Raw genomic sequence first — 72,089 nt, 5'->3', positions numbered from 1 at the left:
TATCGTCCGCCACTGTTGTTGTTTTTCTTCTTGCTTATCTTGTGCATCAAGACGCAGAATAGTGGTGTTGGTTGAGTATAAGAAACGTACAGGTTTGGATGGATGCAATACGTATCAGATTTGGGACCACATATCCAAGTGGCATTTATAAAAATACTATCTGTGGCATTCAGACTGTCATGAAAAGATCAGTTAAAAGGTCTCATAAAGACAAAAAAACAACAAAAAAACAACCGGATTTGGGTCACTTCAGGCTGCAGGGTGGCCTGCGAGTCTGACGCACGAGCAACATCCACAAACAGCTTCCCCTGGCCAACTGGCGATTGATTTTTGCTTCAACAAATTACGGCCAAATTGAGACACCGGGGAAATAAGTTGGTTAAATAATACGTCTTAGACGTTGTTTAATACTTATTGCGTTTTAATAACACCATGAAGCGATTTATTGGTTTCTTCTCCCTCTTCTCTCTCTTTTCCTCTCACACCATTCACTCCATTTCCATATGGTGGAGAACCCCAAGCCACGTTTTCCTTTTGTCTAACTTCTGAAGCTAGGCTTGGCCACAAGTCCAAGTTTTATGGTTCGTTGTTCCAAAGTTTGGCGCGTTTGTCCAGGTCTGGACATCATCTCCGGCTCTGACACTCGCCCTCGTCACCCCGCCTCTTCCTCCTCCTTCTCTTCCTCCTCATACGTCTTCCTGAGAGATGATATCATTGTATAATTAGTTCTGCTGATCTCTCTTTTTTATTATTATTAATTAGTCAATTAGTCTTGAGGTTGTTTTTCAGTATTCCATCCCCGTTTTCATAGTTCATTGGTTAGTTGATTTGATCCTTGATTATTCATTACCTTTGGACAAGTAGATACATTTCATGATTGGTAACTTAGGCGAAAAGCTGATTGGCTGAGTATTTAGACTGCAAGGGTGAGCTATTTTGTTAATAACTTCCTGTACTCTATCAGAGAAGTGTCTGTGATTATTCTAATGTCTGTATGAAGAGTGCAGTTTAGTAGCGTTCAGTTCAGTCCTACATGAGAGACTGGCACGTTTGGCTAATGATTCCAGGTAGTCTGGTGGTGGCAACTCTTTTAATAATTTCATTAATAACAGCTTAATGATCATAGTTATTAGCAATTACAAAAGCCAAACATTGATGTAATTTCTGTTTATCAAAAGATCTAAAATGTTTTTTTTTGTTTTGACTGAAAAGTTGGAATACCCTCAAAGAACCCCAATTCAACAAGATCTTCGAACCATTTTTGTTCCTCCTCCTGTCAGATTTTTTTTTCAGTTGAACTGTAGAAATATGTCACATTAAAGCTGGAGAAGGTTTGGCCGTGACTTACAATGGTTTGATTTGTGTGACGGCCTTTTAAGAGAAAGAAAAGAAGGAGCAAATATCTGCCAGTAGGTTAATCTGAGACAATTTCTAGAAGAAATATCGGAAAGCTGAGCTTGAAAAGTTTAAAATTTTCTAGAATAAACCAAGAATTTTTTTTGTTTGAGTTTCAAAAGCCAAACAAATTTGACTTTTGGAAATTTTCAGAGTTTTGAAAGTTGAACATTTTCGACTTTTGGAGCTCAGACATTTTCTCACTTTTTGTTGACAATTTCTGGGATATTTTCCAAAATTTCTGAGATTGAAAAGTTTAAAATGTGCTAGAAAGAAATCTTGGAAATTTTTTTGGAAAAGTCAAACAATTTACAACTTTTGGAAATATTCAAAGTTTCAAAAGTAAATGTTTTTAAAACTTTTATAGCTCAGAAATGTTCTTTTATTATTATTATTATTATTATTATTAATATTATTACTTCTGAGATCTCAACATTTCTTTTGGGAGAATTTACTCTTCCCTTTTTCTATCTAAAATGACATTCATTATGGGTGTGAACATCTTCTGAGAGCCACTGTGAAGTGTGTGTAAACTTCTGACCAGTGCTGTGGACACCGGCCTGACAGAAGCTCTTACTACTGTCGTTTTATTGCCTTGATAAGCTGCTCAGTCCTGTTTTTTCGACGACCAAAGGTTACCCCGAAAAGCATTAAACAAATCAGAGCAGCCGTGATGAGTCACCGCCTGAATAAACCATTGTATGAAACCCGATATGAGCTGCGTGTGCCATTAGAAAGCAGTTTATTGAAAACAGTGTCACAACTACAACCTGAGGCCTCCCAGGCCAGGACCTCATGCTGCGATCCTCATGCCAAGAAACCAAAGAGGGGAGAGGGACACATGATAGCATCAAAGATGGAGGGGATCCAGTTTCAGACGGTAAGAGAAGAGAGGAAAGAATAAAAAGAAAAGCTGAGAGGCCAAAATCGTTGCTTAATCTGGAACAAGACAGATACTCGCATGGTAGCAGCTCTCCAAAAACAACGCCAGGGCCTGATGACTCAGACAGAAAATAGAGAGTTGATGAAAATTAAGCTCAGCCTGTTCTCCCTGCTAACAACCCAATTCTTGAAACAGAGTGCAAAATTTACTCTTGGACACATGATATGTTTGTAGGTCATTATCTGATTGTGTTTTCTTTTTTTTTGCTCTAACTCACCGTAAGAGGCGACTAGTACTGAATGTATAATGAAATATGCACAGCAGTGGGATAATAAGCTGAAGGTAAACAATGCTGTAAGCCATCCCTTTGGAAATTCTGCTAATATTATTACAGGTTCCAAAGAAAATCTGAGACAGATGCAGCAATTTCCTCTTTTAGCCATTAGCTCTTACATTTTTGTACTTTGTCAACTGAAACCTGCCTTTCCTCCTCATCCTATCTAAAAGTTTGAAAGACATGGAAAGCAAAAGAAGCTAATTAAATCTGTTTGGGCAATAGATTGTGATTGTTTGTAGCATCTCATAGAGAAATGAATACAAATCTATGTGTTTTATTCCGGAAAATAAAGCAGAGCACACAATCAAAACTGAATAAAAGAGCAGGCAGCAGTTTGGGAGGTTAGCAAAGTGATTGCATATGAATCATGATGAGCTAATACACTCAGAGCAGTGAGTTTCTGCCTAGCCACATTTCTTATTATTTATACAGAACCATGTACTCAATTTGCTTCTTTTCCCTAATTTTACTATGATGGGATTTTTAGCTCCCTTTTGTTTTCTTTAACTTCCCCCAACACTCCCGCCGCACACTTATCCTTCCTGTCTCACTGCAGCCATTCTCTGCTCTGGCTCTGCGGTTTGGATTAGACGAGTTCTGATTTATACACCCAGGAAAGATAAGGGGACATTTTTATGGCAGATTGACTATTTTAGAGGCGCGTGAGTGAGGGATTCAGAGAACCGTTTTTAGACTTTTAGACGGGGGCTGGAAAATTGGTGTAAGCTACTAAAAACTGCGCTGTAACATTTTAAGGCCTCTGACTTTTTCATAGCTGGCCGTATAGAAAATAGGTGATGTTGTTTATTCGGCTAAAAGGCGACCAAGTTGGGACGGGTTCAGTGAGGAAAGGTGCCAGTGTAACTCTTACCATTCTGGATTTTAGTAGAGATTTTTTTATACTAATATTTTCTTCAGCCAATACCACAGCTATGACATTTACCGGGGTCAGGGAGCACAGCCGCCTGGAAATGGCTAAAATCTGAGAATACTTGACACCACCTCTAAGAACGCTTATAACTGCCTGTTCAACCACCGAATATACCTTAATATGGTTTAATACACACTGTGGAAACTGTTGTCTGAACAAACATCTACAGTTGCTCTTATCTCTTTTCTTGGTGGAAAAGAAATAAGAACAACCAAGACAATCAAGCTTCTCAATATTTGATCAGCAGAAAGGGTTTTGAATTGAAAATGTTTCTTATTTTGTCAACATACAACAAGATTAATTGTGATTAATTAATTACAGACCCTTCAATTAACTCCCACTACTAAACAGAATATCTGGTATAAAAAAGTATAATTGAAAAACTTACTTTGCATGATTATTTGTAACTTCATGTTTTGCTTACAACCAGCCAGTAGAAACATACATTTTTACTGCAATTTGTGTTAAAGATGTAAAGGCTATAAGGCTCGTTAGCTGCTATATAACTGTCACTTTAAATCATTGGTCCTGCACAAAATTCAGCACTATCAGGTGTACTTTTGCTTTCTGCAACGTTTTTTTTTTTTTTTTTGCAATATTGCTCTCACAATCTGCCAGTCACAGTCAGGAATCCCCCAGTGGTTCAGCTTGCTGGTCGGTGACCTGCTGTCCTCTATGGTAACGGTGCCGGTGGGACACAGGGTTCTCTGTGCGGCGGCGGCAGCAGCAGCAGCACAGTGGCCTGTTGTGGCCCGGTCCGGTCAAACAGAAGCCCTGTATTCTCTGTCATGAGTGGCAAGTGTGTCCGCCCTCCACCACCTCCAAACTGTCTGTGCTGCTAAATATAGCAACAACAACAATGGCGCGGGGAAATGCCTGTTTGGAAGAAACCCGACCTCAGATGATATCGGCTTACGGCTTCATGAATACAGCTCAGAGAGGTTTAATTGGCTGCTGACGACCGAGAGGCTGAATACAAGGAGGGGCTGTTTGCTAGAGCGACTCATTTGTTTCACCCCTTCAAGTGGAATACCCATCACTGAAGGTACAGAGGGAGGCTGTTTGGATTGGTAAACTGAAAACCTTTTGAAAATACACATAGAGGCAATACCTTACGTTTTTGGGGAAGATGGATGGAGGAGATGGACACAAGGGAAGGGATGTTTCCTTTTTTTTTTGGCCTTTTCCCCCAGGAAAACATGTTAGCAGAGAGTTGATTTATATTGAATCGCTCATCTTTAACTGGGAATCGTAACTTAATGTTATTAGGATGAAGCCAGAAGAACTGTCTGTAGCTGCGTTCCATTACAAATGTGCACAAAACTTGGTGTCAAAAAGATAAAATTTTACCATTGTTGTGTTTCTATAGAAACAATTCAAATCAATATAATTTGAAAAATACACCACTTTGATACGCTAACAAAACCATCTAATCTTAGCAAAAAAAAGTATTTAATCAAAAACTTGATTTTATTTATTTATTTATTTATTTATTTATTTAAATTTTCATGTTAAATTGATTTTCATAAATTCAGTTCACGCAAGTTTATGGTCAATGGAAAAACAGCTGCTGCTCATCCTCAAGTCTTGCCTACAATGACGGGTCATTTATTTCACACATAGAGTTCCATAAGAGAGCATTCAGGGTCTTTGAATTTTTTCATTTTCATTGGAATTTTATGAGAAAAATAAAATGCAACTGCTGACTTACCAAGATATTGCCGTCCACCAAGTAGCTCAGTAACTACATGCAGAAACCATGCCAAATTAGGAGAAGGGTGGCCTCTAAAAGCCCAATAACACGACAATGCCAGGACAGCAAAGAACAAATGCTTTGTTGCGTTTTAGTGTTTAGTTTACACAGTGACAGCATTTTGTTCGGGCAAAAATGGAAACATTTTGACAAAGCAGTAGTTTTTACAGACGCAGTGCTGATGGTGTCCATGTAAATCTTGCGTAGCCAGACCTGGTTTTCTCCCGATTACGACAATGACGACGGCGGATCTCCGTGTTCTGTCTGTGCTGTTGCCCCTCTATAGATTATTTTCATGTTGAAGCTAAAAGGGAACATTTATCCCTTCACTGAAAACATGTAGACAGCCAGATTGTGAATTTCTGTACGAGCAAAGTGTTAAGACAACATGCCTCCAGTCACAAAGTTTCACTGCCTCCTACAGGCCTTACATGCGCACTACATTCCACTGTTGCGTAAATGCAATTTTTTTTTTTCCGAACACTCATTGGAAAATATTTTTGGAAATTTTTTCATGTAAATTGGGCTTAAAAGTTGCTGGATAGTAGCTTTGGAGGACTATACTGGAAACACATTCGGATAAGATCAAAAGTGAACTTTCTGGCCTACATGCACAATGTTATGTGTGGTAAAAACTGAAACTACATATCACCCTGATCGATGGTTAGTGTCTGATTTTCTTCAACAGGGACAAACAGTTGATAAGACCTTAAGGAAAGATAGATGGAGGACATAGACACAAGGGAACACTAGAGTATTTAGCAATGAAATATTGTTTTACTTCTGATTCCGGCAACTACTGCGTCTCTGTCTTAAGACAGGCGTTAGAGGAGAAAGAAAGACGCAAATAGTGCGCAGTGACTAACAAAAACCAGATAGCAAAATAAAACAAGAAGTTAAATTCAGAACAGAATCCAATCCAACGCACAAAAAAAAACCTAATGTACAAACCAAAGCCACAAAATGAACACCAAGTCCTTAAACCTTGGCATATTCAATATTTGTTCATTGCAGGGATCGGCATCTTTTACATCTTAGAGTATTTTTGTGTCTAGAGCCACATAAAGCTTAACATAGACGTCAACATAACCCTCATTTTCTGAGGCATCAGAGCAAAGGAACACATCAAGCATTCACAGAAACTGAACAATTTTTCTTGAATTGAATCTTCCACCTAATGCTCTCAAGCTGGTAAATTTTCATTACCTAAAGTTGAATGTATTTTTTTTCAACAATGTTAAGATAATATTATGCCATAGAGAGCTCCTGTATCTCAGCTTCCAGTTATTTTATTCACAGGCAGGATTTATTTACATTTGAGCCCTGTGGGTAACTCCCAGTCCTCCCTGACCTCTTTAAGTGTCTTGTTATCTCTGTTAGATATGTTTGCCTAAGAGAGTGAGAGCTGGTCGTTGTATGGCCGTCTTGTTCCACGTGTTTGCTTTTCGTCACTGGAGTTGCCAGAAGATAGATGAGTCTTTCAGCGCAGATAACTTTGGGTTTCTGCCACCATTAACGGGCCAAGCAGGCTTTCACCCCCCTGTGATCTCTCTTCATCTCAAATAGACTGGAAAATCTAAGACTGTAGAGCTGTCAGGAATGACCACTTCTATATTGGGTCCAACCATGACGGACAACCTGGGCTCTTACCCAGTGGCTCTCGCTAGCTTGCAGTGTTAGCATCCTCTACCTCTTTTTCTCTCTTGCTCTCCCCACATACACACACCTATACACCCTGGAAGACACTCTCAGACATGGAGGAAGGTCTTGTTCCTGTGTCTGTCAATGGCAATTTGTCCGAGTGGTGTGCCAGCCGCGCGAGGAGCCCCGACGAGGGGAAAATATGCTAAAGTAAACACGTCTGCTAGCACGTAAACTCATCAGCACTTGCACTGGGCTCCAGATAATTCCGTCAAATTTTTAGGAGACGACAGGGAAGAAATCGCTTTGCGGTGTTATGTGGAGATCAGGGTTTAGGTTGCGGTCCGTATAAGTTTGCGTCACGGTTCCCAGACCTCGGCACGGCACGCATCATGAACAAGAAGACCTGGAACATTTCCTTTCTACAGTCATGGGAATCTTTCTGTTTTCAGCTTTCGGATTTCACACTCTCTGCTGAGTCCTTTTCGTGACACAAAAGAAATGTTTTGCACCGATTGACCTTTACGAGAACATTAGGAAATGTCAACACTTAATAAACATCAATTTGAATTATCAGTTTGCCAAATTATAAAAAGAAAAAAAAAAGGTTAATGTCATGCAAGAACTCAAATTGGGGTCAGTTTTTAGTGTTCTGACTGGTGTTGGTTTAATTAAGGGAATATGTTTCAGCCTGTTGCAATAAGCAATAAGTCAATTAAATGCATGGTAAATTAAAACAAGCCCAATAATTTCCATTTGCATGATTTATTGTTTTTCTCTTTCTACCAAAAACTGGATTACAAAATTCTTCAGTCTGGTGCTTTGGTTCCAGATAGCCCTTTTGTTGAATTTATTTTACAGAGACTTCATGATCCATTTTATTAGTTGTTTTCTTTATTTATTTTGGATACTTAAAATGTCTTCCAGGTCCAAGGTAAAATGTTGATTAGAATTTAAAGTTTATTGATCTTTGACGATGTGTTCTTGGATTACTATGCCATTGCCATTATGCTATTTGAAAATGGTCTCAAAACAACATTATCATTTATTGCAATAACCTCTGGAGCAATGTATCATCCAGTAAAATTTGTTACCATGACAGGTCTATATGTGTGCCAAATTTATTTTTTACTCAGAGCTGAACAAAACAATACCCAGAGAAATGAATACACACTCAAGAGAGTTTTCAAACTAGACTTTAGTCTACTGACTAATGTGCGTTTAACATAAAAAAATAAAAAAAACACCTAAGTCAAAGTGGAGTCTGGAGTCCAGTGATCCTTTTTTAAACCTGTATGTTTCTTTAAAAAAAATAAATGTAAAGTCCATCTAGAACTAGAGCCTCATTGTATGGGGCGCCTGCTCTACCAGCGAGTTATATTTCTAACTAGAACACTTAAGAACATTTGTAGTTCTTCCTAAAAATTCCTAAAATCACTACTGAAGATCTCCTACTTCCTCCCCCTTTTTTTTTTTTTTTTAAGCATTAAACTCATTCTGCATTCACTGAATTTAGGAAACCAGAGGTTCAAACTTTGCTGATAAAACTTCTTTATCAGCAAAGCTATTATTAAATGCGCATTTATACGGATTTTCCTGATATAAAACACCTCATTGGTTAAGTGTCAGTGCATATTTCAAAAGCTTAGTGGTAGGTAAAGCCCAGTGAACAAATATTTGTATGTCCAGGCAAAGATTTTCCCCAGTGTTTAATGGTTAGTGGGGGAAAGCAGCCCTGTGTATGTCCTTCAGTGAATCTTGGTGCTAGATAAACACTTGTGGTGGAGGGTGTTTACTCCAATCTCCAGCAGGCGTGTGCTCGGGGGTCCGTGGAGAAACTTGAATGCGTTGGTTGCATGGCCAATTTGACCTTCTTGAGATCTTGCGGTGAGCATGTGTGTGTCTGTATGTTTGTAACGTATCTCTTTACAAACACGGGTGAAAATGGTGCTGGTAATTAGAAGGCTTTGGAATGGAGGAGGTCCTCCTCCCTACTGCTGAAAGTCACTTTTGTTTGTTGTCTGTAGAGATTATACAGCGCCCTAAGAAAAGTATTCAAACCCCTGGAATGTTTTTTTTTTTTTTTTTTGCATTTTGTCCTGTTACAAGCAGAAACTTTATGAATTTTATTGGGGTTTTATATTGTACATCAACACAAAGTAGTCCGTAATTGTGAAGTTTTTTTGAAATTAGAAATTGTTAGTGATCTGCTGCAAAGGATTTTAATTAAAGGACAAAAACTAGAATTTTTTGCTGGGAACGCTGGATGGCTAGTAGAAAACTCCACTTAGGTTTTTGTTTTCCAAACAGGAGCTGTGTTTCCATTACAAATGTGCACAAAACTTTGTCAATATTCTGCTAATGTTGAAAAAAAAAAAACGAACAATTTCACACTAGCAGTGTTTCCATTAAATAAGAAATGCAATTAAAATCACATGTGAAAAAGTTTCGTTCACGCAATAAGCCTTTAAAAACGTCACACCATCATCCTCTTACCACTTTCCGTTGTCGTCTTCTTTGTGGTTTGTGCCAGTGAAAACAGCTGGGTTATTGGTCATGTGACTCAAGTGATCTGAAAAAAGTGCTTCCATAGCAGTTTTGTGAAATAAATCAATATGGCCAAAAAAACAAACAAACAACTAAAACACCTCATTCTAGCGGCCAAAACGTTTTATTGAAAAACGATTTTTTTTCTAAATTGGCGTGTTTCCTTTAAGTGAATGCTAGTTTCTAAATTGGCGTGTTTCCTTTAAGTGAATGCTAGTTTCTAAATTGGCGTGTTTCCTTTAAGTGAATGCTAGTTTCTAAATTGGCGTGTTTCCTTTAAGTGAATGCTAGTTTCTAAATTGGCGTGTTTCCTTTAAGTGAATGCTAGTTTCTAAAATGGCAACAAAAGTTGAGAGAATAATAATTGAATACAATCTTCTAAATTGTTACTCAATTTATGTATACATAATCATGATACATAATTCTGCAACTAAAAATTAACCAAAGTATGAAAAAAAAACTAATAATATAAGTAATAGCAATTAAAACTAAACAATATACAACTAATAAAAATTAGCAAAGATACTCTAAAAACTAATTAAAACTAACTGAATTAGACAAAAAGTCAATGAAATAAAACTAACCTGAAACTGTTATAACCCCGGCTCAGTGGGAATTTGCACTTTAGATTCAGACTCTGCAGCTGAGAGGCCTACAGAGCATATTGATTTACAGATCAGCCCGCTTCCTCTACCCTTCCTCTTCCTTTATAAGCCTATAGATTTACATCAGAATTTGTGTAGAGAGGAGGAAGCCGACCAAAATACGGCACACAGACGGCTTTATGGGGTCACTATCTATTTACAATCATCTGCTTCTAATCCTTCTGAAAGGGCAGCCACACACGCCCCCACATCATTCTCCAGCAGGAAACAGCCATTCCAATCTGAGAACATTACTTGGAACAATGTGAGATCAGCGTCATAAAGCAAGCTCACAGTGTAGCATGACACAGCTGGTTCAGAAAGGCCAATTTAAACAGCCCCATATTCAGCTAAGATCAAATTGGTACTCCAATTCAGTTTCACACTCTAACACCCGGCCCCGCTCTCCCCCTGTCCCGGACCGGTGTCTTGTCTGACATGCCAAAAGCTGTTTTATGTCAAAATATTTGCTCAATAATTCAAAGACAGATGTGCTCGTGTTCCCATAGATTCAATTTCACGCAACTTCAGTATTAAAGCTGGCCCCCGCTCGCGAAACGCACCAGTAAGCGGAGTCGGCTGTGGGTACGCCGTTGTGCACATGGATGGAAGGAGGGTTTCATTTCAGATTGTTATCAAAGATTGTCCAAAGACTACACATGCCTTCACTGCTATACTAACGGTCTTGGCACATAGGCATGTTTGCACAGTTTCTTAAGCCCACCGACAGACTTATGGACTCAGTCACTATATTACATTTCAGGTGCCTTTATGCCAGTAAAAATGTTGGATTCATTTCTTTTTTGTGTGTGTGTGTATGCTGATTTGGCACTTCAGAGACTCGCCCAGATCACTTCTGGTGCCCAAGGACGTGTCAAGGTATTATATCAAAACATCATCAACCAGATGGAAAGAGCCAGATTATTCCCCTGAGCCGTTCAACTAAAGTGGTTTAGACAGGCATTCGGTAATAATGTCATCAGCGAGTTCTTCCCCCTTTTTCGTCCACCTTGTTCGGTTGCTGTCGAGAAAAAAAAATTGTTATATGGGTCACATGTTGTAAGCAACAAGGTTTTGGATTTAATTTTGAGTGATCCACTGATCAGCAGCAGGTTTAAATTAAGAAGTCATTGTTAAGTCATTTGTTTGTACAAATAATCATAGACTCATGGAAGATTTTTAGGGTGCGTTCACACCAGCACCAGTTTATTTGCCTTACGGTTCATTTGGGGAGGTGTAAATGCGTAATCAAACTCTGACCAAAAAAGCAAACGCTGGTCCACCTAAAGACGTCTACAGTTCAGTTGAAGTGAACTCCACCATGGTTCAAATGCAAATGTGAACGCCAAGCAGATCAGAGACTGCCCCAAAAGCAGGAAGCGGACTATGCCGCAGGGCATTCTGGGTAAATACAACCAAAACAAATGGCATGCCTTGCACTAGTGAGAGAAATGGCTCATGGTCTTTTGCAAACAACAAAAAAGAGAAATCCTACAACTGCTAAAATCTGATGCTACTCCATTTTTGTTTACATTTCGTAAAGGAAGTTGAATTCAGTGTCATCTTCAGAGCTTTTTGTGTCGTTTCATGTGATAGTTCTTGGTGCAGCGCCAACGCTCTCGAAGGGGTAAACAGGTTCCCAAAGGGTTCAGTTTGTTTGAACACATTGCAGACCAACCAGAAATTTAACAAATGTTGCAATTTTGGTTCCCAATCAAACTGCATCTACCGGACTACCTGGTATGAAAACACCTTTAATGTATTTTCATACATTAATGGACAATATTCTCCATGTGCATATTGGAGGTGAACAAATTGCCCTTTGAGACTTGGTTTATATTAATTAACTTGATTCATAGTGTCACTAAAGTTTGTATAGGTGGACACCAGCACAAAGAGAAAAGAAAGCCAAAGAACTGAGAAACCATAGCAACACTCTCGCATAGCAACCCAAAATACTCACCTTTTCAACTTTGTTGGTTTGTTGTCAGTATAATCACAGTTAATTTACTTTAAAAATAAACCATACTTATCCCACAGAGAAGATGGTAAATGCTCCATGTCAAGGTTAACATCAGGTTGGCCTCTAACCATTTAATTCATGTGCATATCCATGTTAGTGCCTCCTGTGTGTTCAGATAATGATTGATATAAGACTGTGATGTCACTTCTGAAAACTACACGCATCCCAGCCAAAGTGACCCAAGCTTTAGATGGCAGCTCTACCTGTCATGACATCTTCATACGTTTGGCCAAAACTCTTAGAACTTCAACAGAGTGTATACAATCCATATCAAATTCCCTCTGCTTGGAGTTGCTCTGGCAAAGAAGCCCAGATTATTCAACAAAATGGGTAACTTAAGTTTATTTTGACATTCTGTGCAACACAATATCCCCAGGCCTTCAGACAACAGCGCATTTGATATCTGAAATCCAAAATCCCAGAAACACATTTGGCAAACAGGCTGCATATTATAGGGTGACGGTAGTGAATCAGAATTTCTTGGTGGCAATCGAATGGCAGGTTTATTAGGTGTCATGTAATTTGATATGAAGAGTTTCTTAGCAGCCGATGTAGCTTGTGTCGGAGCCCGGTTACATTAACCAAGATCCCTTAAAGGCAGAACAGAAATCAACCTCTTCATAACCCGGTGCTTTCAACTTCTCTGTCTCCCTTTTTCATAAAGTCTCAGACTAGAAGCCATGATGTGATCAGAGGTCATTGCAAGGTGTATCGTTCATATGAAATGGGAAGCTAAGTCAACCTTCAGAATCCCTTTTAATGCAGCAATCTTTAAAAAAAAAAAAGACACTAATATTTGAAGAATAGCACATTTTAGTTCATGTTTTCTTATATACAAACAAAAAGAATCAAAGTAAGATGTGGAGGATCTCCTATGTTTGCATCATCTAGCTGCAGTCCTGCTAGTAGGACTTGGCAATAAGTCAATAACAATATATATCACAATAGACACATGATCAGTTTCAATAGATAACATGTCTGATAGAATTTTCACTATATAGAGTATTCATTGAACTGTGATCCAAAACTGCACAGCATTCTGGGTGATGTAGGCAGAGGAAAGGATTTAGTCGCTCAACCTCTCACAACGATATAAGCGAGGTTGGTGGCATCAATTAACTCACTCCCTCTTTAGTTACCTAGCAACAACCAGATGCATGACTTGCGCAGCTTCATGTTTTGCCACCGTGCCTCATAACTGCTTAAAAATAAAAAACAATGGCGTAGCGTGAAAGCCGCGGGTAAACAGGACAGGTCATGTCACCAATTTGCCAGTATTTCAGCTACTTAAAACAAAGTTATCGATAATTATTGACATTGACTGACATGAAATGTTTGCATCGTACATTTTTAATCTGTGTCGTCCTGCCCTACTTCCTAGCAATTACTACTTGAACCCTACTGAAGAAGTCTATCTTATTACCTTTTTTTTGGTTAAGAATAGCTTCTAACCACTGAACAACCTAAGATTCTTAAAAATATAGCTTGCCATGTCCGTTCTCGTGAAAGTAAACACCGAGGTATTTATTCTCTTCCATCTCTTCCCTGATGATGGAACTAGTGTTGACCTATTCCTGTTTCTCCTGAAATCTACAATCGTCTCTTTTGTTTTGCTCACATTCAAGATAAGACGATTGTTCCCACCGGCTCTCTGTACTCAGCTTCTTGACCCTCCTTGATGCACCTGAGAGCTGCAGAGTCATCTGAGTATTTCTGCAGCTGACAGGACTCTGATTTATGCTGGAAGTCTGAGGTGTACAGAGTGAAAACAAATGGTGAGAGTACAGTCCCCTGTGGTGCTCCTGTTCTGCCGACTGCCTGGTTAGACACATGACCCTTTACCCTTACGAACAGTGGTGTATTTATCATATAGTGATAGGTCTGGGTGATTTTTGAAGCCTCTGTCTGTGACATCTGTGTGTCTTCTGCAGTAAATCAGACAGATCACCACAGTGTTTCTTGCCTTCTAACAGTGGGATTGTTGAGGAAGCTGTGTAAAAGCGATTTAAACTCCAAATCCACTGTGATAAGCAAGGGGAAATAAATGTCGTGGTCATTTTGTTGTCTTTACTTGAAGAACAAGTTGGTGTTGTACTTTAACAAAGTACTTTCAACAGTATTTTGTTGAAAGTACAGTAGCTACATATCACCATTCCTTTATCTTTTCTCTTCTTGTAACATTTGTCACAACCCAAAAATCCAAATTTTAGCTAAACATGTTTCTTTGTCCCATGGCTGCACTAAACAGGAGTCATGAAAAAGACATCGCTAATAGGTCAGACACCCAGATCCAGCCGCTGCCATGGTAAATGCATTAAGCCTACTCTGAGCCGCCCCCCCTTCCTCTTCCTCTACGGCCTCTTCCTCACCTCTGTGGGAAACGGAGCAGGGTGCTCAGGAGGAGGAACGATGGAGAAGCAGATGAGAGATGGAAATGAAAAAAGAGAGAATGCTTGATAGGTAACGAGTGAATGAAAACAGAGAGGAGGTGGAGGGCGGACATGTTGGATTTAGTGGAAACTGTGGAAGGAGCGAGGTCATAGCTAACTAAGACTACCAAAATAAGGAAAACTGAAATAAGGAAAACAGTTTTTGTTAACTGGAATAAATAAAAAGGGGAAATAATTGGGGAAAAACTATAAGCAAAAGTTTGGATGAAACACCAGAGGCAGTTCGTTGTTCAACAGTAACTGAATACATAGTTTGAAAATGGTCCTGTTGAGTATTCATTACCCAATCGATGTATCCATAATCACGATACAGTATCAAGTTTATTTTCAGCAATAAGTCATTTCAAGGTGCTGTACATAATACAACACAAAAAAACAAAATTATAAAGGAAATGCCATATTTTCAAGAACTGAAGAAACGTTACATTTTGATGAATGGCATCATCAAAATTACACACATCAAATACGTTGGTCAGTGCTTCAAAAGCAGCTCTAAACAGGCGGGGTTTTAGTCTTGTTTTAAAGGGACTCAGTGTTTCAGCTGTTTTGCAGTTTTCTGGAAGTTTTTTCCAGATTTGTGGTGCATAGAAGCTGAATGCTGCTTCTCCATGTTTTGTTCTGGTTCTGCGGATGCAGAGCAGAACCAGAAGACCTGATGCTTTGTCCTTTTTGAATTCTGCACCTAAAAACTAAAGACGATTTAACAAACATAAACTAGCAAACACACTCTAAAAACTTATTGAATTAGACAAAAAGTCACAATGGAATAAAACTACTAGAATGAACTTTACAACCTTGGGAAGGACACACAAAGGGTGGGAGTGTTTTGAAGTGCAGCAGACAGACGAGCTCACAATGCAGAGATGCAAAGATCCACAAATCCTGATGCTTCCACCAGCTGGAACACCAAGTCCCGGCACATCTTGCATTCTGGGAAATAGATTCTCTCTCGCGCTCGTCGTGAGTACAAAAACATCAAAGCCGTTTGCACCTAGATTAGGAACACACTGACTCTGGGAGCTCTTTAAGTGGGGGTGTATATATATTTTTATACCTTCCCAAATGTTTCCTCCATCTGCCTCAGGCATTCTGTCAACCAGAGCATCTGTAGGGTTTTACACAGAAACTCATTCAATTCAAATGTTCAGTTAATTTATCTTTTAGGTAGTAGTAAAAGTACAAAAGAGTTTGGCATTTCTTTAAAATGCACTAGATTTATTTCTTTATCTGCACTTTTGGTCAAATGGTACTGTTGTTGCCAAGGAAACCATTTAAAGCCAAGTGCATACTGAATGTGAATTTACTGCAGTTTGGGTTTCAGTTTGGGAATAGCATAAGTAGCTTCAGATTTTATGGATAATATATGAACGTTGTAGTTGTCACAATACTTTGAGCTGATGAGACAAAAAGATCCAGACAACCTTCCCTGGTGACAGGCTGACTGTCTTTGAATGGACCTCCATCCATTCATGATTCAGTATCTGTTGTATTTTCTGTGGAACGTAACTTCAGATACTTTTGTGGAGTTTTGTGTCGAGCAAATCTAAAATATTTGAAAAAATAATTCAACATAATACTACTTGACTTTTTTTTTTGGTTGGCATTTGCAAAGCAGACAATCCACTACCAGCATTCATTTGCCTTTTAGCACAAATTGACTGTAACCCCAAGAGCGGAGATGAGGAAGTGCAGATATTAAGCTTCTGCGGTAGTGAAGAATACGTATTTCACTGTGCGTATTAATGCAAGTTAAAGAATATTTGGTTTTTAAATTGTTAAAATATGTAGCTATAAACATTGGTAACACTTTATTTGAAGGGGGGTGAATAAGACTGTCATGACACTTTCATAAACATGTCATAACACCTGTCATGAACATGAATAAGCCTTCATGAATATTTATGTCTGTTGTCATAAAGCGTCATTCGGTAAATTATGACACTTTTAATACAAAGTTGACATTATTCAAAATGTCTTTGTTATGACAACTTGACATTAACCAAGAAATCATTACTGATATAAATTTGTTATAAAAGTATTACTGATTGCACTTTAAAAATTAGGTAACTTTATGTTATGAAAGGTAAAGTTTAATCAGTGATGATTCAAATAAAGTGTTACCTAACATTTTTAGAGCTGGTATGGAGTATGAATTTTAGCTATTCCTTGAACTTTGTGGAAATTGGAAATTTGGCTAATTAATGTAGGGAGCTACAATTTTGACATAACTGTTTTTTTAATTCAACTGAGCAGTATTTTTTTTATTGTGTGCCCCAACAATCACACATATACGGACATGTCCTTGTCAAACTCCAGTACTTTGGTGGTTTAGTTTATATTAGATATGAACAGGTTAGCTGGTTGTTGAGTGTTTATAAAACAATTTTTAGAGATATAAGTTGTCAGAAAGGAACCTGTTTTTTTTATTTATTGATTTTTTGGTCCACAGTGGCATGAATCGCCACGACACTGTTCGAATCAGATGCAGATTTAATTTATTTTTAGGGCATTCAGCACTTCATTTGTACATAATCAACAAAAGAAATTCCATGTAAAGACTTTTGGGTTTTTACAAAACCGAAAAGTCAAGTCACATTTTCATATATGAGGAAAATAACGGAAGAGTTTTTTTGCAACGTATATTTTGCTGTTAAAGCACAAGAGCTGCTGACTGAGTAGATACATTTCATTTGGGATTTTTTCCTATGACAAATATACATAGTTAATAAAGTTCCCCCCCTCACCCCCCGAGTGTGAAAAGCCAAGAATGTGTGAAGGGTCTGCCCGGTCCAGTTTAAACAAGAACAATGAACATAGAAGCGCCGGGGATAATAGGGGAAATACTAAACTTAAGCAAACAAAGCTGAACAAACACCACTACCAGTAAATCTTACCTCAACTGGAGAAAAATGGAAAAAGGTCTAAAAAAAAAAAACCTTAAATGTACAATTACTTGGTATACAGCAGTCTTTCTACCCCAACCGTCAGAGACCACACGGTCCACAATCCAAATTGAGCTACAATTAAGGCAGTATAATTCACAAGAGGAGTGGGCACCGCTTTACCGCAGCATATTGAATACAGGCCTCAGGGACTATAATATTAGAAGTAAAGGAGAATGCGTTAAAGAGCAGAATTTGAGGGACAACACAAGATATCTGAATCGAAGCGTGCACATAAACATTTAGACCGCTCGACATCTAATTCTTTTAGCCAGATTGACTAAGCATGGGGCAGTCATGCCAACATTCCCGTATAGAGGAAATATGAAAGGAAACAGCTGAAGGAGCATGAGAGGTCTGAGCCCTGATACCTTTGACTATGCCTGGAAGGAGACAGATGTTAATTTGCCACACTTAGTCAATACTAGGTGTGGGAACTCAGGAAAAACAGCAGAATTGACTTAAAATGTTTGTTTTTTTAAAACACAGACATAAATGTAGGGAATTTCGAATTTATTTGACACTTAAATTCACCAATAACTTCCCAAGGTTGGTCAAAAATGTAAAACTAATCTGCAACAAACCGTCTGTCAAATGGTTTAGAAAGTGAAATCAGGAATTCTAAATATAATGTAAAATAAATAACAAAGACAAAACATAGAATTGGACTGACCAGATAGGCACATAGTCGCCAATATCCGCTCTTGATTATTTTTCCAGTATCGACACCGATACAGATATTGCATTGGTGCATCTCTAATTATTCTTACCTCCACAATTTCTAACGTATCAGATAATGACCTCAAGCCATTTAGATCAAAGACAACATTCTAATAATGTAATAAACATTTGAAGCACATTTTACAATTGAACCTGTGGCATCTGGAAAAAGTACAAAAAAGCAACAAAAAAAAAGAAAAGTAACTTGACGTCATTTAAAGCTTGAATAGACCTCCTGCCATCATAAACATACATGATTTATGTATAAATATGTGTCAGTCAGAGCCTTTTGTTTCAAGTTAACTTCTGTAAACTGGAGCCCAGCTAGGTTTGACAAACACATTGGAAGCGAGTCACATCACTGAGAGCCATGTGTGCGCCCCGAGGTGAACCGAAACGTTGGACCGGCTCTTTGCAAGGTACTTGAGGTGACGTGGAAGTTAGCAGAAAACCTTTAAAGGCTTCGCTTTCAATTATACCTTTCTGTTCTTCTTTTGTCTCAGGTGTTTTTATTGATATGCTGCATTTAAAAATCTTTAGAGTACATCCCGATCTGTTCATTTGGATTTCTCTCTGAGAATACAAAAGCAGCCCCGGGCCCGAACGAATTACAGACACTGCCATGGCAAACAAGTCAGAGAAACTGGAGTATTTAGTACTTGGACACATTTAATTTTCCTTCAAAGAGGAAATGGGTTTTGAAGTATGGTGAGTAATGGGGAGTAGTGGGGAGAAGGGGATCAGTATAACATGAGAATCTTTCCTCCAAATCCTTTGCCATTCGCTTGAATTAAAAGCCTGCTGGCAAAGTCATGAAAATGTCATCAAACGCTGCTGCTTCAGAGATAATTGTTCCTTCCTTCGTCTCCCCAACATAAAATGCAAAATATGGTCAATGTTCAGTTAAGTAGGAAGCCTTTTCATAACAAAACCATGGATATTGCCATACCTTTGGCTGATGCGCAGGAGATATGACTCATGCATCATACCCAGGACAAGCAGGTTGTGACTTGCTATGGCATAGTGCAAGACATTCATTCAATTGCTGATTGCCCGGTCTTTCAGTCCTGAAGTTTGCCTACTGAGACTAATTTAAAGCAAAGGTTACATGCCAAAATGGTGGACAGTGGTGCTGCCAGCCAACCAGGTGTAGCTGAGTTAATTTTATTTTTTTTTTATTTTTTTGGATGAACCTTCTCATAACACCCTTTTGTTGAATTTACATAATTGTTGTCGCCTTTGCACTTATTTCTGTTTTATACTGTTTTATTTTTGGATCCCAATGTGGCCCAAATCCATCCCCATTATCTATGTATTTTTGTTTTTCCTTGGTTTTTGAATTGCATTTTATTTTGATGGAGAAGCTTTTATTTTCTTGTTTCCTGTCTCCGTGTCACATCCTGTGTGTTCCCCTCCTCAGTTTACGCCAAGCTGCGCTGGGGAGAGTTGTCTTCTGCTTGTACATTAAAATATTCAAAATGTAAAAAGAAAAAGTATGCTGTTCAACTCATAAGTTGTAAATAGTTGTTTAACTTTTTGATGTTTAGCACAACACTGTTCTGGGTATTTAATTCCCACGTTGGTGACATTTATCCAGTTTACCGTGCCAACATGGTTATTTTATTTTTGTTCTTTTGGTCGGTAAAGGTGTGAGTGGGAAAGCCAGAGCCAGGAGCTGCTGCTGAACATGTTTTTTGTTTTAAACAGGAATGTGAGTTATTTCAAAATGTTATCTGGCTGTTAAATGTATGTATTTTGTATATTTTTAAATTACTATGTAAAATTGTAACCTTTGGGCAGATTATTTCTGTTTCGGTTTTATTTTAATTGTTTTGTATGAATGCATATTTTATTTTATTATTATTTGTTTTAACTCATTCCTGTGAGTTCGCGCCAAGCTGCGCTGGGGAGAGGTGTGAGTGGGAAAGCCAGAGCCAGGAGCTGCTGCTGAACATGTTTTTTGTTTTAAACAGGAATAAATCAATGCAAATCCTGGTTCCTTGACGTGATTCATTCTACAACTGTTACACAGGCAGTCATGTTCAAATTGACTTCTGATTTCCCTGTCAGCAGGTGAGTCAAGCCTTGATTAACCAGTGAGTCTAAATCTCTATCGAGAGTCTACATCTGTAGAGACCAACAGGCGTGATATCTATTCCTTCTATTCTCTGCTTACTGAGCGACACAATCTACACTTTGTTTTTCAGGGTGTGGTGCTTTCTGTTCCCCAAACCAAATCCTGACATAAACCTGGAAGCCTTAAAGACACAAGGGCCCAGGCTGAGAAATAAGTGCCAAGGGACGGCTTCGCCTGGGCCGATTGTCTCTCCAATCCTTGGATTCCCAGGCTCAGTTGAAGCATAGTAAGTCTGAATATTTAATAGCAGTATATCGTCAAAGTTCATGTGACTTGCTCAATTACACTTGCCACATGAAGAGAGGGTATGATTTATTAGTAATCCCTACTAAAAATTCCTAAAACATTGTGGAGCTTCAAAAATCAGTTTGGAAATGTGGGGGGAAAAGCAATTCCCTGTTTTCACTGCAGCATTAAAACGATCATCAAATACTGAAGACTTTGGTGCCAGGAAAGTAATCAGAATCAGACAAAGCAGTTCATTTTAGATTTACCTAAAGATGCCTTTTACAAGCAATATGCCTTAGCATTTATGGGGAAAAAAAACAAACATTATTTTGGTCAAAATGTGAAAAAACGTTGGGGATTTTGTGAAATGGTTATTCCTGTCACAACTGTAAAATGTGTGTCGCCTTTTATTTGCTGTGTTTTTTAATAGCAGCTATGTAGTTAACTGGAGAGGTATTCAGCGTTCCACTGCATTTTGACCGGCTGCATCACTACTTATATGTATTTGTATCTTAGTTCAAATAATGTTTTGAGCTTAGCATGAAGCTAGCAAGCATTAGTAGGAATAAGAAGAGGAGTGTTTTCAAATTCTGCTCTTTTGAGAGGCACAGCAGTTAACTTTAGAATACATAAGAGGTCTAGTTCTGTAATGAAAGTTGGGCATTTTGTCATGAAAAGTGTGACAGCTCGTACTCTGAAGCCGTGTTGTCATGTTTGCTTGTTTCTAATGCCGAGTCCACGGCGGGGAGCGAGGCCAACCGCTCAGACATGATGTGGAATTAAGCAGCTTAACCACACCAGGCCAGCCAATCAGAGAGAGCCTAATGGGAATACATGGACCTGAGCATTTAGCTGTCAAAGGGCCTTCAGCAGGAGATGGAGAGGTGACCGCACTGTGGTGCTGCAGCCTGTGATTACGCTCCGCCGGCAGAGGAAAATCAAAGCCCTGATTACACTCTGCAGCTCACTGGGCCTTGCCTCACAGACTGCGCGGTCAGCGTTGACTGACACTCAAACGGCAACAGATAGAATTTGCACGTTGTGCTTTTTTATGTAAAGCTGATCCACAAAAATGATAGTCAAGGCTTACATTTCACTGTGGGAATCGCTCGAAATGCTGATGTAAGACGGGACGACCTCCTACTTTGCTGTATACAAGCTTCTTCCAGCCTTCTCTCAACCATAGAGGACTTTTTAAGAGATATTAAAATTCTCTTCACACTGGTCACTGCCTCTGCATTGGTGAAGACACTGATTACAGTGTTGCTTAGTGCTGGACTGGTCTCCTAACCACATGTTTTCAGTAGCTGCCAAAATTCAGACAGTAAGGGTGAGAGCTTTCTTTTTTTTTTTTTTTTTTTTTTTCCAGAGAGGATGGTTGTCACATTAATATTTACAATTTCCAACTGTTCAATCCAACTGTTTGTGCAGAACAAGTCGTACCAGCTAAGACGTGGATGGGTACCAGAACATGAGGTACTATTAACAAACCAAAGTTGGACTGACAATAAGAACAATCAACCGTGCTGTCAACTGGAGAAAGTAGTCTTTGATCAACTTTAAACATCACCAGTAGCACATGAGTAATTTCTAGCAAGGTTTTAAATCAGGTCACTACCACGAAACAGCGCTTTTAGAGCTTGCTAACGTTTGGTTCACACGGCAAGATTTTTAAAATTGTTGGCCAATTTTCAAAACCTGGGAGACCACACAGACGCCAATTAAAAAAATCCACAGCACCACAGCTTTGGTCATACAACAGGTTTAGTAGTATGAAGCGATTTCACTCGCCAAAATTCAGATGTCAGATGGGAAATCTCACAAATCCTCTCGAGACCAAATGTGACTTCAGCTTAAACCAACACGGCCGACTCAGTTGACAAAATTGCGATAGTTTGTGAACTATATGTAGTTGGCTACATGTCACATCCAACAGGCTGCGTTCTCTGTTGTCTCGGGCAACACCACACTCTGAGATATCGTACCAAGACGATCCAACATGTTGAATTTACCAGATTTATTTTGGAGCGGTCCGGACGACCGACCGACCGGACCACATTGCTTTTAACAAACCACACACTGCAGGAATATCTAAGAATGTCTTTAGAGTAATCCTGATTAGAGTCTCCCGTCAGAAGAGGAAAAACATTGACACATCTTGTGAAGTAGACAAGATTTTTTTTTTTTACCTATTAATTCTGAGAACTTTGGATTAATCACGAATCAGTCAATCCAAAGTTGTTGTAATTCTCTTATTATTGATCATATTATCTTGGTCCAATAAGAGGAATGGTCTGCAGACCCCCTCACTCACCTGTGAGGTTCTTCGAGGCCCAGTTATGGGTCTTGTGCAATTTCTTTTTCTTCTGCCATATGGAAGTACATTTTCCTTTCCTTTCACACTGTGTCCTGGACTGTCAGGATGTTTAGTGTTTCACTGAGCTGGGCTTTTACATTCCTTCTTATTCTGCCATGTTGAAACATATGCTTAACATGGAGCTAAACGTTCATGGAGTACTGTTGAATCCAGAAGTTTATATCCACCAAATAATACGACACTTAATCAGGGCCACCGTCTTGTTTTAGGTCATTAGAATTATTAAAATTTGCCAAATGCCACAATAATGAGAGAATCTGGAAAAAAAGTAATTTAATAATGTGTTCAAATTTAGAAGCTTACCTAGATTTCCTCTGTATTTGGTAGCATTGTAGATCCGATTCTTGGGGATCGGCACCTCACCAGCTGTGGACCTCACCATACGTTACGTCAGTTAAACCCCAAATTATTAATACGCCCATCAGATTGGAACATGCAAAAAGCTGATCAGCAAATATAATATTATTTTAATGACTTTTGATTTTGATTTACCATTGATTATTGAATTGGTTATATTCACAGCTAACCAGCTTTGGCCGGGACAGCACAGTCCTCAACATTTATGATTAGTTGAAGTACAACTGGGTGTTCAAGAGAAAGATGCTAAAATAAAGCAAACTGCTACGTAAATGCACAGTATAAGAAAACTTTTTAAACAATGAACCATCCAAAAAAAGAGAAAAAGTCTTACCTGACTTTAAAAAAAGCCCCTGCCTTCTGACAAATGCTGCCACTGTTTCTTAGACCTAATCTATCTTGACCCGCACACAGCTGGCTAGCAGCCCGTCACTACCAACCTTTAACCCCTCACCCAACATGGCTGCCATTTTTCAACAATTATCAGCAATTGGTCAGTTATTTTCTTAGGCCACTGAAATTACCAAGCTGTCAAAGTAAGCAGGCAATAAAATGTAAATGCTTCCATTTGCAGATCTGAGTGCAGAGAGGTGTGTGTCCTTCATCATGTGGGCTAACAGCCTCACACATGTAACATGGATATTTTACACTTAAAAAAAGTCCTGAGTTATAGTAAATTTGAAGAATTTATACTCCAATAATGTACTGTATAAAAATACATTTCCGTTTAAAATGCAAAACTTCTGCATAAGTAAGAGGGTATGTTCTCTCTCTCTCTCTCTCTCTCTATATATATATATATATATATATATATATATATATATATATATATATATATATATATATATATATATTGGCCAGCTAATTATACCCTGCCGGAATAATTAGCTGGCCAATGGAAGAGATAAAGGCCACGGACGTTAAGACTCGGAAGCTACTAACCATGCATGGAGGGTTCCACCCCAAATCCAGCACCCTGAGACTGTACACAAGCCTTAAGGAAGGAGGCAGAGGACTAGTGAGTGTGAGAGCCACTGTCCAGGATGAAACATCCAAGATCCATAAATACATCAAGGACAAAGCCTCAACGGACGATGTGCTCAGCGAATGTCTCAGGCAATGGGGAACAGAGGACGAGGTGCTGGAGGAACCATCATGGGAAGACAAGCCCCTACATAGGATGTACCACCGACAAATACTGTAACTGAAGTGGCTGATATCAGGAAATCCTACCAATGGCTGGAGAAAGCTGGACTCAAGGACAGCACAGAGGCCCTCATCCTGGCCGCCCAGGAACAGGCCCTAAACACCAGAGCAATAGAGGCTCAGATCTACCACACCAGACAAGACCCAAGGTGTAGGTTGTGCAAGGAGGCCTCTGAGACAGTCCAGCACATAACAGCAGGGTGCAAGATGCTGGCAGGGAAAGCGTACATGGAACGACATAACCAAGTGGCGGGCATAGTGTACAGGAACATCTGTGCCGAATATGGACTGGAAGCCCCGAGATCAAAGTGGGGAACACCCCCAAAGGTGGTGGAGAATGACCGAGCTAAGATCCTGTGGGACTTCCAGATCCAGACAGACAAGATGGTAATGGCGAACCAACCGGACATTGTGGTGGTGGATAAAGAACAGAGGAAAGCCGTTGTGGTGGATGTAGCAATACCAAGTGACCACAACATCAGGAAAAAGGAGCAGGAGACACTGGAGAAATACCAGGGCCTCAGAGAGGAACTGGAGAAGGCCTGGAAGGTGAAGACCACAGTGGTGCCTGTGGTCATCGGGGCCCTCGGGGCAGTCACCCCCAAACTGGAGCAGTGGCTCAAACAGATCCCAGGAACAACATCAGAAGTCTCAGTCCAGAAATGTGCAGTTCTAGGCACAGCCAAGATACTGCGCAGAACCCTCAAGCTCCCAGGCCTCTGGTAGAGGACCCGAGCTCAGAGGATGAAAGAGACCACCCGCGGAGGGTGAGAAGGGAATTTATTTTATATATATATATATATATAAAACAAAGTATATATTTCTGTTTAGTATGTTTTGAATTTAATACTTCTGCCCATTTAAACTCTTCCATCATAAGTTACAGATTCACAAAAAGCAGATCTCCTCAAAACCAGAATGCTTTAGTGGGGCTATTAACTTAGAATTCCTGCTAAGGAAAAAGTGAGATGGACAGAATGCTACGCTGTACAATAGACACTGCCCTAGTGGGAATGTGGTGACTAGCATTTGACAGCTGCGATTGCTAGATTGGTGAAACAACAGGACTTACAGGAAGTTGTTGACCGTCGTCCAGAGCCAGATGACTGACTGCTGTGTGTGAGGGACTGCCAGGGTTTAACGTTGAGCTTGGGAGTGTCTCAGGCCTAAAACAAGGCAATGCAAATTCTCACTACTTTTTTTCCTCACAAGTTTACTACAAACCTTCCATTTTAAAGTCCCATACTGCTAAACACTACAACTTCTAGATTTTTTTTCTAGCAAGTGTTAGAACATTCTAGACACTTCCCCTAAATGGGGCAGTATTTTGTTACCTTCAGTTATAAAAATTCTGTATATATTAATTTGAGTTTGTAGTTTAGCACCTTGAAATTGGGCCTCTGTCTCTTTAAGAAACTCCCAGTCTTTCTGAAACTCCATCTTCAGAAATTCATCACAACATGGCTCCACTATTAACTTTTTAACATTTTTACCAGAGTTGCAATGAGAAACAATTCCTATAATGAGCTCAGCTGATGCACAGTTCCTTCAGGTGTTTGCTAATTGCTACTGGCTAGTCTGAAGGAGCTAAGTGGGAGAGGACTGCTTCAGAAGCTGTGGAAGCTTGAAACTGCAACCCAGAGGAAGCACTTAGTATTTGAAGGCGTCACTACGTCCACTCAAGTGTTTTGCACAGCTAAGTGGTTGCCATGGGAGATTAAAGGATTTCTCAAACATGAATGAAATAATTAAGGCAAAATTCCAGGTATGTTATTAATGAGGAAATAACACTGAAACATAAAGCAAAAAATAAAAAAATTTGCTTTAAGTGTTATGTTCACAATTGTTGGGTTTTATTAATCGTGCTGTACACCAACCCTAACATGTTGTTTTTAATGCTATTCCTTAAACCAGTCACTGGGGAGATGATGGGAAGGTGCATATTCTGTGTCCTCCTGTTGCTGGATAAAGGTAGCAATTTGACAGAGGGGACAATTAAAACAACTTCACCAAATGTGTTTTCAGGCATTTGACTCATCAAACAATTTTGTCACAGTCTGAAGTGTTCACAATTTAAAAAACACTTGAACAAATGTCGCTTAATAAACACTTCAAATGTTGAAGTAAACATTCTTTTTTGATACAAACTATAAAATCAGCCCTTGCAATGTTCCAACAAACATCATCTTTCTTTTTTTTCCTTCTTTCATTTTAATCCGTTAAAAATCCCCCAAAACAACTCCATGATTAATCCACTTCCAGACTTGCAGCCACCCTTGCTAAGTTTGATTTCCTGCCACAGACCACAGTTGTGACAAGATTGTTTCGCGTAGAGGACGGTTCAACCGCAGAGCCAGAAAACATGAAAAATTGTTTAAAAACAATCTTTGTTTCACAATCACAGATGAAAGTGTACTCGCCTTGTCATGCTACACACAGTGCTCGAGTCAACGTTCACGCAACCAAAAATAAATTCTGCAGGCACATGAGTAAGTAATTTCTCGTAGGAAATTAGCTTCATTCGTCAACAAAAGCCATTACATTTTGTAAGAACTGTTCCGCAGAAATGACAGGAACAGCCTCAGTGGTAATGAAGACAGAAGTTTATTTGCTTGTTTGCTTGTGAGTCTGCATTAAAGCGAAATGCCCCATTAGTTTTAAACCTGTCTGTGTTTATGTTGGGCTCCAGCTCACTATGGCACCACTTGGCCAGCTATTCAGCGAACTGCATTTCATCATATGTGTATTTGCTGACGAGGCATGGCGACTGACGTGCGGGAAAAACAGGTCTCCGTACCGGTGTTGGCTTGTTTTCCTTGGTGTCTTCCTCAGGTGGCAGACGTGCAGAATGAAGCCTCACAAGCTGACCTGGCTTGTTTTTCCACGTAGCGGCCAGAGGTGCTGGAATCCAGTTGCAGTGAAGTCACCGTCCGCTAGCTTTTTTCAGTCTGTGCATGTAAGCACGCTCCCTGAGTGACTGACGGGTCCATGATGTAAGCAGCACCCCTTAACATTGGCTTAGAGAGAGAACTGGACATTATCTACCAACATTATGTCATTTTTGTACCAAGCTAATGTGTAATGGACACTGTCACCTTTTTATTTTTCTCTCTGACTACTCAGGTGTAATGAACGACATTGTCCCATTTTTCTGCCATTTTCCCAAAAATAGACCTGGTTAGCTCATTTGCAAAATCTTTCTTGCCTTCTTCCTTAAGTAAAAACAGAGAAAACTCACATGCATAGGCCTGCATTCACCTGAACTCCAGTCCCACCGTTGTGGTACAGTCTAGTGGGGGTTCCTACACCCTTCTACCATAACTATTGGTTTGTGTTTAGTGTTATCTCCTGATGGAAGGTAAGCCATCACTTTAGGTTCACTTTAGGTTCAGGTTTTTTGCACTCTACCAGGTTTTCTTTCAGGGGTTACTTTTAGCCATCTGTCCATGTTTCACAGACAAGATGCCTTGTTTTGGTGATGTGAAGTGACAGTTTGTTGCCATACAATGCCACATCTAGAATCTCCTTGGCTTTCTTTAAACTGCTTGAATTTATGTCTGGATTGGAACAATGGATTGAACAATGATTAAGGCTAATGCCTGGTTCACGTGACAATATTTTTGTGCCGATTTTTGTACTAATTTCCCTTTTCCAACAATCTTCAGGATGCCTCGATTTACTGCATGCTTTTTAAGACAATCTTAAGATATTTGTGCCGTGTGTGGTATGTTCAGAGTGATCTGGTCTGCTTCGAAGGACAGTAGGACCACTCCGCTCTAAAAGTTTGAGATATTATACATGTTGGATTGTCTTTGCCCAATACTGCATCACTGATGCCAAAATGTGACTTGTAGCCAATCAGACAGGGAATTTCAGGAAACATGGGGGGAAATCGTAAATACAGATGACAAAATAATGGCATTTCAGAAAGTTTGGTGGACTTTGTAGACATCTTTGTATCTTCTTTTCTTTTTCTTTTTTTTTTAGCACCACCATTGCGTCTTCCTAGTGAGCCATGTTTATTTACTCTGAACCCAGATTTGGTCTTGAGAGGTTTTGCGAGATTTCCCACCTGACATCTGGATGTCGTGAGTGAAATCAGTTTGTGTGTGGGGTGGCTTCACACCCCACACTGTACGACCAAAACTGTTATACCTGGTCCAGTACTCAATTGTTTTGAGTTTTACATAAAGGTAAATTGATGTCTTTGTTTCAAAGACATCTCCTCAAAGAGGACAGAAGTTACATAGAGGGTACCCCATGGTCCTATACTGGGGCCCCTCTTCTTTAATATCTATATGCTCCCATTGGCTCAGGTTATAACAGGAAGTAAGACTAGTTATCAAAACTACACAGATGAATGTTGGTGAGTGAAATTGGTTCTTGTGTTACTCGACAACACACACTGTACGACCAAACCTGTTATACCTTTTATCGTCGTGCGTGTGGTCTCTCAGGTTTTGAAAATCGTCCGACAATTCCAAAATCTTGCTGTGTGAACCAGGCATAAAACATCTCCACAATGTTCTCCAGGACCTGTCTGCTGTTTTACTTGGTCTTTACGATGTCGTTTGTTCGCTAATGTTCTCTAACAAACCACATAGAACAGCTAGATTTATACTAAGGCACTAAATCACACACAGATGGAGTCTGTTTACTAATTAGGCGACTTCAGAAGGCAGGTGGTTGTGTTGGATTTTATTTAGGGTTATCCATGTCAGATTTTTCTTTGTATGTTATTTATACTTTTCCTTTCACTTCACTATACAAAGATTTTGCATTGGTCTGTTCCCATCAAATATATTAAAATTAGTGGTTGCAACATGATAAAACATGGGAAAGTTCAAGAAGAGTCGACAGTTATGGAAAGAAAATAAGTGACAAGACTCCCAGAACACCGTAGACGACAAAATGAGCTAAAAAGTTAAGAGGGAAAAGATGCCATTTCATTTCCGTACTTGTAAATAAATCAAAAATCTGACACAAAGTTTACAGATATTTTAGCTCAGTCTCCCCTTTTCAAGCTAAAAACAGATAAAAAGCCATTAAAAATTGGAGCGGGGTTCCGAATGAAGACTGAAAGCAGAATAAATCAGACAGGGGGAATAACTCAGGGGCTGCACAGCGCTCGCTCTCTCTCTCCAGACTTGGCGAATCAAACCGCATGAGATGATCCTGTGGCTTTACGGAAGGGGTCGTTTGACATGGGCGCTCTCTGCCCCAACGTGCACAACGCGCACGCACTCAGCCGCACAGATGCAGAGATTGTGAGCATGACTCGCCTCAATAGCAGCAGAGTCAAACAAATTGCTAAGGTCTGTGCAAACAAGAACAATGTGTAGAAGGATTTATACAACCACTCTTTCTCACACACACACACACTAACACACACATACACACGCACATTAATTCGCTCCCTATTCTTACTGAGTCACATTTATTTACAAAAAGCGCGAGCCAGCTAACATTGTGTACATTTGTATTAGCGCTAACCTTTTCTGTTCTTGATATTTTGCAAATTGTGTATAAATCTTGAGAACAGTCCTAGAGCAAAGTGTTTCATCAGGCAGTATTTAGATATGTCACATCAAAACCCGCAGAGAAAGGCCGGTCTACCCTGATTGCCAGAAAATAAACAGAAGCGAAGTCGGAGTCTAACTCATTCATCACTGCATCATGTTGACTGCCATTTGGTGTGTGGAGCTTCCAGGACGTATATGAGGCTTTTCTCTGCTGGGTACTTCAGCAGTGTGTGTAGCAATATGTTGGGCAGGTAACCGCAGTGGGATTTTTACTGAAATCCGACTGCGGACCAAAATTGCGGCGCTTGTTAAATTTTCAGCTGCTTCTGTTCACTTCCACGCTGCACCGTGTCAAACAATCCAAGCCAACTGGAAAAACCTGTTTACTTTCCTCACCTGTGGTGGAGCTGCACCAAAAACCACGAGAGGAAACAACATAAAAACCTCAGAAGACACTGAGGTGTCTTCTTCTAGTTGTGAAGAAGGAACAACTTCCTTCTTCACAAAATGTTAAAAAAAATAAATAAAATTGAGTGTAGTAAGATTTCAGAGATTGTAGGATTTTTTTTTCTTTGGCTAAAGACTGTGAGCCATTCCTCGCACTAGTGCTAAAATCACACCTGTGCTTTGGTTGTATTTACCCACAGCCCTGTCCACTTCCTGCTTTTGTATAAATTCACATTTCATATCCAAATTATTCAAGTTTCTTCCACATTAAAGAGCTTTTTAAATTGTACTTTCTTTCCTTCTGTTCTGTTTGTCTCTTTAGTCTTATTGTTGAAATTTCTGATATATTTTGACTTGTTTTCAGATGTTATTGTTGATTTGTGTGTATGTATTTTCTGCTTTGCTGCAACATTGTCCCCTTTCAGAGTTTTTACTGTTATACTTTGTTTTAAGTTCGTATTATTTTGTTGAGCACTTTTTGAACAGTCTGAACGATAAGTAATCTAAATGCCAACTTTCCTGGTCTGTACATATACTACCCTTACGGGGATACTATATCTGGGTGACGGACGTCTCTTTACCTCGAGTGGGCAGGCTAATTAATTAGCATCATTAGACTCCTGACAGTGAAATGAGGCTAATTTGGGAAAATTAGATGAAACGCACTCCAGCCGGTGCAGGGAGGGGATGCTGATGGTAAAGGTATGAAGAAGAAGGATGTTGGGAGAAAAAGCAAACAGAAGTTTATGTTGACTCATTGCACAAATGCACACTCCAGTAGCATCAAGTGGATACAGTATAGCACTGAAAACACAACGATCGCTTAACCCTGCCTGTTTTAATCTTTCAAACTAGTGCTGGACGATTTGGCAGAAAAACATATCAAGATGTAAGATTTTCATATAAGTTATTATTGATAATTATTTATGAGATTTTTGTTTGACATATCTGAAATACTGCCAAACTGGTGGTTTGACCTTAACTGTTTTTCCACTCCACGCTGTTTTTTTTTTTTTTTTAACAGTTATGAAGCATGGCGGAAAAACATAAAACTGCTGCTGCACACGGTATTCAACAGGTTGTTGCTAGGTAACCAAAGAGTGAGTGAGCTAGTTGATGCCACCAACCTTGGTTAGCTAAAGCCTTCCTTCTGCCTACAGAATACTGTGCGGTTCTGGATCAAAGCTCAGTGAAATTATTGAAAAATCTATCAAACGTGTCATGTGCTGATATTTATCACATCTATCGCGATATACACTTTTGATTTATTGTTCAGCCCCAATTCAAACACCACATATTCCCAAATACAAACAGTGGAAACAGACTTGGGTAACTCTGCCCTTGGGGCTACCGCTAATCAGCACCAGGGAAGATGAATGACACTCAGAGATTGGCTACTTTGGAAATTCTAGTCAATTGGCATTACGCCTAAATAGTTCAACTTCCTGAATGTAATTTTCTTTAAAAAAATATGCAAATATCCTAAATGTATAATTAGAAGTTAGAGTCCACAGAAAAATCTGCGAATACTGAACTCAGTCCTCAGATGGGGTCTAAAAAGAGACTCAACTTATCCTTGTAAATGAACCCAAAAGGTTCTAGTAACATCATATGATCCTAAGCGATATTCATAGTTATGCACAGAGACTTCTTTCCGATCAGAACTGACTCACCAGAGATCACCAACCGAGTTGGTTTTCACATCCTTGGACAGGAATGAAAAAGCATCTCTGATGGAGTTGGAACCAAGAGAGTCTGACACAGCTGTTTGCTTCTTCTCTGTTTACCTGAACCAGAACAGGGCCGGCGTTGTCATCCACCACATCAAAAAGTTAAAGGTTTGCCAACGGTGTAGATGTATCATATATTGGAGGAGTGGGCTGAACGGGCAATGAAATGATATGGCAGTCTGGGGAAACGATGGTCAGTACCAGTGAAACTTTACGGAGTTTGTGAGGCAATGAGAGGAAAAGAACTGAATGGACCCTGTTGCACTAAAACTGCTATAAGAAGTTCAAACACTTCTGGGAACGTGCTGGCAGAGAGGGAATTTGAATCGAATCAGCATGTGACCAGACAGCTCGCTCACATCAAATAGGATTGTTGGGGGGGGGAAACCACACACCGTTGCCTGTTGAAGAGTTGGTCACCCACTGAAGCTGTTGACTAAAGTTTAGACTTCAGATCTGTCTGATGAGTATAGGATAAATCACCAATGGGTCTCTATCTTTATATATGGAAGATTGCAGATATCACTGACTCTGGAGTCTATAATTAAACAGCAAATAGCTGAAATGCTTTAGCAGAAATGTCTTTAATTTTTTTTCTGGATGACCCAGTTGTGGCCAACCTGTCACAGAGTATCTGTGCATCCTTCAAAAGTCTTAAATTCAAGTAGCTAAAATTAGGGCTTTAAATTCATTTTGATAAATGTGGCATTATGTTTGTTAATCATAGGTCTTAAATTGAGTCATGGCAGGATTTTTCTGTCAGGCAAAAGTTTGATTCACAGGCTAACATCAATGCGTTATGTGACTCCTGGCGTTTCAAACTAACGTCAACTAGATGCTGGTTTGTTTTCCAGTCACAGTGGTTAGAAAACAAACTGGATTCAATAATTAAGCAGCTAATAGAACCTGTTTTTTCAAAAGCAACCCTCGTTTCTTTCTGGATGATGTAGTTGTGGCAAACCAGTCACAGGGTATTTCTGCCTCCTTAAAAAGTCTTAAATACAAGTATCTAAAAGTAAGAACTTAAATTAAAATATGTTAATCACTGGTCTTAGTTGCAGAATGATTTCATCTCACATATTCTTTGTTGGTTTTCCTGTGGGATTGTCTGTCAGGCAAATGCTTGAGTCACACACAGACACCCTCATTACGTTCTGTAACTCAAGGTGCTAACTAGCTGCTAGCACATCCTTACGAGCTATTGTGGGTAAGTGCATTATGTGATGTAAAACAAAAATGCCGTTCGGGCATTTTTTAGTTCAAGGCTGGACTACTGTGGTTCTTTACTGTCAGGAAGTCCACAGAATGCATTTAAAAGCCTTTCACTGATCTTTGCTGTACAAGGAGTCACATTGGACTCGAGGTTCTAAAAACAGAATGGGCGGAAGATTCTTTAGTTGTCAGGCTCCTCTCTTGTGGAACCAACTCCTCAAAAGAGGAGCTCTTGTGGAGCTGGTTCCACAAGAGCCAGCAAGAGCCAGGCAGACATGGAGGCACCCTGTCCATGTCTGCCTCATGGACAGACTGTCTGTCCATGAGGCAGACACTCTGACTACGACGCTAAGTTCAAAACTTTCCTTTTAGATGAAGCTTACCGTTAAATAAAAATGATGCTTTACAGTGGAGTTTATTAAATGACAAAGTGTTAAAAAGTTCAAAAACATGTATACCTTACAGACCCCTTCAATAAATATTAGAAGTATTTATATATTAGAATATGTCAGTTTATTTTGGGAACTTTTATCACTAAGTGAAGTAAATGATATACTTCACGTAATTTCAGATGGATGTTGGGAAAACTATTTCTATTAATTATGATTTTCCGCTTTCACAAAGAATATTAGAATATTACATTAGACCATCAAATGTAGAAACGTAACCTTAATGAAAACTCCTTTAAAGTTGTCAGTTTTCATAACGTACATTTAATCTGATAAATGAACCTCACATTTTCTAATTTATTATTGTACTTTTGTGAGTTAGTGTATGAAATAATTATAATCCCCTGTAATATTCTATTGAATTATCCTAAAATGTATGACCTGTGCTGTAATAATTTTTTATGGTATTTATCCTTGTAGATAATAAGTCATTGCAAATAGCAGCAATAATAAATATGGCCACATCTCAGAAAGTTAGACTAGACACTTCTTTTATAGGTCAGAAATAGGCTATCACTATGTTGGAACACATTTGACTGGAATGTACATGTGACTTTTTTGAGAACAGCGGTCATCCTGGTAAAATAAATACATGGTGAAAGTAAAGTAAACCTTTGCCTTGTGCAATGTACCATCCGTGTTTTGTGGTTTTCCTGGACCTTGCTCCAGCCAAGAGTACAGTTTTTGTACCAAACCTAAACCGTACGGTCACTGAACTGTTTCAAAATTTAATCCTAAATTAGAGTTGGCCCGACATTATTTCATCATGACGGATTTTTAAAAAATCACTCTTCATCATCTGAGAGTCGTTAGGCTAAAGGACGTGCGAAACACCCTCAGTCACACACATGTTTAGAGGTCTGTTGTAATTGTTCTGGGGGTACTTAATTGCATCTTATAATTTGAGGCTGTTTTAAGAAAATCTGCGGAGCTATCAGTCACCTAAATGGGCCGGTGTAGGGGCCCGATCTCCCACACTCAGGTCTCAGCGCAGATGGAGCCCTGCGTTTTTTAAGGTTCACGGCAGAGCTGTTAGGGTCTCGTGGCTCTAACCCAGCATGCTTTCCCGGTGGTCGGCCGAGAACGTTGGCACGGCCCCTGAAAGGGGGTCGGAGACCAGAGAGGCAGATGACTCATTGTGTGTGTGTTTCTGTGCGCTGGCTACATACATCCTGCTCTAAACACACATTCACCTCAGTTCAGCTTGAACAGACTCCTGATCCCGAGTGAGCCGGTGAAGGTTTGAAGTCCTGATGACTCCACCCCTAAGTTCCCTTTGCTACTGTTACTATTTACTCAGAGTAGCTGTATTTCCAACACAAATGTGTGCAAATATTTGTTTATAGTCTGCTACTTTAAAAAACAACAACATAATTTAGCAGTTTCTGTGTTTCCATTAAAATTAGGAGAATAAGCTTGTTCACATGACCAGTTATTAAAAATCATGGCAGTAACTAATGTAAAATTCAGCCATAGCGTCTATCAGCCACTCAGAGAAGATGTCGACGTCTCATTCAGCCATTAGATGAACAAACCCTGCCTACTAGGGAGTGGCTGTTTTTGCAGAGTTTTGGGGAAGTTGTAGTAGTTGTAGATTCAATACAAAAAATCTATAAAACTTTTTAAGTGTGTGATGCTGTGAGAGCTCATGTGGAGCCGGCTGAACGTTGTCAGAAAAAATGAAAGCAAACCATCGTTCTCCTACCACTTCCTGTCGTCTGCTTCATGGTTTCTGCCAGTAGTAACATGTAAAACTTTTTAAGGATGCGCGGACACCCTGTGACCTCAACCCCAGGTTTGAGTCTCTGTATCCTCTATCAGATCCCTAAATCCATCTTCACATCAAATCTGACCAGCTTCCTTGTCCCTGATGAAGAAAAGGTTTCCCACAGCTTCTTACTACGACAAATGTGTTTGACAGTGGGAGTGTTCAGTGTAATGCAGTGTTGGGTTTCTATTACTTATGGTGTTTTACTTGCAAGCGAAATGTTAAGTTTTGGTCTCGTGTTTGTGTCTGTTCATAGGGTAACACTTTATTTGAAGGGGGTTGAATAAGACTGTCATGACACTTTCATAAACATGACATAACACCTGTCATGAACATGAATAATCCTTCATGAATATTTATGACTGTTGTCATAAAGCGTCATTCGGTAAATTATGACACTTTTACTACAAAGTTGACATTATTCAAAATGTCTTTGTTATGACAACTTGACATTAACCAGGAAATCATTACTGATATAAATTTGTTATAAAAGTATTACTGATTGCACTTTAAAAATTAGGTAACTTTATGTTATTAAAGGTAAAGTTTAAACAGTAATGATTTCCTGGTTAATGTCAAGTTGTCATAAAGACATTTTGAATAATGTCAACTTTGTATTAAAAGTGTCATAATTTACCGAATGACGCTTTATGACAACAGTCATAAATATTCATGAAGGCTTATTCATGTTCATGACAGGTGTTATGTCATGTTTATGACAGTGTCATGACAGTCTTATTCAACCCTTCAAATAAAGTGTTACCGTTCATAGCTTGTGGGAAACCACATACAGAACTTTTTATTGCTTTCTTTTAACTACAGCTCCAATAAAGCCCAGATTTATCCTTTCAACAGATTCTTCCACCTGAGTTGTGGATCTCAATTTAAACTCAGATTAAAGTACAAGGTCACATAAAATATCAAAATTCACTGAGGTTTGTCCTTATGATGTAAATAAGTAAAAGGAGTGTAAATACTTTGCTCAAATTGATATATAATAACTGTGTTCATCTTCCCAGATGGGTTTTGTAGAGCAGGAGATGCTCTGTGAGGCAAACTTGAAAGAGTTTGGAAATGCTTACACTAACCTAGCTCCTCAAACACTAACCCTGCCAATAAAATGCAATCACACCTCACAACGATGAAGCCCAAATGAAAACTATCATTTTGCTTGTCAACACTTTTTGCGGTTGCTTCTCTTGGCTGTCCAGACTGTCCCCTGCATGTCTGCCTTGTAAGAGCGCCTGTCACTGAGCGACGGTGACGGTGACGGCGTCGGCGGCCGCCGGGAGACCAGGCCCGCGGCCACATGTGGAACATCACAGTCACCGAACGGTAGTCAGCTGTGGAGCCGGAGAGTCGCCGTCTTCTGCGTTCCTCCCCATTCCTCCCCCCGAATCAAAAACCTGGAGCCGAGGCATTGGGATCGTACTATGAGGAGCATGACTTCATGTTTGTGCCCACCTCCTCCCCAAGTTCTGGTTCTTATTGAGTCTGTGCACTGCATGACGACATCACTCGGGCCTACGTGCACCAAGCAAACCGGTTTTTGGACATACTTCAGATTATGGTCTCTGCTGATATCCAGGGAACCGAATGCAACTCTGTTGCCATAAATAAATAAATCACAGATAGAAACTTTTGCCAAGGAAGTGTTTGGAAAAGCAGCTGCTGTCACCTTCCATATTAATAAAGCAGGAGGTTACCGCAAGGCAGGGGCACAGTGATCGCCGCAGGAGATAGTTTGTGCTTGCCAGGGTGTTTAACGCAAAACCGATGTACTGTCTCATGTTACAAACTGAGTCACGATGGCACAAAATATAATGCTGTGCATAAATATGTTAAAGGGCCAGTTAAGAGTTTCAAAGTTCTTTTAAAAGGTTAAATGCAGTTTTTAGGTATCTTTTCGTAACTAATTAGTGTTTACTCTAACACTCTCATAACCCTTATAAATACTGTCAACAGTTATTTACACAGGTAGAAGATAAAATGTAACACTGTACATTCTGTACATTCAATGTACCTTGAAAACATCATCCCCACCTAAAACATGGTAGTGACAGCATCGTGTTTTGTGAATGCTTTCCTTCAGCAGGGATAGGAACGCTGATCAGAGAAGAAAACTTGAAGCCACAAATACCTCAAGGTTAGGGGTCAGCGACCCTAAACAGACAGTCAGAGCTTCTATGAGATTATAGCATGTTCATGAGTTGGAGAGGCCTAGTCAAAGTACACAACCAAATCTGAGAATCAAATTTTGCAAAAAAAAATCAGTTTTCTGATGTGGAGAGCTTGAAAAACCATACCTAAAGATAAACACATAGATGAGTTTCTCCAGATCTGTTTTGAGACTTGGAAATGTTGTTCGGGTGATAGAAGACTGACTTTGTAAATGCCCTTATGTGTCTTTGAAGCTTCAGCTCTGACTCCATCATTACACTCATCTCGTGCATTTCCCTTTTGGGATTGACTCCGCATTTGCTCCGGCGTGCGTCAAAAATAGGTTCGGTTCTAATTTTGACCAATGGTCTTGTGGCAATACTGCGCATGGTGGTCAGAATCTCCTGACTATGACCAAGAGTATGAGATCCCGGTTACAAAAGTGAGCTGCAAATTAGAGTTTGCTCCTGGACCTGTTTGCTCTCTTGGTTATTTGAGAAAAGCAAAAGTCAGTAAATGGATAGATGCTAAAGTTTAGAAAAACTGACTTTTTGAAGATTGTATTATCAGCTTTCGCCTTTGTCCCTCTTGAACTTCTCATTAGTTCCAGAATCCACAACCAAAAAAAATCTGAATTCATACTAAATGAAGACACCGAGATCGAATAGTCTTGAACTCTTCCCTTAAAGCTCTCTACTTTTTGTCTCTACCTTTACCTTCCACTGTTTCTCCATCTCTTCCAAGTTGCCTCACAACAGGTAAGATCAGACATCCAGGAAGTCGTGGTCAAGTTGTGGCAGTATTCACCTAAAAACAGAAGGCATCCAACCTGGGAGTGTTTACCCATAACTGGCCTTCACAGCAGAAATAGATGTGTCTGTGTGAGGCTCTTGGTCCTTACAACTCCCTTCTGGTTCCTCTCACTCGCCTCTTTTTTTATTTATTAATCGCTCTACCCAGGGGAATTATTAATAACCTAAGCAAACAATTAATTCAACGACTGGGATGGCGTCTCATTTCCTCGCCAGAGCACCCGCCCTAACTCAACTTCTCTGAAAAGTTGAGGCCAGGAATATGGAAATGGTAATTAACTGGAGAGGCCCGTTCTGGGTTTTTTTTTTCTTCTTTATTTTATATTTTGAGTGAAAACACAGACTGAGTCGTTAGGCCGTCGGAGGTTGTGCGTCTCGCAGGCACGGTGCCAGATGCCCAACGCCGACTGACTGGCTAAAGAAAGTCAGGTCACAGAATAATTTAACCTCGCTGCACCGCAGGCAAGGCAGGTACATGCAGGAGTTCTTTCCAGTGAGTAGCAGGAAAATCAAACACACAGAAACAACAATGTGTGACAGTCTGTCTCACTTCGACAGTCTCTGCAAAAAAAAACCCTCCCTACTTCAACCAGCTTCCACCTGTGTGCTGTGAGATAATTCAACGATATGATACACCTCTGGACAAAACCGATGCCGCCCATAATAACGCTCGCATGCCCTCACTCCACGTCAGGTCCGCCATATTTCACCTTTGTGTTTACATTTTCTGGCCTTCTCCCTGAAGATTTATAACGTGCCAAGTACAGTTTAGTACGTGTGCAGTGAGCTCTGCAAACCACGTCATGACAACTCACGTATGTCTACATGTTAAAGCCCTGGTGTGACTGACCAATGAGAGTTCAGAAAGGCCAGCGAGGGCCCTCAAAGGACTGAAAAGGGGGTAAAATGTGCACATTTATGGGTGTGGGTTTGTATTTTGTGACTAGTGCTCACCATGTGTGTTTCAGAGCATACCCTCCTGCATCTGCACATCTGTATCCTCTCCACACAGCTTGTAAACAGATTTTATATTTTTGCCAAAGGAACCAATGGTTTGCCTTTTTCCAGTTGTTCACTGATGGTAAAAATTATATTTGCTGTATATGTTTATTTTTATTTATTTATTTTTTTTTTGCATGATTTTAAAGCACTTGGGGCCTTAACTTCACGGTGGCTTTAAAGGAAAGGGAGCAAAGAGGGAAGACATACAGCAAACTAGCTGTGACTGGAAGTTGGATAAGTGTCAGTTAATTAAATCTGACTTTTTTAGACTGTTTTCACACCTTCAAACCCAAATCTTTGCAAACCCGGTTTACATTCTTCCCTGTGGTGCCACTACACCAAGAACCACTGAAGGAAATGACACAAAAACCTCTGAGGAAGATGTAAGCGCAACTTCCTTCTTCACTAAATGTAAACAGATATGGAGTGATAAAAGATTTTAGCCATTACATGTTTTTCCTTCTGTCTTTGACTAAAAGACCAGTAGCCATTTCTCTTGCTAGCTCTAGATTTACGCATTTGGTTTGGTTGGACTAACCCAGAATGCCTTGTGCTTTAGTCCACTTCCTGCTTTTGACGAGGTCTTTAGAAAAGGGTTCTATCGTGCATTAACACCTCCCCAAAACAAACCGGCTCTTCTAGGCAAACAAACTGGAAATAAACTAAACAATGCTGGTGTGAATGCAGTGAGATTCTGTGACTTTAGCATCAGTCACAGTTAACTTCTCGGTTGCAGAAAGATGTCAAATTGCATTAAGTTTGTAAACAAGGAAAATAAATGATCAGAGTAAGGGAAAGGTTCATAGCTACTCAGAGGGACTTCGCATTTTGGCTGAATTTAGCAACACTCATGGTGAAATGGTTCATCTCTGTACGGCAGACATGAGCTTATATAGTCAGGATATTATCCAAACATGGCTGCATGGGTGTGTAGTTGGTAACACCATTATCTTCCAGCAACAGGGTACTGGGTTTCAGTCCTTTTTATCAATATTGATTGATTTTAGTTGCCTCTGCGATTAAATCTTTGCGTAAAGTCTATAATGTCTCCGCATGTGCACCAGTCAAGAGTGTTAATTCTTATCTGTCAAAATGACTGATGGCCTTAAAATTTTCCCGTTGTTTCAAAAAGCAACCAGTGATATATGGAAAATATTCGGTTAACGCGACATCTGGATTAACTACAGATTAGGAAAATATTGTCTCACTTCCAAATAATCTGATCTAACCCTTTTATTTATTTTTATCCACAGTTTCCCTCAGTTGTTTTTGCCTTCACTCTTTCTACACAGCTCACCCAAGTTGCTGCTTACTGAACTGACATTGATTTACTCATTACTCTTTCCAATGTTCTGTAAATACCAACTAATACTCTATTCTGTTACTAGTAACTAGCAGACATATCCACTGCAACGTACAGGACCCTTTAGCACATCCCGTCCTGATCATTGGCTGCCTAAATTAGCTGAAACTAATTTAATTTGTGAATTTGATCAGGCAGTATAACAAGGCGGTTTACTTGCAGGATATTGAATTCTAATTATATTTTATGCTCATGTACCTTTTCTCAGATCATGCATGTTTCGATTTTAACCTCGGCGTACTCCACTGAACTCAATAAAAAAAAATTAGGAGCAGATTTTTTTTTTTATTTTTTTTTTTTAGCTGGAGAAACTCAAGCTGGTTGGTTCTCTGGCTCTAAAGCATATATAAACTCAGTAAGCAGGATTTCTCTCATGGCTTTCATTAAAAGTTATTAATCACTGATTTGCACAAAGTCTATACATCTAATATGAATCACTCTAGGTTGGCATGTTTGGTGCAACTGCCACGGTCACGCAGAGTTAAGTGATAAATATACGGCTCAGACGGCCCCGCTCAAGCAGGCAGTCTGAGGATCAAGCCGGCCCCAGCAGAGCCATGCTCCACAGGGTGTCTGTTACATAGACCCCTAGGTGTCTGCATCGGCTGCTGACCCGTTGCCGGCCTGCAACATGGTGCTCCAGAGTTGACAAAACGCTCAACTTACTGATGTGTGTGTATGTGTGGCCCCCTCGCTCAGACGCGACATCTTGTTAAAGTTTATGGTCAGTTTTAGGTGTAAAATGATATTAGCGTGGATTTTATTTGGTCTGCTGTTGATTGGGAGCCCTACACCACAGCCCAGACCTGCATGTAAAGTATCCTCCAGTGGTGTGGATGCTGTAGAAACACACCATCATTCATCCTGAAGATAAGCTTAGACATTTTAGGAAATATGCCTTGGTTTATAAATAAATTTCAGTGGACGACACGGTAACCGTTGCAAAATCTACCCATTTTTGTGACTTAGGCGTATGTACTTAAGCAGTTAAGCTGGGGGTAACTGGGGAATGTTCAAGGTTTCCTTCTACACAATGAATTCTATTTACTAGTTAGGTAATGTCTAAACAGTTGGTTGTACCCATTTAGTATAACAATTGTTGAAAACCATATGTTTAATTCCTTCCACTCCACAGGTGTGCACTACTTGGTGCTAGTGTATTCCATAATACCTTAATAAAATGCAGTGAAATTTGTTGTGGTGGTCAGAAAACCATGTGATATGAGCCAGCGCCAAAAACTTCACCAGAACTTTTAAAATGACTTGCATAGTCATTTAAAATGACATTTCCTCATGGGGTCCTGCTGTTTGGTCCTCTTAAGGGAAAACGTCCCCATGGCATGTCAAAAACCAGAACACAGACACACACGCCGTCACATCTCACTGTACTTTTGTGGACTTGCATTGACTTCTGTAATTTTTTATAGCTTAAACCTAACCACCTAAACACAATTCACACCTAAACCTGACCCTTAACTCACAAATTCTTTACTCATTGTGTGAACCAGCAACATGTCCACACATCACCAGTCATGCCAATTTTTGTCCTCAAACCTACATATAAACATGCACTCACACGTGCACACACATACTCACCTTTATATCTTCACAAGGATTTTACATTGACTGCCATTCATTTTTCATTCATTTCTCTAGCCAACCCTGACCCGTACCCTACGGGAAGTGATGATCCGCTCAGTTTCAAAATCTGCAAATAATTTTAAGGCTATGAATACTTTTGCAAAGCGCTGTAAGAGACCAGTGGATTTTAAAACATGCGTGTCCTCAACAGTCCAGTGGAAAATTTTAATTAGTCATGGAAACAGGCCCCACCCTGCTGCATAAATTGTTACTCTTAGTCCTCATATTTTAAACTACAAGCCACTTCTCCTATCTAACTCAGACATGAACATCTATCGGTTTGTTCATGTCTTAATAAGTCATTATTTATGTCTTTCTTTGTTTCTCTTTGCTTGTCATTTCTGTTTCTTCCTTCTGTTAGATTTTCTTTGAGCATTAGCTGAACTCCAATAGCTTTTTGCTTCCCCTTGCTTCCCAATAGAGCAAGAATCAGGGGGGGCTGAAGAGGAGGGGGGTTGGTGGGGTTGTTCAAACAAACAAGAGGCCGTGTGCTTCGCCAAAGGTGGCGACACGCCATAACAAACCACCGGCTCCTGGCTGTCGCATGCAGGCACGCTGTCCCACTACAGCGACCAAGCAGGACTTGTCGTTCCATCGTTTCCCAGGCAACTGAGCATCAACATCAGCCGTCATGAGGTGCTGAGTGACAGCAGATGGAAGCTGAAGTACTCAAACCACCTGGCTGCACAGTTCGACGTGGAAGCCAGCAGTAAAAACTTGAGGTCGGATGTCTACTTCGGTTTTGAAAAATAACAGGGAAGGCTGATATTGGATGCTGCGCGGTGAAATAATGAAACAAAAGGTGAAGCAATAGTGCTGTTTGGCTGCAATAGGAGGCACATGTGGTAAGGTATGAGTCAGGATGTGTCAAGGCTAAAACTAGTCAAAAATTAAGCTGAGTTGAGCTTTTTATATTTACATGCTATGAAATTAAATTTTTGAAAACAAAGCAGAAAGTCAGGCACCAATTTGAAGAACTGTTCAGGTGTCTAGCAGCTGAGCAGTTGCTTTGAAACTATTACTTTCTCACGGATACGTTTTAATGACCAGTGGCTTGTCTAAATCACATATTAGTGGCTATGGAGGTTTATTACAAAACCAAAAAGTTGGTTTATAATTTGAAGCACATGGAAACATTTAATGTCTCTTTTAATAGAAAAGCAATGAATGAGTTAGGGGAGGTTTACAGTCCACCTTCTCCCTCGTGAGGTTGCGTTCTGCATAATTGTATTTGCACCTTCCAGTAAATAGCAGAAGTTGCATTAATCAGTTTGTTTTGGTAGCTGTTCGTTGGTAGTGAAATGTATTTTGGAATAACTTTTGTCATGCTATTTTTTTCTGTTTTAATAATGACACACGTATGGACTCTCCCATAGATACCATTTTTACTAGTGGCTTTTAGTGAAAGTTAATGGACAGGAAATCAGGACAACTGCATCAAAAACTATTGCCTTTGTATACAAGTCTTGTTGATATGCAGTTGGAATACTGGCCTTTGCTTTCCTATGCGATTTCGTTTGATTCTCATCTCCCTTCAGTGTTCCATCTGGGATTTCTCCCCTCGACCTGTAGAAATTAAACCCAGCCAACAGAAGAAGTTGTGAACGATCACGTTGACTCTCTATGCTGTTGTAGCCTGCCTGTAGTTTGGCAATGGCATCAGAGGAAGTGAATGAAGTCCTTCAATCCATGTTGGCCACACATCAAAATATTTAATTAACTTTAACAACCTTCTCTCTTCTCAGTGGAGAATGGTTGTTTAGGCAATTTCGGGTAAGCTTCATAGCATCGAACTGGTGCATTATATTACAACCAAACACTAGCAATTACATAAAATTTGAGACTTCAATAGGATCCACGCCTCCAGCAAGCAATCGTTTCTCACTAGCCAAGGGTCCAGATCCTCTGTAGGAACCAAAGCATAGAATAAGGAATTTGTCCTGGACTGTAGTCTGGGATTTGCTTCTTTCTCACTGAAGGGCCTATATTGGAGTCATTTCACTAGGCTCCTGTTCCATGTTCAACTTGCACATCCAGATGAACATGGCAGCTTCAGGCATCTGTAAATTGCACCATAAGATGAATCAGAATTTTAGAGATCCTCTGTTTTCTTGCTGACATATTGGCCGACACATTTATTTTCCAGTGATGTTCCAAATCCAACTGATTTAACCAACTGACCTAAAACAGGAAACTTTTAGCCTAATCCAATGACAGACAGGATGAAAAATGGTTGTGTTTTTAGACACCAGACCCTCCATGACCCAAAAAGGGAAAATGAATGGATAAATTGATTAGTTTTGACTTTAACATTAAAGTGAATTGGTTGAGGTTTTTTTTGTTTTGTTTTCTGCTTTTTTATTATTGTTACTTTTAGTCGCATTGCTATTTGTCCTGCTTTTGATACCTATTTGAATAGCCCCAGAAAACCAATTTCCATTCGTCTGTTGTTCATTTTGCCTTTTTATTCTCTGTTTATGCTTTCTTTATTTCCTTATCCTGCCAAATTTTTGTCACTACCTACCTAACTTCTGGTTCCACCCTGCCTTTAGGATTTCTGTCATTCATGGGTTGATTTGTTTTACTAACTCCAACAGAACCTTGTGTACGTAACCTGAGCCAATAAGTCAAATCAGACTGGCTCTTCACCCACTGCCAGCCTGGTTCTGCGTTTCAGTTGGACAGTAGGACCATAGTGCCACAAGACACTCAACAAATCTAGCGACAATGAAACTATTATTCAGTTTTCATGAAAATTTCGCTCCAGCATTACGATATAAACTTCCGATGATATTGCTAGATGAATTTTGATATTTTCATTTCATAAACTCTCCAAAAGAATTGTTGTGGAGCAACATCCATTAACGGACACCCTGCGTGTCTGACCCAAGGCAATTCTGCCAAATATTGAGGAAATTTATGTGAACTTCTGATTTTGAAAACATAACTAAATCTCTGACATATTATTTCTTTCATTATTGTGGTTCTTAGCATTTAGAAATAATTTTAGTTATTCAGACTGATCTAATGTAGTAAAGCTGCCCTACTAAGATAGTCTTCTTTGCTAGTTAATAGGAGTTTTATTCAAGTTTTATTAAAACTTTTTGTGATGCTTATTGTGATGACAAAAGTGACGACAGGAGTTATTAGTTCCTCATAGATCCACAAACACTGCTCTTGAAAAAACTTGTAAAGTGTGATCTGTATTGCTAACCTGCACATAGTAACTGCATTTAATTATATTTACAAGTTTATTAGTATTTATTGATTCTTTCAATAAAAAAACAATGGGAAAAAAAATTATAAGTTTAACAAGCCAAACAATACGGACAGGTTGGGGGCATTTTAAGCATCGGTCATTGGAATTTATCGTGATAAATGATAAACGATACAATAAATGCCCACCTCTTCTTGTAAATCAAGTTTAGTCTTAAACACACCTCTAATTTCCATATTTTCTGCTCCACTTCCTCTGCTACGAACAGCAGAACCCATTATTATTGTTGATATAAACCTTTGGTGCAGTGTTTGAAGAAATCAGTAGGACATTACTGCACCCGTCTGTTTTTTTTTTTTTGTTTTTTTTTACCAATGTCACATTAAGCGTGGCTTGTTTCAACACCGCTGATTGCGCTCCGAGGAGCTGGGAACATTGCCAGTGCTGTATGGCGAGGGAGACTCAATGTCTGATAGATTAACATTAATACGGACTGAGGGAGAAAGTTGGGCATGCTAAAAGGTCATACCGCTTCGTTCACGGCCATCGAGGGAACTTGCATCGGACTATTGACTCTGGGGCCACACACAGATGAACGAAGGCTCCTGCTAACACGCACACACAAACACACATAAAGACGTATGAAGTTGCACATGTAGGGATAAAGCAAAGTGACACAGCATACATGCATGGACATGCACTCACATACACAATACGAGGTCCCCGTGATGGTATTATATGCATGTCTTGCTCTGGTGAGCTCTGCTGTGCTGACAGCCTATTAAAAATTGAGCAAATTTATAAGTCCCAATTTGGTGATTAAGGATTGTGAATTTGCTTGCACTAGCTACATGTTCTTGTTATACAGTGCCTGTTTCTGTCTATAAATCTAACAGCCAAGAGTGTTCTCCCCAGCTCACGCTCTGTTTTTATGGCGGTGATTGCTATAGCCAATATAGGATTAAGACCCTTTCATGGACATTTTTCCTCTATCTCTGGGTCTGTCTGGTCCCAACAGCACTTTTTTCTCTTGCTTTTCTTGTGAAAATATTTTCCTAAAAGCGTTTTTTTTAGGGGGTTAGGGATTGCCTTTAATATACTTCCACTTTAAAAGACTTTAACATTCTATAATAATAAAAAAAGGTTTCATAATTTCTCTTAAATATAGCTTTTCATCTTGTTTGAGGTCTTGAGTTTTAGAATCTATCTCAGTTGTTACTGTGTAAGAGTAAAGTAGGGATGAACCCTGGAGAGATTTCCACTTCATCACTCAAGCAACAGAAACGAGCCAAATCAACACAGACCCCTGAAGAAACAAAAACGGGGATTGACCCAAATGCTCCTCTAATGTGGTTCTGACATATTTTCCACATCAAATTGGCATACTTCTCAATTGTCTTAAGACTTTTTATATAGAAGAGGAAAAATAATCAAAAATAGACTATTTATGTCATGGGATCTGCCCAGCTAAAACTGCTGATGCATTCCTGAACAAGATGCAGTAGCTGCTTTTCCATTGACTGTATAATTACTCAGTTTGCAATTTCCAAAATAAATTTGCTTAAAGGAAATGTGGCAATTTCAAAAACAAATTTTGATAAGTTTTGACAACAGGATGCAGAGGGGATGAAGTTTTTTTTGGCTGTATCTAAATTGGTTTATTTTGTAAAACATCTGGATGTTGTTGATCATGCCAACATTAAAAACACTGTCTTTTGCGGATTAAATTAAGGATATGTTGCATATTAGGGGTTTTTTAGGCATAAAAACATTTAAAAGATTGAACAAATATAAAAAACTTAACATGTCTGGATAGGTCTAAAGTTATTAAAGAGATTGAATGCAGTGAAAGTGAAAAAAATAAATATTGAGTTTTTATTACATTTTTCTAAGCTGGACCATTTTGGGACCTGAAAACAAAAAAAAAAAAGTGTAGTCAGTGTAAAAGTGCCTGAAGGGTTAAATATAACTTTAAAATGTTTAGTTTTATAAAATAAACTCCAAGGTTTTATTTAATTATATTCAATTTATTAAATTTTTGTGCAGAATTGCTCACAAACATTTTCCACTGAGATCATTTTATAAAATTGAAGCACACGTTTTTGATTTGTGTAAAAAAATAAATAAATAAATAAATAAATAAATAAAGTGATTCCATGAGAAAGGGAGTTTTTTTTTTTTATTACTCTCTTTTTGTAATTTGTCCTGTTTCATATGAAATGTCCTTTCAGATGAAGCGGCTGCTTCTTGCCTCTCTTATCTGCCCCTCAAACTTCAACAGGAACATAAACACCTCTGTTTAGCTTTCCATCCGCCCCGCGCTCCCCAAGCAGGAGCAATAAATACGCCGGGGCCCATATAAAATGTATAAGTTTAGAATAAAGTAAATACAAGCAGCAACAGTGAGAGCAGCGCTGCGTACACACATGTTCCTGTTGTTTATCTGGACGTTGTGCTTTCCTGTGTGGTTCTTGTCATGTGACTTTTAGGTGTGCTAAACATGTCAAATAGAGTGGAGCTTAGAGGTGGAAACATAGAAGCCAAGAAGGTAATGGAGGGTGAAACGTACTTTATTCATATTTTTAGCTACAGGAAAAGTGAACCCAGATTTTGAATGTAAACATTCTGTAGTCATAAACAGAGGTAAATTGGTTTAAGTTGCACACTATGAAATGGCGTTGTGTATGGATTTAAATCACTTAAGTCAGAGTTTTTTAGTACGTAACCAGAATTTTAGCCAAAAATATAGATTCTCATTGTAAGAGTAACAATAGCCCATTATCATCAGGTATCATCTACTGTCCTTAAACTGTGCATCCCCCTGTTAAAATGCCCAGGTATTGTGACTGAAAAAAATATATATACAGTATTTTCCACATTTATTCCTACAAAATTAAGCTACAAAACAGTTAAGTAACTTGGTCACATAACTTGCTTCTTATTCAAAAACACCCTTCATTTTTCTTTAAGGAGTCTGACACCATCTCACACCTTGACTTGACAATAGTTGTACACCTTACACTTTTTAGAATAGAACTTATGTATTTATTACAGGGATGGTGCATATGAACTTTTCTGCAAATATGCTAAGTTATCTCAAAAGCTGTTTTTCATCCGCAGTCCTCAGACAGATAGTAAAAGCCACTTTAAAGGAATAAGGGTAAAACATGAACACTTTATAAAAATACTAAGATTTTAAAATGCACATAAGAAACACACACACCAACTACATTCAGTGTGTTGCTTAAATTTCTGATGACCTTTGGAGTGAGATTCCACTCATTGGCAGCTCGAACAGAAAAGCCACTTTTGCCAAAAGCTGTGATTAGATGTTTGAACTTTAAGAAGTTGGTGAAGTGGGGGTGGGAAAACCCAGGAAAAGCTCTTCAGGGCTTTTAGATTTTGAGGATATCTCTTGTTTAAAGTCCCTCTTCAAGTCACAGATGGAAAAGCCATTCTGGGAAATCCTGGAATGAAAAGTGAGCCGAAATGGTGGAAAATAGTTATCAAAACTTTGGAGGGCTGTTGATGTTCTCAAAGTAAACCTGACCAGGTGTAGGCTTAGGCATGGTTAGCTTTTTGTAGTTAATAAATGACAGTCAGCATTTGAAAAGTGCCTTTTGAATTCACTTGGGTTATGTTTGTCTGACGTAAAAATGTGTGTGGCGATGTGGAACGTTGAAGTGTGGCAGACGAACAAAACCCGTTAGCTTAGCACGACCTTGTGAGTTGTAGCGTTTGTTTCCGTTATAAAGAAACAGCTAGGTACCTAGGGGTTCATTAATTTTGTCTGTTTATGTTACAGAAAAACTTTCCCCTGGTCATTATTTTAAAAAGTCATCTATGTATTATTTGCTTATTATATTTTTTTATTTTCAGTCCTTTCTCTGAATACTTGTGTGAAGGCAGAAAGTCAAAAAAATCTGTTTTTATCTCTCCTTAATTTCAGCTTTGTCCTACATGACAAAGCTGAAACTGTTTTGGATTCATCGAAAGTTATTTTCTCAATCACTTTGTCAGTTAAATTAAATTAAATTAATTTATACCTCACTTCTGACTTAGCCCAGGTTAATAAAATCTCAAGTCGGACGCAGGTTCATGTCCTGAAGCCTATTTGTATACTTTGGATAAGCCCTGCTCTCCCTCAGACAGACTGAAATCAGTAAAACAAATGAATGAAGGCCGTGGAGTTCCTGTTGATTGGAATTAATCGGTAATCGTGTCTTAAGGGAATAAAAGACTTTTCAAACATGTCGTTATGTGAATAAACTGGCTTTATTCCTGCTGATTATTTATGAACATAAAAAAAGAAAACCTTGCTCTGACCACCTTTTTCTTCAGCGATACACAAATTAAGCCAGTCCCATTCTCTCTTTCTCCACCACCGCATTAACAAATTTATTGCCCTGGCTCACAGAAATACGGTGTTTTCTTTGGTTCCGTTCCCATCTAAGTCTTGCTTATTTAAAAGCTTCACAGCCTCATACATTACCTGTGGAGTTTGGCTCCTAACATTATGTCACCATGGGATCTGTGGGATGCGGTGGGGGGGGGTTCTGCTTTTGCACTTAAAAGCCCCCTGATGACGGACAAAGACATAATCAAACGGACTGGGAGGAAAGGACGCCTGAGGTTCCTCGCTCTGTCTGTACATGGCACTGTGCGAACCAAACACCTTGTTTAAAAGGCTGTTGAAGCCCAGAGATTAAAGCAGAGAACAGTTCTGCACTCTGGCAGCCCCAAGTGGAAGTGGAGGGAAACTTCTCAGAACAACCTTGATCTAGCAAAGAAGGAACAGCCCTCTAAATCTATATCTACATATATCTATCTATATAGATATCTATATATATATATATATATATATATATATATATGTATCTACATATCAATCTATATATCTATCTCTCTCTATGCATATTATATATAAATCTAAATATAGATGTCTCTGTATATCTACATACCGTTTTTTCCTGACTTTAAGGCACACCGGATTTTAAGGCGTACTCTCAATTATGGCGTCCATTTCTATATTTAACCCATACAAAAGGCGCACCGGATTATAAGATGCATGCTAAAAGATGCGGTCAACACAAAAAACAGGTAACGGCAACAAAACAGTAAGTTTAGTTGGACTTTATTCGACTGTGTAACAATACACTCACGTTATTTTTTATTCTTCTTCCACAAATCCATCAAAGTCCTCCTCTTCTTTCTGTATCTGAATTGAACAGCTGGGCAATTTTGCCATCAAACATGCCAGGTTCCCTCTCATCATTGTCGGAGTCAGTCTCATTGCCAGGTGGCTGTTCAGCAATGATTCCGGCTTTCGCGAAAGCTCGGACAACAGTTAAGCCAGATGCATTAGCCCACGCATTCACAATCCATTCACACATGGTGGCGTAACTCGCCCGGCGCTGCCTCCCCGTCTTAGTAAACGTGTGTTTGCAGTCGCTCCCATGCCATTCGCAACTTTTTGAACGGCCTGTTTACGCCAATGTCCAGCAGTTGGAGTTCTTTTGTTAATCCTCCCGGAATGACGGCAAACTCCGAATTAGTTTGCTTCACTTCCTTTTTCACAGTAGCAGTGAGATGGGTGCGCATGGAGTCACAGATGAACAGGGACGGTGATGTGTGGAAAAACCTATCTGGTTTTTACCAGAGGCGTATGCTGCAGAACTTGGACAACAATTCTCTGATTGGTTTATTGCTGCTGGCCTACTTACTTTACGTATTACGTAATGTCCTCTGATTGGTTTATCGCTGCCAGCGTACATACTGTACACTTTACATCTCTGAGTCAGGGATAGATTTTGGAATTCAGTGCACACATAAGGATTATAAGGTGCACTGATGATTTTTGAGAAATTTAAAGCTTTTAGGTGTGCCTTGTAGTCCGGAAAATACGGTGTGTATATATATATATATATATATATATATATATATATATATATATATATATATATATATATATATATAATAAAGATAGATTGATAGATCTATATTATGTATATATTGATATAGATATTACAAGACTTTGTAATTTAACATCTTGAAATTGACCCTCTGTCTCTTTAAAAACTCCTGTTCTTTCTGAAACTCAGCCTTCAGGAAGTCATCACAACATGGCTCCTCTATTAACCCTTTTGCAGCCATTTTACTATATTGTACTGAAAAGTAGCTCTTATAAAATCCATCAGATATTTGTTAATTGCTGCTGGCTAGTCTGAAGGAGCTGAGTGGGGAAGTTGCAGGGGAATGCTGCTCTGTGAGATGGAAGCTCCATTGCTTGGAAACTGCAGCTCTGAGGAGGAGCTGCACCTCGAAGGTGGAGCTAAAACCACCTAGGCGGTTTGTTCATCTGAATGGTTGCCACAGGAGATTAAATGATTTATCAAATGTTTTTAATACAGCAACACAGGTTTTCTTTTTTAAATGAAAACCTGTATAGTTTGGTGTACATTCGTACTCAGATCCCCTTCAATCAGTTCTTAAAACTAATGCTCCCATCACAGATGTCTAAAATTGAGAGACATTAGTACTTTGGCAACCTTTGGTAGCGATATCTAGCAGATAAACCTTACATCACTTAAAGTGTGCTGCTTGTTTAACTGCCGTTTGAATGTTATTCCTATCATAAAAGGGAGAAGTGGTGAAGAGTACACTGAAAATATACCAGTGGTTTTGTTTTTGCAGTGTAAAAATGTCCCAGAAGCTTGCTGAGCTCAGACTGTGGTGGAGTAGAAGTGACAGAGGCCAAACCTTCCTGCTGTACAAAAACCACCACAGTACAACTTCACCGTGTTCCAGTTTCCTGTGAAATAATACCCTCATCTATTCCCTTTGTCCCACTTTTATAGTCTGCGACAAAAATTACCTTCTTTTTTTTATTTTTGTTGTTATTGTTTTTATATTTTTAACCCGGATGCATAATGTGTTGGCTTAGTGGTTTGCAGCTCCTCAAGCGAGTTGGTGCCGCTGGTTTCCAAGAGCCAGGCCTGTCTGGGTGGTCTGGCTTGCGGCTTTCCTGGAAAAACGTATTGTCTCTGCTGTTGCTTATAAAGATGGCTGCAGCTGTTTGGTTCAGAGTTTCTGTACATGCAGGAAATCGAAAGAACAGCTAGAACCTTTTGGAACGTAAAGTGCTGCTCTTTAGGAAGGGAGTCATTCAGCGGCTTATGATATATTGCTTTTCATGTTTTATATGTAGAGCATGTGTAACACGTTTGACACAAAACCATGCTAGCACGTCCCAAACTCTCTCTCTCTATGATTGGAAATGCATGAGAACACGTCATTCAATGAAGGTAAAACTGGCAAAATCACAGCTCGTCAGTTTTTACTGTCTTGTTACGACAGCAGAGAGGCAAGATTATAGTAATATAATAACACCAGCTGCGCCTTAAGTAATAATCATATGATCATATTGTAAATTAAAATGAGCTCCATAATTTCTATTCTGAATATTTTTCAAGGGCAGTTCTGTTTATAGATACCATTTTATTGATGGTTTCAGTTGCTTGAGGTTTTTATTTTCGTTCCATTTGTTTTTGGTTGTTTCATTTTGGATAATTAAGACGTCTTCCAGTTCCAGTGTAAAGTGTTTTTTTTTTTTTTTTACAATTGAGGTGCACCGATTGCAGTTTTCCTGCCGATTACCGATATTTATAAGGCCAGACCTGCCAATTCCGATTTTGGCTGATACAATTTTTTTTTGGTCTGGAATGTTGCTAAATGTAGCCGGTCCATCAGTCAAACCTCTCTCACAGGAGAGCAGGAGAGGACTGTGGTTGATTTTTAGTCCTTTGCTGAGGTAGATAAAATCAGTGGATAAGATCAGCTTCACATGTAAGTTTCAGTTGATCACAGATCTCCCAAAATTAAGGATATCGGCACAGATAAATCAACTGGCCGATAAATTGGTGCACCCCTACTTTACAAAATTAAAACTGATTGGTTCTTTGAAAGGGTGAACTTGCATTATTCTGCCATGACCATGATTTCAGTTGAAAATGGTCTCAATACATCCATATTATCGTTTAGGGCAATTATTACTGGGGCAGTTTATCGTCCAGAAAAATGTGACATTGTGACAGGCTAAACACGGGCTCTGACAAAGTACTGGGAACACGGGAGTTAATCGACTGATGCTGAAAAGGTGAAGAGGAAAAGGAATTTAGGAAACACTGAGAAACAATAGCTTAGGGCTACGGCAAAGCACAAATAAACACTAGGATAAAGGAAACACTGGCTACTTGGAAAAATGAAGTAAATTGAGCATGATGCACAACAAAAAAACAGATGACAGGATAAAACAGAACCTGAAACTCTGACATAAGAATAAAGGACAAATGGAAGAAAAAAAACTCCAGTGCTAACTGTGTTGGATCCTGTGATGTTCTGGGATTTTTCTTCCAAAGGCCGACAGAAAGCAGCAAAGATTTCTTTATTTAGCATGCCAAAACTCACAGTCATTTTAGATCATCTAACATCTTCTCTCACTTTGAAATAATCCTGAGCAAAAACTACAGCGTAAAGTGAGTCACTGAGGGAGATAAATGGTCATTCTTGTGTGCCAAATAATGAGGAAGCGTTCTTAAGCTACAAAAAGGTTTGAGTTTGTGAAGTCTAGACAGCAGAAATCCACTACCAGAGTGCTTTAGGTCTGGATGGCTGTTAGCTTGACTTCGCCATGGAAACCTAAAGCTGATTCTACAAACTAAAGCCGTCCAGTCAGGTCTGTAAGAGTCAAGAATATGCTACATTTGTCGGTGCTCAGAGGATCTGATATTTGTGGCAATCTAAGGTTGCAGACTGTGAGACCGGTTCGTCTTTTTCCTCTATCCCACGCGTGTGGATACACACCCGGCGTCCCTGAGCCTTTGTGCCGCAATAAAGAACCTCTGGCCGTCAGCACCGTGCTGAGCAAACAAATTAGAGCAGTGATTAATGGAAGGGACTCGGAGCCAGCAGCTCATCCTGCTGCGAAGGAGGGACCTGCAGCCCAGAACAGCATGTGACACACACACACACACACACACACACACGCACACACACACACCTCTCCTCTCCTTGTCTCCCCTTCTCTCTCACACACCCCCACACACACAAGTCAAAATCTGTGCTGACATCTTTCCATGAAACTTTATCAGACTTCCAATAGGTAACACTCAATACTTCTGTAGATGTGTTTCCGTTGACAATATAGATGTGCAGTTTGACTTACAGAAATAAATGTGCTTAGTGGAAAGTGTTGTTTCCACTGGCAGAGTTTTTCACTTATAACATGGGAAATTGTCATGAAATAAATCTGCCAATGGAACCAGAACTTTTTCATCAATTTTAAGGAATTATTGACTTAAAACAAGCTCCTAAAAAGTTACTTTTAAGTTAGTTTTGTCTAACTAGACCAAAAATACTTAGTAAAATTTGTATTTTTTGTTTCAGTGTTGTTATGGCTGTTTTACAGCAGTAGTATTGAACAAGCAAACATACTCTATTTTGCATTTTAAAATGCTGGAGTGGCATTTAAATGTGGCATGTTTATTTAACAATTTGAAAATATCTGCAGACAAATACTGAATTTCCAGTAAAGAAGTGATCAAGTCTAATATCTTTGTTGCTTTTCTGGAATTTTAACAGCAGGTGCAGACAGTGTAAAATGTGCCAACTTTAGATGCCTAATGCAGAGTAGTTACCGTACTTGTTTTGTGGAGACGATTGCAATTTTGAATCTTTGAACTCTATTGATAAAAATATTGCAAACTCTACACCTGGATGAAGAAATGAGTTCCAAGGGAATCGGAACCGGAGGGTGTGTGTGTGTGTGTGTGTGTGTCTGTGTGTGGGTGTGTGTGTGTGTGTGTGTGTAGATTACTTAGCAGTCTGTTAAACAAAATCTGATGGTTACATGCGTCAGACGCGGTTGACCGTTCCCGACACGGACGTTAAAGTGGTAAAGGCTGGATTTGAAAGCAAACAGAAGTGCGGAGTTTTTACATTTTATAAATTAAAAACACCAAACTTCCTAAAGCTTTGCTGCTCATGATTTGTTTTTTCAGTGTCCACTTCTCTGTTGTGTTTCTCTGTGTCCGTGGCAACGTGTCCATAAGAGAGATTAGCTGTGGATTCTGAACAAATGTGACTGAACCATTTAACAAGTGGATTTGTTCTTCAGCTGCACATAATAACTATTGTTCTGTGCAGCCATTAGAACGTGTTCCAGGCTGAAGAGACTTCAGTTCGACTCGCTCTCATTCCTACCATAAGATCTGTTACCTTCCAGCAAAAACGAAACACGATAGAAAAATTCACTCATAAAGATAAATAACACACATGGAAATTACTTCATTGAATATTTTTCTTTGTAAAATATGCCTCAAAACTTAAATTACATTCTTATAACTACTGAAAAAATATCTCTAATCTAGGACAAAAGATGGAATTGCTTCATGTTGAGGAAGAAATTATGTCTAATTTTGCAAATTAGGCTTAAAAGAGAGAAAAACTATGACTTTACCTCATCAATACCCTCATCTCATACACTAATCTCCACATCATTTGTGGAATAAAGTCCTGTCCTTTTTTTTTCTTTTTTTTTTTTTGAAAAATTCTATTTAACTCAGGAACTTCATCAAGTGAAACACATTAAATTAATCATCAGAAACGTGTTATAGATTTAAGAAAGACTTCTCAGTATAATATTCATCCTAAAGCTGTGTGGTTTTCCAAAGTAGACTAACCTGCAACACCTATGAGACAAACATAAACCACCGTTCATTAGATTTAGTTGAAAATTGAATGACAAGCACTAGAAAACAGAGGCTCGCCACATAATCATCCACATCGGGCAAATCCTTCTGTCTGCTTCCAGACTCGCATTCTTCCCCTGACAATGTTCTCACTTAGTGAGCAGCAGTGCTGGAGAGGATCCCGTCACCCATTGCCAGCTCTCCAGATTAGTCAAACCCAGAAGGGAAGTGAGACTGATTGGAGAAGAGAGCTAATTAGATTAGAATTATTTTTCATTAATGTCATTAGTGAGGTGGATTAAGACGGGAAGCTGTGCTGCGGTGAGAGCGATTTTTTTTCAGCACGAGCCGGCAGCTTCGGACACCGGGGTAAAACGATCCTTTTTTTCCACAAAAATTAGCCACTGGAAGAACTCATCACCAGAGCAAATATTGACTGGCAATTTGGATAAGTGATAGGACGGGAGTAGGGGTGGGGGGAGAATATATACATTGTGAACTCCGCCGCCATATGACGATACTCTCCATCCTCTTTATATGTTGAACTAAGCGCGAATCACCAGACGCGGTTTCCTCCTCAACATTTATTCTGGAGCGATCTGCCAATTATTTTTAATGGAGCTGAAATAAAGAATGGCGCATGGGGCCGGTGGGTAAGCGGAAGGCAGAAATTTCCCTGCGGGTGGGGAAAGAAACAGCGCGATGACCTCATCCAAGAGGCTGTGGACTTCTTATTTTGTTTTTTGCTCAAGAGTGACAGGCGTTGTTGGTATGTGAGGCGCTCTGGACCTGCTACAACTTTGTGATCAGTTGGACTGATTTGCTGAAGATTAGAAAGCAAGGAGACTGTAACCCTAAATCCTCTAATACATACCCCTAAATCTACCCCTAAAAACCTTACCACTCCCCCTAAAAACTACCCTAATCTGACTGTAGCACCTAAAACCTAACTCTACCTCTAAACACTATTCTAATGCTAACCTTTAGCGCTAAACCTACTCCGAACCCCACCCTTAATTCTAACCCCTAAGCCTACCTATAAACCCCAAGACTAATCCTCACAAACGCATATTGTTAAGATAACTGTCAAATGGGGGATGGATGAGAGAAAGACAAAAGTTGGTGAAAGTGAACATGAAAGTAACAATGGAAGGAGACAAGAAAATTTCACGAAAAATGAGGCATGAGGATAGAGAAGAACGGCACATAGGGTGAGAGGCTTTTGGTCCCTCCGGTAGCCAGAGTGGATGTAACCTAACCAGTGAGAGCAGTTAATGACATTTTATATAACTATTAAGCAATTACTGAACACACAAAGCCTTTTTATAGCATCCGAACACCATCCACCTTAGGGACCTAAATGGGGGAGGGAAGCAAAGGGGATTAAAAAAAAATCCTAATAATAAAATCACTGGAAATCACGGGCCAAAACCTACATTTTCATTTGGCAGAGCAGTCACGCTCTGCCCATAATTCACAGCATACCTCTAGTTTCAAATGTGACTGTGGGGGTGGAGTGGGTGGGGGGGTGTCCACAGTGGTCCCGGCTACTCTCTTTAACAAGCTCAGGAATCTCCCTGCATGACTGCTGCGATCCTGGTGGTTTAGAGAAGAGCTCAGAGAGGGTGATGAAGTGGAACTGCCGCGAGGCCCCGCAGGTTTGTAAAATGAGCAGCAGTGATGGTATCAGTGAAAAGGCATTCTTTGCAAGGTCACGCAAATCACAGGAAATGGTTCAGGGACTTAATATGGCTGTGGTGACCAATCAGAAGCCAGTTCAAAAGAGAACCAGACGAGTTCAAGTAATCGGCAGTCGCCTGGCCATTGCCTTTCTACTCAATTTAGCTTGACTCTCGTATCTCTTCAGGTCTCTGTTTCAGATTTGTCCCATTGATTGCTCCAGTTGAATTTCATCCTGGCCAAACAGTGAACAGAATTCCTGAACGATGACATTGATTTTCTGTCAATTGTAGTTGTAGTTTGCCAATGGCAGCAGAAGAAGTAAACAAAGCCATTGGGTCCATGTTGGCGGCACTTCCAAATATTAAGCAATAAATTTGGAGCAAGAGGAAAGTTTAAGACATTTTATTGCAGGCAAAACTCCCCATGAGTTTGTTTACAATGGCACAATTTCCAGTAAGCTTCATAGCATAGCTTCCTTCATGATTGAACTTGCACATTACATATGTCATGAACAAACGTTGGTAACTGGGTAGCCAGGTAAACACCAGCCCCTTTTTCTACGCTGTTTGCTTTGTACAGAGGGTCTGGGCTCTCGGCTATTTATTGAGGAACGATTGCTTGCTAGATGCATGGACTCTGTTGAAGTTTTAAATGTTACCCTATCGCTAATGTTTGTCAGTGATGTATGTACCGCCCCAGTTTGACGCTATGAAGCTTACTGGAAATTGCCTGCATTGAAAGCAAAAACGACAAGTGCCAAGCTAAACGAGGCGGATGTTAATGTTAATTCATTGTTTACAGGCCTGCATGGCTTTGTTTACTTCCTCCACTGCTGTTGCTCAAACTACAGGCAGACTACAATCCTAAAACAGTGCAGAAAGTTGAAGTCATTGTTCACAACTTCTTCTGTTCACGTTGGTGAGGTTGAATTTCTACTGAAGTAAATGGCAAACCTCAGACATTTCCAGGAACCTTTATCAATTCATGTTCTTTGTGGCAAAACGAAAAGTCCCAAATTTGACCTAATGTTCCTACAACCCTTGGATAACTGGTACAAAGGAAGTTGAACAATTTGTTTTAGGCAAAATTCTGTCTGATTTGTTAATCTTTACAGTGATAACCTCTCATGAATCTCAGCACTGTTTTAGGATACAACCAAACCTGATCTCTACGCAACACCTCAACAACCAAATAAAACCCCGTACCATCTATCTAAAACCCAGAATGAACTACAAATCATTTTAATTAGGTCAACACTGCATATTTACTCTGGGTCGGGTTCGGCATGTTTATGTGTTCCTGAATTAGCTACTGGGCGTAGCGGCAATATTAATTGCAAGTTCCTCTTGCCAGCGGAACAAAGTTGTCAATAAAAATCTGTGAACCTTGGCGGATCGCTGTTCTATTTACGTTATTCACAGTAGGGATCTGCTGTGAAAGCAACCTCTGTCTAATCAGGAGAGAATATTCTGGATCACTTAACTTTAATATTTCATCTGTCAGCGGTCCAGGGAACGGTAGGTTTAATCTGAGGAATCCCTTCATGACTCATGGTGCTGCTTCTTCTTCCACGGTCCCTAATGAGGAAAATTTGGATTTCTATAATTGCAGCCATTTGTTTTAAAGGATCCCAAAAGTTCATCTTTGGAGTTGTGTAAATGTTCTTTCAAGCTTATAATTAGGTCTGTAAATAAAAACTTGAGACTTGTGTCACATCCACCTGTTTTATTGGATTGGTTTAATCAGCATTAGGTCTGTGTGTGTTGATTATTTTAGTGACGCCACAGAGTTTTAAATTATTGTGTGTACGCGATATTAGAAAGTAATTTTATGATCTGAACTTTTTCATGTTTTGTGTTTCAGCAACAAAATTTGATATATTTTCTTTCATCGGCTAGAATCAAGTAATGCCTAAAAGTAACGAAGATAAAAACTATAATTTTCTATATTTTTGTCAGTAAATATCAACATTAGTTTGGTATCCATTTATATTTTGTCACTCAGTCGTTATTTTCTAGAACCACATTATGGCATCATGACTTTTGGAGTATGACATCACCATTTCACTTTGGTTCGAGTATTTTAATTACAAAAGTCCAGAACCTACGGAAACAAGACTACCTGAAACACGAAGGGAAGAAATCAGAAGAACTGGGAATACATGGGACAAAAGCATCCAGCGAATCACAAATCAGAATCTAAATAAATGAAATGCTAATAAGCAAAACAAGAACTTGAAATCCCCAACAAATACAGAATACCAAAAGTGACTAAACCACAAAATTAATCAAAAAAACCAAACCAAGTTCCTAAAGATCTTAACTTTACCAGCTTCACACATCCATAGAACATGGTTTTTATATTTATGTAAAAAAAAAAAAAAATCTCTTGTGTATATTAAAAAGTACAACACAGATGAGATTTTAAAAGGAGCAGCAGAAGCAAACGAGGTGGATTAGCAGAACTTGCCAATAACTGATATCATTCAGGTTACAGCTACTGTGGGATATCGTCTGCAGAGGTCTCTGACAGTCTTCAGTCAGAGGCCTCTTTCAGATTTAGTGCAAGACTGACTGTTACTGGAGGTGTTTCCGTCTCACTGTACCATCCACAATGACTCTTTGAAGATGGGTCACAAAAAAATTGTCCAAATGGTAACTGCCATAATTGCAGGAAAAAAAATAATTAAAAAATGTTTCCAAATCACAGTTATGAACTAGTTTCTGTTGAGCTATGGCACCAAATCCCAATAAAGTTTTATTAAAGTTTGTGGTTGTAATTAATTGTGACACAATGTTCAGCGGACGTTAATATTTTTGGACAGCTCTGTGCACTCCTGTCCAGCTTATATGTGCCTCACTAAATAATGTTGCAATAAAACATAAAAAAGATGGCTGCAATAAACAGAAAAACATATAATTCAAGTCTGATTTTATTATTGACAGAAAAAGAAAATCTAAACTTACTCAGCTTAACAAGGTGCGCCATACATGTTTAAAAACACAGCCCAGGGAAGGGAAACTAAAAATATCTGCAAAACCAAATCATAATATTTTCTCAGGGTATTTGCATGTACGTGTGACCGGTTGACATAGGAAAAATGGACAAAAAGAATTTTAAAGGGTATTTTTTTAAGAATAAGTCACGCCATTTCCAGTGAAAACGTTGCATGGAGGAGAGGAGGAGAAGTGGAAGCTGAGGCCAGACTCTGGACGTCTACGCGGGGAACAGAGAGCGCCGTTGTAGACGGTAGACGCAGATGTTATCTGGAAGGAATATTACAGTTAGAGAAACAGCTAAGTTAGACATAACACTTTCACCTCCCATATTTCCCCATGATATTTTATATTAGCATGAATTCCGATTGCCATCGCACACACGGCGGACTCAGATTACACCAGTCATGGGTGTAAATGTATTCCAGCGCTGCTGAAATTTCACAGCATCAGCCTCCGTGCTCATAGCTTACTCTCCAACAGCTATATCGCATCTGTTGTATTAAGTTACAGCCACAAACTAAAAATGCCTATATTTTTGTATTTTTCTTGCATACATGTATCAACTAGCACTGCAAAAACATGGAATGGAAAATGTCTTTAACCTCACTGAAAACTAAAGAGTCGTCCACCAGCATGATGTATTTCCATGATGGCGGAAATACATCATGCTGAACAGGAGTATTCACATTGTTGCTGTGAATTAATTAGGATTAACTGTTAAAAAACATTAACTAAGTTAATAAATGTGTTGTAAATGTATATTAGTACAGTCTATTGCTTAAAATAGGATGCAACAGACAACATGGTATCATTTCTCATGTTTTAACTGCTGTTGTATGTATTATTGTTCATGTTTTTTTACTTGTTCATAACAGTTTAGTGTTGCTTCAGTCGTGAGTAACTGTATGTAAAATGATGCTTTGCTGCATTTTTTTTGTCTACAACAGTAAAATAATTTCAGAGTTCTTCCCATGCTCTGAGTGTCACATTGGTGAGGAAAATGAGTGGAGCTAATTTCAAAGATTACTTTTTTTTGCACCAGTGACTCTCATTTGAAAGTAGTTCGACAGGAAGGGGGCAGAGAGAAGGAAGACATGTAGAAAAAGGAACCGAGAACGGGGATCGAATCAGGACGGCCACGTCGAGGTCTGCAGCCTCTGTATACATGGCACCCGCTGTAACCACTGCAACAACGCCCACATAAATAACTTTTTTTTTCTTGTCTTAGAAATTGGGGATGAGTTCCGTAGAGAAACGGCTGAAGCAATGAATGAGATTATGTTCAAACTTCGGTGCAGGTGAAAAGGTACAGGTCCAAAAAGTACAGAAGCCAGTGCGTTATTTGCGTGTTAAAAAATGTACAGCGTTACAAGAATATGAATTAATGGTTTTATTTTGATTCATTTTGATTTTTAAGTACACAAAAAGATTCTACCATGAAGAATGGCCATTATGCAGGTCTACTGAAACCACATCTGAACATATTAGCCAGGAAGTTAAGGCTTGGACACAAATGGGTCTTTCAAATGAACAGTTACACTAAGCGTTCTGCCAGACTAGGAATAGAACGAATAAAACATAGATAATGCTTTGGATAGGCCCTAATAACCAAAATTTTTGAAAGGCAATTAAAAGTTAATTTAACCAAAAACTAAAGAAATGTATATAAAATTTTGGCTTTATTTTAGGTAATCCTAACCGGCATCATGGTTCTGACTAAAGTCTGATTCAATGCATGTAAAATATCAGATTTCAACTTTACATGGCAATACCCATATTAAAAAAAAACGTTGATCATACTTTACATCTAACCAAACTATTTGTTGTTCAAGACCTTCAGCTACAGTTGCAAACAAGACGAAAAGTGGAGCTTTGAACAAATGGGTCATGTTTTCAGAAATATTGTTTGAGCCACAAGTCATGAGATCTTATGAACAAAAATATTGTTTATATGTCATTTACAAGCTATCCAAGCAACAGCTTCACCGGAGGATGAACAATCCAGGCACAAAATATACTTCTTGTGCCGGGAAAGACATCGAATAAATGCACATTACAGCTACAATATTTAACCTCTCAGGGCAATTAATCTGACTCCCATCACAGACAAACAAATCCCAACATCTGATCTCTAAGTCAGAGGTCTGGCTTCCCTGCGGGTGCTTTACATTTTCTGCCGCAGCGCATTAGAACCGCTTTCTCCATGTGCATTTAACCATTGCAGAGGCCACACAGCGGGGCCAGAGCCCATCGGCCGTGTTTAGAAAGCGGCACAAACCTGGCGCTGTGCGCTGCCATTCATCCTTCGAAACCCCGTGCCGGACAAGAATGATGGATTGCTGACGGCGTGGATGGATGGATGGGTGTGTGTGTGTGTGTGTGTGTGTGTGTGCGCGTGTGCTGGGTGGGTAGGTGGAAAGGAAGGAAAGAAAGATGGACGGTGCAGGGCTTGGCACCGGCAGACGGGTGCCAGGAAGAAAGGTGTGCGAGCTGGCGGCAGATTGACTGATGGAGAGTGCCAGGTAAGGCTGGTGCAAGGTGTGCAGGGTCAGTAGAGGAGAGTATAATGGGGTGTAGGTTGACGGCGATGGTCGTCCTGCTTACTGCGGGCGTCTGCTGCTCCAATGATAACTTGTGGTTTTTGAAGTGTTCCTCTGAGCCACAATGAGGCCTAAGAAATGGCCGGCACTTGGCAAACAGCGGCCCGTTCCATCATAAGCAAGGAGCTGGGACCCTAACTCTCGAAGAAGGAAATGTCTCTAAACCATATACCACCCAGTTTACTCTGGCAGGGCGCTCCAAACCAAGACTTTTATACGCGTAGCTCTAACATCAGCTTTGGGAGACGGAGCTGACGATGGACGAGGATGGAAAGCTACCTGCTGCTAAAAGGAGCACTGGGCTTGTAAAGAGAAGGGCATTCCCCTCAGTTTCTTACTTGTTAAATCAATTAAGGCATCCAAGAATCTAACAGGGAGAATTGAGTTGCATGTTTGCCCTTATTCAGTCACACTTTGGGTGTATGTTTATTATAGTCTGGCTGTATTTTTAGTTTCTGCTGAGCGCTCCAAATTTTCTGCTAATCACAAAAAGGAAAATATCAGTGAAAACAAAACGGTCATTTTGAGGCTCTGGTGTTTATGTATTACTAAGAAGGAAAGTAAAAGGCAGATTATACTGCCACTGTTTCCTATCCCGCCTAATGAGGAAGTGCTTAACAAACCACATTGTACATAGGCTGAAACATAAAGAAGAAATGTCATGTTTCTTATGGAATATCTTTGAGCTCTTTGTGCAGCTTTTGATGGAAGTTGTCAAATCTACAGCGTTCTATTGCTTAAAGTGGCACTACACTATGTATTTTCAAAGTGAACGATCTGACCGTCTATAAATAAAAGTTCAACACTATGCAAATCGATGGGTGTTGAAATAATTAATAGTTAAATTACTCAGAAATTAGCTTGAGCTGTTGTCTAACAAAACCATTCCAAATATTTGGCATACCAAGCTGAGTAAATCTTTATCAGGATCGATTGATATTAAGTATTGATATCAGATGACTCCTCACTAATAGCAGTGGTTCAATGTGTGGCGCATCATTTTTAAAGACTTAAAAGCATATGGAAGTTTAATAGCTTACCAGTTCATCTCCATTGCGTAAAAGAGCCATTTTATTGTTTTTCAAGAATCTTTCATTATTTCTCAACAGGTCAATTTTAAACTTCCTTTATATTAAAAAGTAAAATATCCAAAACACAGATTAAGTTTCATAAGACAGAATTATTTGTGAGGAAATATAAGGTGCCTATTTGATGTTTTTTTGATGATAATGTTAGATTGACACAGGGGTGAAAACTGTGATCAAAGCACTAGTCAAACCTTTAATCAGTTGCACCAAATGGATAAAATCTTTAAAACAGCTTTGATTTGTAATAGATGGTCTGCATGTCAACACTACTTGTAGATTTGATATATTGATTGATCCTCCAGAAGGAGGTGAAATGTGCAGCACAGGTCAGGAAGGAGGTCAGGTTAGGGAGGGTGAGAAAGGGTGGAGCTGGTTGAAGAAAAGGGGTGTGTGGGATGATTGAGGAAAAAAATGGTGTGTGTGTGTGTGTGTGTGTGTGTGTGTGTGTGTGTGTGTGTGCGTGTGTGTGCGTGTGTGTGTGTGTGTGTGTGAAGATTACACTCGAATGTTTTTTTGTCTGAGCCTTGGATCAATGCCGGGTCTGAGCGGAGGGAGGAAACAGGATTGTTGGTCGGCTGGGACAGGATTAAAGGGATAAGTGTGAACTCTGGGGGTCAAAGCAAAGACTTAGGGGTCTGCCCTTGAACGTAGATCACAGAAACAAACTTTGGGTCCGTGTCCATACGTGAAAGACAGAAAAACAGATATGGAAGTACGGTGGGAAGCAGAGGCGCGTCTGCTTGGATTTTTCATGCTTTGCCTAAGCACACAAACTTTGCTTGATTGACTCTCATTTGAACCGAGACCTCCGATACACACATACACACACACAGGCAGATACATATGAGGTCATTTAACAGTCACACAAATTTCCTTTAAAAGCTGCAGAGCTCCTACACACTGAAATTCTCAGCAAAAAATCTTCACATTTCTACCCCAAGTTTTTAGTATTTCGAGATTTTATGTGATAGACCAACACACACCAGAATATAATTATCAAGTGGGAGTAAGACGATTCTTTGTTTTCATTTTTCTTTTATAAATAAAAATCCAAAAAATTTGACGTCCTTATGTTATCCCCCCTAACTAATCACTCTGTTGAACAACCTGCAACTACAGCTGGAAGTCTTTGGCATTTGTCTCCAAAACCTTTTTTAAATAATATTTTTGCCAAATTTTCTTCGCAAAGTAATTCAATTTTAATCCTTAACACGGATTCTAAGTTGGATTTATGTCAGGATTTTGACTAAGCCATTCTAATACATCAATATATGTTGATCTAAAGCATTCATTGGACTACAGAATTTAACAGACCAGCTCAGGTCAGCTGATCACATGAAGCTCTTGTGGAAAGTCTTGTGAGGACGATAGTTTGAAGTTGAGGCAGACGTACCAGGAGGTGGTTGGTAATAGAAGATATTTTCAGAATTCAGACGGTATACTTCTGTTCCACTCAGTCATTAAAAATGGAGAGATGCTATTTAAAATATGTATCGTGTATCATTTTCCTTCCACTCCACATTTATGTAGCACTTAATCTGTGTCACAAAATCTAAAATGCTGAAATTTGTGGTTGAAACAAAACGAAATGTGCCAAGTTTTAAGGGCTAATTTTATAAGGTACTGTATTAAAACATGTTGCAAAGATCACAGCTTGTTTTTTGGCAGGTTGTTTTCAAAGGACAACTCAAACAAAATGGAGAAACTTTAGCATTCAATCAACCAGCCACATTTCACCTTTGACCTTCCCTGCTATTTGACAAGTCAGATAATACCAGTAATGTTCATCCTTGATCCCCTTTAGTGCTGACATAGACAGACAAACAAATCCCCATATGCCCTCCACCCCCACATCTTCCATTCATCTTGTGTCGTCTTCCACAGTCCATATATCCATACACCCTAAACTCTAAATTAACTCTTGTCTCTCAGGAACAGTCTAATTTATGAGGCAAAATTATGGAGGTCTTAAAGGAGCAGAACCATTCCTGCTGCCTAGATGAGGTAACTTCCTGGGTTTCAGTTGCTACTGTTGCTTGACCTGTGTCTTGGGGAAACTAAAGTGTGTCAGGAACAATTCAGTCAGTTTATGTAGTGCCATATATCAACAGAAAGCTACATCAGTCCACTTTACAAGATGATGATGATCCCAGAGTGGGCTGGACTCTCCCAGGTTTGCTCACTTGGAACCTGTTTCACCTTTGTGGCGTTCATCTACAGGATCTTTGCAAACCTCAAGCTCTCATCTTTACTTTTTTACAGATGTACAGATGATATGATTCTGTTGGCATCTTCTGGCCACGGCCTTCAGCATTCACTGGATCAGTTTTTTTTTTTTGGTCTAGAAAATTCTTGATCTATAAGTCTATCTATTGATCATAGCAGGAAGGACAGGATCCCAGATTCAAACAGCTGAAATGAGCATGGTAAAATAACTTGACTGCCACCTGAGGAAGCTCGAAGTCTTCTTTGGTGGGTTTTTGGCCCCAGAGTATACCAGAACCTTGCCAGAGGGACCATATATGCCTTTTGGATTGGGAAAGTTTACCTTTTTTCTTCCTTTTATGGAATCAGGAGCAGATCATTAGAAGAACTGACTGAGTGATTGAATAAACATGTCTGTACTTGTGTAGCTCTTTAAAAGTCCAAAGGATTTCCAGTTAACAATTCAAATTATCTAACATCAATTAGCATGTTTTTGAGGAACTGTAAAATGTAGACTTAAGTTTCTATGTGCACTACAGTAATAATAACTTTGAGATTTCCAAAATACCGAAACTACTTGCTAAAATTTTTGACTGAGAGATTCTGAAGATTCCAGCAGATAAACCAAAGCAACTCATCTTGTGTGCAGTTCAGCTTGTTTCTGGGTCATATCAACCTTTTCAGCAAAATGTCTCCAATGCAGGCAAAAAATCTGCATTGAAGAACAAGGAATAGTAAAAATGTATAATTTGAAATGGCAAAAAGAGCAATAAGATTCAGTTCAGTTTATCTATTTTACGCCAATTCACAATTTTGTCTGAAGGCATTTTACCAAAATTATTCTATGTATACATACCGATTGATCCTAGTTATCAAACAGTACAATATGCTCAATTAGTTATTTAAGAGAACTGACTATTTACCCAACCATTCAATTTCCTCCTTATTGAGCAAATGGCAACTTGCCCTTTGTACCAATTGGCTGAAGGATGTGCTGACGAGCATTTCCCGTTAATAAAGCATCTTGCAGGTTTGTCCCCATGTTTGAATTCATTTTGAAACTTCTCCTTGGTACTGAAAGCAAACCACGAGCCTTCCTCTCACACAATAAGAACTTCCACCCCGAAGATTGTTGATCCTACACCAATCTGGTTATTCCTTAATATTGTGTGTTTAGTTTCCAGAATAAGATAATCCAGTCAACAATCAAGGCCAATCAAACTGAAAATCACCTGGTTCCAGTCATTACCTGATTATTTAGTGTATCTGTCTTCTTTGGGGACAAAAATCTGTTGTAGAAATCTCTATCAAATCCTTCTTCTAGTCGTCTTTCTACTGCATCCGCAGTCCGCTCACTGCTGAACTACTCACAAAGCGGTCACATCAGACAGAATGTAATATTCTTGGGAACTTGCGCAGCACTTTATTGGCTACCTGTCACGACCTTCTGCATGAGTTGCCGGTTCCAAACCATCACACGGTTCATCACTTGGTTCCCGTTGTTTTTCTTTCTGTCCGTACAGAGACGACCTGCTGCTGTGGAGGCGGTGGTGTTTACCTTCTCTCTGCTCGGACTGGGCTAAAGCCGTGTGTGGGCCCGACCCCCGCAGAGACCAATGGTGGAACCACCGTCGGCCGGGCAAGCAACTCGGATCTCGCTTCCCGCTGTACAGACAGGTTACGCACCATTATCTGGGTGACTTGCAGACCAGAATTCCTTGTGTGTGAAGGCGTCCAATGCCTCCTGTTTGGCCGGTGCTGCTTTTCCTCATATTTTTAACCAGAGCAAATGCATGTTTGATGACACATTGCTTTAATATGACTGGACCCGCTAGTGGTAGAAATCTGGTTTTAATCTCTCTTGGGGTTATCGCTGCTTTGAAGTTCTTCATAGCTGATACTAAACCCTCTTTAATTTTTTCTGAAAAAGTTTTCCACCCAAGCAAAACAGAAATACATATTTTTGTCCATTAAAACATTTGCACAAGCATTGAGTGAAACTAATGTGATCCGTCTCTATAGCCTGGTTCAGTCGGGTTCAGCAGACAGTTTTGACTCGAGATGCATCAGAATCTCATTTTGAACAACAGAGTCAATGAAAACATTTACACTAATTTTGTTTGCAGATAAATAAAAACTTAAAAGTAAATCTCAGACTACAAATTGCAAAAGCTCTGATATTTCTGAGGAAAAAAAAGAGTGTTTTTCCTCAGAAAAACACTCCTGTTTTGTATTGTTCCCTTATTCTGCCTAATTTGGGATATGAAAAGAAGAGTTTTTAACCAGACTTTAGTGACGAACACTAAACGTTGTTTGACAAGAGAACATTCCAGTAGTTTGTGCAATAAGTAAACTGTTTAAATTTATATTTACTGATTAAAAACTGCTCTTAGTTCATTACAGTTATTTGTCAGATCATTTGCGGAAGCCATTAGCATCCAATGATGATGCCCAGAGGAGAAAAAAGACTTTAGTTTTCTAAAACTACATTGAGCAGATGTGTATTTCAGTTTATGGAGTCAAACTACGGAAAGTTTCTCGGATAAAGATAAAAAAAATGTTCATCTGTTATTTAATTGAAAATATGCTTCATAGGCTTAAAATAAAATTTCCCACCTTGTCCTTTGAGCATCGGACCCCTAAGTTACCGTACACATCTTCAGTTCTCACATCTTAACTTTCTTTAGCAGATTCTCCTCTTTCTGAGCTCACTCAGATGTTGCCGACAATACGGACCAAAATAATTTGCTTTTAACTGTTTTTGTTTCAGTGAAGTTGACCAGTGGACATCAATGCTGTGTTGGGCCTCACATTGTGCTCTCATATGCTCAGTGTATATGCTCAGTGTTTGCTAATGAACTTGGAACTAGATTGTGTCTCACCCAGATGATGGTTTAGATTGTCTGTTCCGTTGTCACTCCACAGCTTTCTACCTCCTCCAGTCCAGGCTGCTTGGATAAAAGCTTCGAGCCCCATGTTCATATATTCTCTTCCATTTGTTTCCTTTGGCTGCTGAAAATATAAACTCCCATAAGCCATGTGTTAATAGAATGCAAGCTTTTCTCCAAATATAGGGTTATGTAGGGTCCCTGCCCGAGTTATTTTTGATCCTGGTGTTTCTTCTTTCACCTGCCACTCATTTGCAGTGTTGCCAGCGTTTGTTTTTGTGGATATTTTTGGAAGGACAGCAAATCAGTAGAAAACGTGGTGGAGGCTCACACTTCTATTGTCATTTCCTTTCACAATGTGGAAGCTTGACGGAATAATTGAGCAGGTTAGTAAACTGTTTAAACTGTGGAGTCTCACAAAGTTCAATGGTGGAACATTCTTAGCTGTAGTGAGGACACTCCCGCTACCACATTATTAGCTGAGCTAATTTTTTGTTTAGCTTTTCAGCATTTTGCTAACTTTGAAAACGTTTAGTGCATTTGGATTCCCCTAAATTAATTAATTTCACATCTATTGTAAAATACTAACTTAGATGGATGTTTTCTAAACTTTCAGGTGAATAGAGTTTGACGCGTGTTGAAGTCTTTGTTATCGACTGCAAAGGATTTGTCAAATAGAGGTTTATTTTTATGCTTTTATTTTGAAGTGGGGCATGACTATTCAATTTTCAGCAGTTCTCCATGGTTTCTTTTTTCAGCATGTTGTGTATTTATCACACAACATGATTGATTTTAACACTTTAGCATTAGCTTCCAATAAATTCCATCCTGTAATAGTGCGTTAGCAGAACTAATGTTTAAGATTAGTACTTTATGGAAAGTGCAACTAATATTTTAGTTAGCGGTGCCGTCAATGGACCTTACCACAGGGTCCGCGTTTCATTGGCTAATGCCCATTTGACGTCACTACGCAGCTACCACGTTCTTGACCGTCTCACAGACAAAAGCTAAAGTAGTATACACATGCTAATGTAGATTGTGGACTAGCAGACCACAATCTACACAATTAAAGGTTTTGCGACAGAACTCAAATAAGAATGGTTCTCCACTGTCAGTGGGGAATCTGTACAGGCGATGTCAGGTATCCTGATCGTATTTGTGGAAATAAAATTCACAGATTTTCCAAATCTGATACGGAATGCCTAGCTTGGATCAAAGCTTGTGCATGACCGCATTTGCAGCTCAACCATCATAAGATCAATAAAAACAAAGGAGTGTGTGCTGGTGTAAGTATTATTACTTTGCTTTCTTTGTGTTTAGTGAATGGGGATATTTTGAGCGGCCCTGCGACAGACTGGTGACCTGCCAGGGTGACCCCGCCTCTCGCCCGGAACGTTAGCTAGAGATAGGCACCAGCACCTCCCGATCCCTTTTGAATTTTGAAGCTTGAAATATTGTAAGATATTAAGGAGGTGTGAACAATGACCCCCAAGTCTGAAAAAAGTCAATAATTAACACATTCATTATGAAAACCTTTTAGCTAAGTACAGCATAATGGCAGTATCGATACAACTTCTACACCTTGAAGCCGGTCTGTTACACAGTCTTACGTTAGCTGAACAGATCAATATGTAATGTGTACCGTATCTGACATACGTTAAAGATTTTATTTTACCTGAACAGGGTTTTTTACTAAATTGTAATCGTGCTAGCCACGTTAGCACCAAGTACAGTGCATCAGGCCTAGGCACACTCAAACATTTGCCAACAACAGAAATCACTGATTTCAGAAGTAACCCTCAAAACCATGAATGCCGACTTACCCAGCCTTGCAAGAACAATAGGCATCAGTGATCTTGTCCACAGCTATATTTATGCTGAGGGTCTGAGGATCTGCTGTTTTCTTCATCTGTCAGTAGCTTTTAGCTGTGACGCGCACAATGTTGGAGGCATCGCGTGGCTCAAACAGCTTGATTTCGTCCAA

The sequence above is a fragment of the Poecilia mexicana genome, unplaced genomic scaffold (genome assembly GCF_051168715.1).
Source record: "Poecilia mexicana isolate PSO_F unplaced genomic scaffold, ASM5116871v1 scaffold_19, whole genome shotgun sequence".
NCBI lineage: Eukaryota > Metazoa > Chordata > Actinopteri > Cyprinodontiformes > Poeciliidae > Poecilia > Poecilia mexicana.
Note: the sequence above shows the minus strand (reverse complement) of the source record.